This window comes from Lolium rigidum, chromosome 2, assembly GCF_022539505.1.
Source record: "Lolium rigidum isolate FL_2022 chromosome 2, APGP_CSIRO_Lrig_0.1, whole genome shotgun sequence".
In the NCBI taxonomy this organism is placed as follows: domain Eukaryota; kingdom Viridiplantae; phylum Streptophyta; class Magnoliopsida; order Poales; family Poaceae; genus Lolium; species Lolium rigidum.
In genome coordinates this window covers 282,587,218-282,658,166 of record NC_061509.1, presented here as the reverse complement: position 1 = coordinate 282,658,166, position 70,949 = coordinate 282,587,218, and the positions used below count along the sequence as shown (strand labels likewise).

The following is a 70,949-nucleotide window of genomic DNA, read 5'->3' as shown; positions in this document are numbered from 1 at the left end:
CGGTCTAAAATATGTACAACTAGATGATACCCCGCGCGTTGCGGCGGGATATTTGCGTGAATAAGAGAGGTTCACTTGTGAGGAAAAATAGTATGATAAAATTATGTTCTAGCAATATAGTATTACTACTAATCATATTAACAATGAAAGTCCCTGGTTACAACTATACATGTCTAAAGTTAAAACAGAGAATCCTTTATCTCTGATTATCTGTCCGAACAACAACACATGTTTTAGCAAGAGGAAAAGAAAACATATAATAAATAAGCAACTGTTGCTTGCCGAGAAAACCAATTAGTCATTCCATATAGAGAACGTCAAGATACACATTTGGAAATCCGCGCCAAGTATGTCTACATTGCTCAGGTTGCAATAATCTCCTTCAAGGTCTTCATTTTGAATATGCCAAACCTAGAAAGATAATTACCTAGGTAATCTTTTGAACAAACTGAGCAAGTAATTTCACCTTTATATCAACATTTTTGTAACCTCTACAACAGAAAATGAAAAGAGAGAGCAAAATATTGCTCAAAAATTGACAACAGAAAAGGAAATAGTGAGGACATGTAGAATCTGACAGGCTTTATCGATCATACATGCACAATAGACAGCTATTGTAACTTGTAGCATACTTCAAAAGAACCAACGAAACAATGGTCATGAGAACATAAGGAATGGGATCATTTAGCACTATTTATGTATCGATCTAGAACCTTGAGAAATGCCTATTAAATGAAATAATGCATCTAGAAATAAAAGTTTGATTTGAGAAATTCCCTCAAACATGTATAAGAGATACTTACAATCTCAAAGAATGAACCCATGAAAGGACATGGCAAACAGCTGATTTTAGGCACGAAAATATTCATCTAGTCCAAGTGGCATATTGGCATGCCGAAGTGTGTTCTGATATTTAATTATCATATGAAAAAAGCTCATCGGGACAAAGTAATTACATGAATACCTTCCATGAGATGGAGAGCGGCCATATAGGTTCATCCTTGCAATCCTGCGTGCTACATGTAAGAGCAGAAACAAAACAAAAAAACAGATTAGACTGCATCGAAGTTTTCACTGCGAGGAATCTGACATAAAATGGAACAACAGATCGAGCAGGGGTTGACCATAACGTTCCATACAGTCATCAGAATTAGGATATATTTTCAAGGGTCTTGATTTATTATACTCTAGCGTCTGGAGGTTCAGATCTATGATCTGATGTGCAAGGAGAAGTAAAACATCAAGATATAATGCGTGTTTAAATGGAGCAAATTCAAATCCTCTTGCACGCTGGTTTACAGGAATCAATTCAACTTGCGGCTGTATACATACAAATATTTAAGGACTCAAACTGACTACAAATACTCGTCCGGCCGGCCGAGGCAGACCCTTATCCCTGAGCTTCACCGGCAGATGTGTCGACAACTTAAAAACCGTAACAAAAGTACTGTAGTACATGAATTTCAATCAGAATATAGATTGACCAGAAAACAAATTGATGTTTAGTGCAAGCTGATCCTTTCCACTCCCACCATTTTAACTCTAAAAAAAATCAAATACCTTGGCATCAGACTCATTCAACTTGATGTCTAGATCAACCTTGGGTCTCCAGCATGTCGTCCACTTGTTCTTGCACAGCCCCAAATACATCGGTTCAAATTGAGTCGACCCTGGATATACTCGCCTTGGGACAGAGTCACAGAGGTCCCCTGCCATCCGCCGACTTGGCGTACTCTCCTCAGGCTCCACTTTATCACCATGCAGCGCAGAGGGCATAGGAAGAGATGCCGGTGCAGGAGAGTTCTTAGCAAGGGAATTAGAGCACTGTCTGGGACAATATGAACATGATTTAGGAAAATAGAAGGTGTATGCGCTGAGCTAATCAACGGAAATTAAAATTTAAGAGGAGATTAGAGTGTGCATACCAATTGAAGAGGGGGATGTGCAGCGTCGATGATTACCAGCAGACCGAGAATTCAATCAACGGAAATTAAGATCCATCAACCAGACAGAGAAGGCAAGAAATCCCACGAAAACAGGAAGAAATCCCAAGAAATCCGGATGGCCTGAGGTAGCAGCAGCCCAAATCTTGCGGGTGTAAAACTTGGAGCAAAAATCCGGAGGGCCTGAGCTGGAGCAGACAAAATCTGGAGCCGGAGATCAAAGCTGTTTATTGAGGGATTTAGGGATTTAGGGATTGAGGGACACCACCGCTCCGCCTCGGCCGCCACGGAGAGCACGCGAGGAAGAGGAAGCGAATCGGCCGGTTCATGGGCCGGTGTTGGCCCATCTGGTCCACGCGCCTTGGGGCGATCGGGCATGGCGAGCGCGCATTGGGGCCATCGGCGTGTGCGTGTGTGCGAGTACGGGCGTGTCTACGTGAAATTTTAATTCCGGTGACGTGGCTCGCTGTGAGAGCAGCAAAATGGGGCCATCTATTAAGAAAGAGAAGATGACTTTGGCAGTATGTAAGTTATGCTACACAATTGTTAATGTGACCAACAAAATATGTACAATGACTTGGGCTGTGGTTGGTTGCTGTCCCGTTTTTTGCGCATATGCGGAGATCTTCTCCTTAGAGCTAATGATGAACTGGGCCAAGTCCAAAATCATATTCTACATCTAGTTTGGATGCCAACAAGTCCATTTAGGCAGCCTGGGAGAAAACCACGAACGGGATTTGGTTGCCAGTACGTAGCATGAGGCTTTGAGTGCATTGTGTTTTAGCAAACTAGTTAATCTTAATCAACTCTAATCTACACAATCATGGTTCGATTCGAATAAAGTGTACATGAAAAAGATGCGCCTCGACGTTGTGATTTCATTCCCGTGATCGTCGAGTGTTTAAATCACGGTTTCGTGTTCTCTTTGTAGCTTATTTGGACAAATTTTGTCAAATTCGTGGGATAGGGTCGACCATTTGAAATTTCCTTCGAGGGGTAGTTTCACCACACCGTTTCACACAACTTTTGTGTTCAAGTTTTTGGGTTTTTCATTTTGTATACGGGTATATCTACAACTCTGTACAGTGACAAATAAGCACTCATCTACCAATGTCAGAACGAAAAACTACAAACAAGGAAGTTATGTAAACCAAGATGATGTACTCACTCCTCCAAGGAAATTTCAAACGGTTGACCGAGACCCACAAATTTGACAAAAATCGACAAAAAAGCTCCAAAGGGAACACAAAATTGACATTCAAAAACTTGACGAAAATCCAAACTGGTTGTGGGAATGTTGGCAACATCGAGACACATTGTTTCCATGTAGAACTCATCTCGAATCGAAGCACCGTTATGTATATTGAAGGAGGGCTAAGTTGAACTAGATTAGACACAAGGTCAAAATGGGCACGTAGAGAGCCACGAAGGCCCCATTTTTGCGCTCGCCAGCACCTGCATGTGTGACAACGTCGGAATCGAATGTGCCTCGCAGACCAAGATTTGGCCTGCTTTAAAACTCATGCGATGCAGATATGTGGAACGTTGTGGCGAACCAATCGTCCCAAACTTGACCCAGCGCATGTGAGAAACGAAGTTGCGAGCAACCGAACTCACTCTTTATGCCCAAGTTCAGAATCAGACAACCAAAGTAAGCCCAACTTACAATGGAGTATAAGGAAACATTTAGACTTGTTGGGTAGAAGCTGTAATATTAGAATTTGCATGGTAAGTTGTTTCACGGTAATTCGTACTTAATTTAATATGGGAATATGAACGATCAAAGTTACATACTCCCTCTGCTCACTAATGTAAGATGTAAGACTTTTTAGCTTGTTGTAGATTTACTTATTTTGGTCCGTATCTAGCTACTTTTAGTGTGTAGATTCACTCATTTTGGTCCGTATCTAGTCCATTTTAAAATATCTAAAAGATCTTAGATTAATGTGTTAGAAGTATAATATGTAGGAGTGTATACGTAAGACTAGGAGTCATCTTCTTGTACTACAAGTCTATCCCCTCCCCTTGTACCTCTATATATACCCCACGAGGGTCCAAGCAATAACATACAATTCTAGGGTTCTACAATTTCTCTGATACCATATTGAAAATATAGAACCCTAGAATATTGTGTGTTGTATTGCCATGACCCTTTGGGGTATATATAGAGGTACAAAGAGGAGGTAGATTTGGAGTACAAGATGGTACCAAATCCTAGTCTATCTCTATCCTAATATACACGTATAGTCTAACATAATGAACAAAGAGAGTATTAGAGACGGCATACAATCAGAAAAAACCATTTCTATTTGGAAACAAGAGGGTTAATGTTTATATCTCGGGAGAAATTCTTCACATTACGTAGTACAAGTATCACTTAAAGCGTACAGATGTCATGGATCTTTGCTTCTTGGGGACGGGGAGAACCCAATTTCTGGATTATGCATATGAGTTGTTGCACACATGTGTAGTCACTATTAAACAAATACTTAAGGGATACCATAGTAATACTTTGAGGAATAGAAAATATGTGTGGCCTGTGACACTTGTGGGGGATATGCGCTATTGTAGCCAATTGGGGTTTCATCCTCACCATTTCAAATCGAAATATCTTTATGCCGGACCACCAATCCTCCTACCCCCACTCACTTGTCACATCTATTAGTTACACCCTCAATTCGGCATCCCTTAGATGAGCTCAAATTGTTTGAAGGAGAGCTGCTTGTGTCCCCGCCCATTCCGCCATCTCGGCCTTGTGGCGTTCCGCTTCAACGTCACCATGTAACTTCCCACCCCTCTACACTGCCTTTGTGCTATTCTCCACCTCAGCAATTTGCTTCAATGAAATAGAAACTATTTTTGCGGTAGGTAAAATAGAAAAAGTATTAATAAATGGTCATGAGATTGAAATATATTTTGAAACCGAATAGTGGGAAAATAGGTTCATTAAATATCACAATTTCTCTTTGTGAATGGCATGCAACCATGCATGGTGTCTGTATGAATAAAGGGCAATATATCCCTATATAGAGAATACATTTTTAGAAAATACCAAAAAACACGCCCCATCACCACGTCCCTAACTCAGATCTAGCTGTAGGACAGGGATTTGGGAGGAGATTGGAGGCAGAGATGACATACATGCAAGCAAGGAGATTAAGGAATTGATTCCGTTTCTCCACCTCAGCTGGTGTTGGCTACTCCTCATTGGTGCCCTGCTGACATGAAAATGAAGCATTGCATTGAGGGGGGAATTTGCACTGACAATTTTTGTGGGTCTAAATTATGAACTTTCCTAAGCGGTGTGCACCAAAGAAAAACTTGACATTTCTTCTATACATAGTAGTATGGGCAGTGGTGGAGCTAGCGGATGTTAGGGTGGGGCACCCTAGCATTTCATCTAAGCACATATTTTAGTGTGAAAAAAGGAAAATTTGAAAACCTAGCTCATATATACACCAGGTTATCTTGGTCGCCCCACCCTAATTTTTTATGATAGATCCGCAACTGAGTATGGGTACCTAAGCTTGTCAGATCTTACAGTTTCTTTTACACAATAATAACAGGTTCCTCCATTCTGGCCTACAAAAAATTGCTTACGCCGTGTCCATTGGTGATAAAACCTACTTGCAATTAGATGATGGAGATGATCAAGGAAACAAGTCTGACAATTTTACTGTTCGTTTCCCACAACATAAGGAATTGCCTAAGCATGTTGCTTTCAAAGGAGACAATGGCAAGTACCTCAGTACAAAGCCCCTTGACACACTGGATAATGTTGGACTTATCACACTTCAGATAGTAGTTCCCGTTTTTCTCCCAACTACTGTAATGGTTATGTATCGAAAGTATCTACGATTTCAGATGAAAGAAATCAAAGATGCAAGAGCGATTTTCACTACTTTCACCAATGCCGATGGGACGGTCCGTATAAAGTCGAACACTGGGGGGTTTTGGAGGCGCGACTCGAATAATATGATTTCGAGTCCGTTGATACAGCAAGACGACAACGACCCTGATTCATTGTTCGAGGTGGTCACTCGGGACGGCTTCATTGCACTTCGGAATCTGGGCAACAACAAATTCTGCAAAGGTTATGGTTCCCCAAATGTCCTCGGTGCTTGGGATGATTCCATATGTCAATGGGCGAAGCTGAAGTTGGAAGTGCCAGTTAAAGAAAGTGAGATCAGTGATGTCAAATTCCACTTGGATGAAGCAAGGATTTATAACAAAGATATTTGCAATGCTGTCACTGTTACTCACGACAATGACACCGACGGAGAGGTCAAAGCTACCTTTTCTTTTACCAAGAAACTAGAAATGGTTAGTACATGGGCAACCAGTGGTTCACTAAAGATAGGCGTCAAGACCAAGTTCTGCTTTGGCCCCTTGACGCCAGTCATAGCAGGTGCACATGTTACATCTTCCGTTGAATCCACTGTAGCACTGGCCAAGACAACATCTGAAAACAATACGGATGAAACAACGGTAACAGAGGAGTTTTGCATTCCTCGGAGAACTAAAGTTGTGGCAAAATTTCATGCAATGAGAGCTTCATGTGATGTTCCCTACTCATACAAGAAAACAGATGTTCTGACCACTGGAGAAAAAGTTACTACCAACCACGACGATGGCATCTATACTGTTGCCAATAACTACAATTTTCACTTCAAAGTCACCGATGACAGAGGAGATCAGAAAGCTAGGGGGATAGTAATTGGTGAATAAGCTCTCCTAGTTGATCCTTCTTGGCTAAGCTGGCTCTCGGTCTGTTAGGGGAGGCCGACCCCAGTTTATTTGCAGTTCGTACTTTCCTGGCTAAGCTGTATGCCGCAGCATGTAATGAATTCTTGTGAACCTGCTGGGCTTTATTAATTTAAGTCGGGCACCTAGTGCCTTTTATCTAAAAATGAGCTCTCCTAGTTGATGCTCCTTTCTTTTGATGTTTGTTGTCGGAATAATCTTGGTGTTCAGAGTCAGGCTGCACTTAGTAGCACTTCTACTTCGTAGCAGCATGCCTGTGTTTGCTCTTTTCTGTTGGGTTTGTCACGTCACCAACTCACCATGCTAGACGTGTTGCATGGGTCGCATCTCTATATGTTAGCTTTGATGTACACATTCACATCAAGGCGTTGTTTTTCCATTGCGTCAAGTCATTCGCCCGTCGGGTTGTGGGATGACACAATCAGATCAAGCTGCGACTGGAGAGGGGTTGTTATGTAGCCGATTACTAATAAAATTGAAGAGAGAAGGAAAGCCGCAGTAAGGGCATGTCACAAATCGCTTGTGTCCCCCGTGAGCTCTCCAGACACCAGAGCACCATGTTCGAGACATCGGGTGAGTGGAAGTGAGGCTCTATTAGAGCATCCGCAATGTTGACTTATGCCAAATAAGCCACGTAATGAAAAATGGGTTTGATGTTAAATGGCTAATTTTTACGATTGCCAAAAGAATCAATGTTCTCTCTCATGGCCCACAATAAAAAGAGAGATTAAAGAGAAGAAAAAATTGGCTGTAGGAGGAACTACTTGCTCCCACGCCATAATATTTGGCTATGGCAATGCTTTCTAGAGCAGAGGGGACCAATGCTAAAAGCCAAATTCATGATTTGGAATCCCTATTCGGCATACACTGCGGATGGGGTATGCCATCCACAATGTTGCCAAATGCTAAATGTCACCTAATGAAAAATGGCTTTGGTGGTAAATGGCTAAGTTTCCTACAGTGTGTAGATTGCCAAAAATCTACATTCTCTCTCTTTAGCTTTACATGGCCCACAACAAAGAGAGACACTACGAGAGGGAGAAGGAAAAACAATTTTAGCTGTAGGAGCATCTACTTGCTCTCATTCCATAAATTTTGGCTATGACAATGCCCTCCGTAGTGGAGGAAACCAATGCCAAAAGAAAAATCCACTATTTGAAACTACTATTTGGCATACACTATGGATGCTCCTAGTAGCTGGTAAACTAGTGGTTTCTGAGAATCGAAATTGATGGTGTACCCTTTTTAAAACAAATACAAAACAAAGTCTCTTTCAAAGGTATGTACTCTTCTCCAGCCCGCCATGCTTCAGATTTATGAAAGTATTCTCGGTTGAATCAGTGATCTTGACGTGTTAATTCCATGTTGACATCAGAAATGTATGTATGTGTAGTCTTGGATGGATTGGTGTTAATTTGGGCGTGGGTCAGTGTTGTTGACACGATGGAACTGTGTGAAGCCGCGCAACTGAATTATTTTACCCCTCCTTTATTAAGTGCGCATTCCATTTTAAAAAAGGTGGCCCTTCCTTTTTTAAATCGATTTGCTTAACCTTGAATCAAAAGTCTAAAACTAAATTACAACCACAAGCAAAGCTTGGAAGTAGGAATGCATCATACATAGAGTCATTCACCACTTCACCAGCATCTATCTATAAATCTCTCCTGATCCATGAGCTACCTTGAGAATTTTGTCATCAGTACTTGCTCTTAGTCATCTCTTGAAATATTAACGCCCATATTATGAAGTATCGGTAGATTCCACGGGAGTTCATATTAAAGAAGAAAAATAATCATAATCGCAGAGATTACCTGTTGGCCAGATCACAGATGTAGGATGCTGTCACTACTGGAGTCTGCACGCATCGCTCGCAAGGGACGCGCGCGCGGACTGCGCGAGGTGAGTTTCCCGCCCCCATCATGTCTTCACAGTGGCGCCGCCCCGGCGCCCACGGGTGGATGGGTGCTCGAGCAGGTGACTACTGGCGGCGGGGAACAACGCCGACGAGCTAAACTTGGCCTAGCTAGAAAGCCCATTTTGGTCCAGTACCCGGATGGGCTTTCGGATGGGCCTTCTCTTGCTGCTTCTGCTCGGGAAGAGGCTCCGTATCGTATCCTGCTGTTAGGCCGAAGCAAAACCCCTCTCCTCCCGTCTCTCCCCTACCGCGCCGCCATGGACGCCGGCGACCCCTCCACCTCGCTGGCCGTCACCGCAGCAGAACCATCCAACAACAAGTCCCCCAAACGATATAAGGGTGTTTGGATCTCTGAAATTCCCCGACATTTTCTCCAATGTTATTGTCTCTGGTACGTAACTGTGACAATGCCAATGCTAAATTTGCTCAAATCCCTAAATTGGTCGACACAGTAATAATCAAGTATATAGCTCTCGTTGTTGAGTGCTCACATGTTGTGTGCTTATGTGCTGCATGTAAATCTGCATGAAAAGAACCAGTTAAATAATTTCTTTAGTCACGAAACTCATCCGTGCTCTTGAGCACCAGTGAGACGGTTTTCTGAAAAGTTTGAAACTCACACTATTCGGTCTCCAAACAATCTGAAAAAAAAGTACCAAGATATATTCATCGAGATTGTCCGCCCAAAATTTCGTTTACAAATAAGTTATACTCAGGTAAATCTAAAAAAGACAAATTTCCGACAAAAATACTCATATGTGATATGTCACCCATGTGGCCCTATATACTGTCAGATTTTTTTTTCCTATAGCCCAAAACACAACGAGTTTTCTACCGAAACTTCACACGGGATATATGAACCATGTATACATATCTCCCAAATAAATTTTAGAATTTTTTTGAACTCAAAAGTACAAATTTCAGTTTTTTCAAAAAGAAGAGCACACCGGTGCCCGGTATACCAAATTCGCGTCCACACACCAGCATTCAGTCAGTGCCTATCGTGAAAAAAGAATATCATTTTGTATGTTTGCTGTATGAACATGGCCGTCTCTGGGCCGGGGCAAGATGTAAAACCGTCGAGGATGACGGTGTAGGCGGCGAAGTTGTACAAAGACGGTGTGAAGGTATCGGCCGCGATGAATGGTGTGATGCCGAAGTAAACAACTAGGTCGACCACCATGATATCGCCGATGCCTCCAAGTGCTTCCGCCCGAAACTCGACCCCATATGTCGTTATAGATAGCCTCGCGATGGTCGCCAAGTGTCGTTGCCTTGTCAACGACAGTGCCATGAGGGGGTACTCACGACTTGGGGTTAGTAGTGGAACTAGACGATGTGATGCTTGGGACGGTGTAACTAGATGGTTTACTCAGGTTCACATCCCATCGACGGAGGATCGCTACATCCTGCTATAATTCACTATAATAGAACAAAATGAAGTGTATTGCGAATTATCTCGTGACCTAAAGGATGTCCTTAGGCCGGCTTATAAAGGCGCCATGGCCTAAGATTTGATAGAGATAAAAACCTATCTGACTATGGAGTCCAAGTCTATGCAGTCAAGTGTACCGTGACTTATACTAAAAGTATTCCTCCATTCCAAACCTTTTAGAATCTGGCTTGCACCTTCCTTAGACTGGCTTGGGCCTCCATCTTCTAGCAACTGGGCCACCCAGCTTCATCAATATCTTTGCCATTCAAATGGGCTGCCCGAGCTTGCTAGGTTAAGCTCCTGCCGTGGTATACCCTATTCGGCATAACCACGACACTGGGCTGCGCCACCAGCTGTCGGCCCGGTGTCCCAACAGTCATTCCACTTCGTGTATCTCATCCTGGTGAAACTCTCCCTGGAAAACCATCTATATTAGCATGCACAGGTGCTACATCTCCTTCACAATCAAGGAGTTGGAGGGCTTCATCGGTGGTACTCTATCGTGCCCTTCTTCATTTTACCTGGCATACCGCCCATGGGTGGCGCAGGATTGGGCGATCCTCTCAATCTCTCTCCCTGAGGATGTCTCCGGTTTGGTGATGTTTGCCGCTACATCTCAAGCTGGTTTGGCTTCACTTGAGACGAGTTTATCCTCATAGTCCATGGACCGGTCCATGGCGATTCACACACAACTTGGCAATATCAAAGCATGATCTAGCGATCACCGCCTTCTTCAACAAGGTCAAGGGTTTAGCGGATACATTGCCTCCATTGGCTAGCCTCTTTGCGGCGAGGAACTTAACTCCTACATACTCGGGCCCGACAATGACTCGCTCCTAGAGAACATCAACGGCTGTCATACCCTGATCCAGCCGCGTGATATGTATGCTTGGGACGGAACAACGCATCTCCGATCGCCGCTCGACCGGGGTCTACTCCGCCAATACGGCGTACTACCGTAGAGGCAAGCCCACATACCACCCTGATACGTCTCCAACGTATCGATAATTTCTTGTGTTCCATGCCACATTATTGATGTTATCTACATGTTTTATGCACACTTTATGTCATATTCGTGCATTTTCTGGAACTAACCTATTAACAAGATGCCGAAGTGCCGACTCGTTGTTTTCGCTGTTTTTGGTTTCAGAAATCCTAGTAAAGAAATATTCTCGGAATTGGACGAAATAAAAGCCCGAGAGGCCTATTTTCTCACGAAGCTTCCGGAAGACCGAAGACGAGACGGAGAGGGGCCACGGGGTGGCCAAACCCTAGGGCGGCGCGGCCCCACCCCCGGCCGCGCCGGCCTATGGTCCGGGCCCCCGTGCCGCCTCTCGACTTGCCCTTCCGCCTACTTAAAGCCTCCGTGACGAAACCCCCGCATCGAGAGCCACGATACGGAAAACATTACGGAGACGCCGTCGCCGCCGATCCCATCTCGGGGGATCCTGGAGATCGCCTCCGGCACCCTGCCGGAGAGGGGAATCATCTCCCGGAGGACTCTACACCGCCATGGTCGCCTCCGGAGTGATGAGTGAGTAGTCTACCCCTGGACTATGGGTCCATAGCGGTAGCTAGATGGTTGTCTTCTCCCCATTGTGCTATCATTGTCGGATCTTGTGAGCTGCCTATCATGATCAAGATCATCTATCCGTAATTCTATATGTTGCGTTTGTTGGGATCCGATGAATAGAGAATACTTGTTATGTTGATTATCAAAGTTATGCTTATGTGTTGTTTATGATCTTGCATGCTCTCCGTTACTAGTAGATGCTCCGGCCAAGTAGATGCTTGTAACTCCAAGAGGGAGTACTTATGCTCGATAGTGGGTTCATGCCTGCATTGACACCTGGGACAGATGATGAAAAGTTCTAAGGTTGTGTTGTGCTCGTTGCCACTAGGGATAAAACATTGATGCTATGTCTAAGGATGTAGTTGTTGATTACATTACGCACCATACTTAATGCAATTGTCTGTTGCTTTGCAACTTAATACCGGAGGGGTTCGGATGATAACCCGAAGGTGGACTTTTTAGGCATAGATGCGGTTGGATGGCGGTCTATGTACTTTGTCGTAATGCCCAATTAAATCTCACTATACTCATCATGATATGTATGTGCATTGTCATGCTCTCTTTATTTGTCAATTGCCCAACTCGTAATTTGTTCACCCAACATGCTGTTCGTCTTATGGGAGAGACACCTCTAGTGAATCTGTGGACCCCGGTCCAATTCTCTTCTACTGAAATACAATCTATCGCAATACTTGTTTTTACTGTTTTCTCTCGCAAACAATCATCTTCCACACAATACGGTTAATCCTTTGTTACAGCAAGCCGGTGAGATTGACAACCTCACCTGTTTCGTTGGGGCAAAGTAGCTTGGTTGTGTTGTGCAGGTTCCACGTTGGCGCCGGAATCTCCGGTGTTGCGCCGCACTACATCCCGCCGCCATCAACCTTCAACGTGCTTCTTGGCTCCTCCTGGTTCGATAAACCTTGGTTTCTTTCTGAGGGAAAACTTGCTGCTGTGCGCATCATACCTTCCTCTTGGGGTTGCCCAACGAACGTGTGAAATACACGCCATCACACCCCACCACACCGTCCCCTGGCGGGGGTAAGATCTCAACCCGTAGCAGCAACCCCAACATCACCACTGGAGGCGGGCGGCCGCGTGTGTTGTTCGTCTTGTGGAGCACAATTGTCATGCCAGCTAGGCATTGAAGGCCACATCATGTCTCGCTGCCACCGACAATTCAAAAATGACATCTTAGGCACTAGCAACAACGACAAAGGTAATGAGCGTCCAGTGGAAATGGTGACACAAGGGCACACTCCATCATATCATGTCAATGCCACCCGGTACATGGACATGGGGGGCATTGATCACCTGACGAGTGAGCCCTACCAGGGTCATGACTCATGACATGGTCCATAAAGCTAATGGAGCAGGTATATATATCTCTTATATTGGTTAGGCATCCCTTCTTACACATACCTATAGGAAATTGAATGAAAAAATACTCTTAGAGTTCCCTCTGTCACATGCAACTTGCTATTCGTGCCTAGTTTTACTCATGATAATAACGTCTTTGTTGAATTTCACTCTTTTGATATTTTTTTTTGTTAATGATCGAGAGACAAGCGATGTTCTTCTTAGAAGTCGCTGCCGACATGGTTTATGTAATACTTATTGTTCCAGTTGAAGTAACCAAAATGTGGCAGCGTCGTTTTTGTCCGAATCAAAAGCATGCACTGTCGTGTTCAATTAAACTTGGCTCTTTCGGGTTGAACTTAGCGCCTAGGACAGTATCAGTAAGTGTTACATCCAGAGATTCCAGACCGTCGAGGCTGAGTGTGTCCAGAAGTTCAGGATCACAGCCTTGATTCTCCACGCTTGCCACGAGTGTAAAGCGTCTCCGGTTGAACTCTGCTTTGGAGTCTGAGAGGTCTTCTTCCTGGTAAGGAGTGAGTAGCCACAGGAGAAGAGGGTAACCTCCATCACCAATTAGGTATTCCCCCACTTCCGATCCATCTAATGCTACCTTTAGCTGAAGAACATCCTCCTCACACTCCTTGAAGAGATCCCAGCCCTGCGGATGGTTAGACCAGTTCATGCTACCTTCCAATTCCAACCAAATGTCCTTGAATCTCATCTCTGGCTCAATGTCGGCTCACATTAGTATGCTTTCATCCTCCTCATGGTTGCAGTTTTGTCCAAATGGGATCGGAGCTGTAGATACAACACCGCAGCAATTATGCAAGTTGTGGATGTTGCCAAACATGGTTTAGATCTTATCCATTTTACTGGAGTCTGGCCAGTACATGTGGCGTAGCAATGAACATAGCGGTTACCAACTTTATGGTTAACTCATGCACACCTAAAGAGGATCCCTAGGTCTCTGATAGCTCATTGGAGTACAACCTTGTCAGAGCAACTGCCACTGGATCCTCTAAACACAACACGCTCCTATCAATAAATGTGTAGCTGTCCATATCTTCCATTGACGGACCAAACACCAAGCTGCAAATGTAGTGAAATGTTTTTCTTCTCGAGACAGAGATCACCTCTTGTTGAAGCGCTCTAGCTAGAGGGCCCTAGTTTTGGTGAAAACTAGCCGACATTCGACCATGCATCATTAATCTCTTTCCTAAACCGCGTCCAGTCGCTGCAACACAACTTGATGATTGTCAACACAGAGCTGTACTTCGCGTGGATGCTCATCCATCCAGATGGTTCGTCTGCAATCTTCATACTATAATCTCAAGAGAACATTTCAGTTGTCAGCAATTGCCAAGTGGATGCATATATTATATGGAGTACTATTCGTCTATAATTAGACCACCACTCACAAGAGTTCATTTTATAGCTGTTAAAAGCGACCTGCCATCAGAGTTGACTACTGGATGAATTCCCGATACAGAATTTAGATCACAAAACAGGGTAAAAATAAAGGGTTTGTGAGATCTTAGCAGGCCTCCTAGAAATCGCAACTTGCTGGCCATCCTCGAACCAACTCCGAAATGACAACATGCCACTATAGTATGCCGATTGCAGATGAATCATCTCCCCTGAATATGAAAACAGTGCTACTCACAAGTTCACCCAACTCGGTAAACCTACCATGGAGTACCTAATTAAATGTGTTGTTAGTGCTCCAGTGGAGTATTCTTTAGAGTTAATTTTAATTTAGCTGTCAAAAGCGAGGAGTTGACTATGAATGAATCATCGATACAGAATTAGATCAAGATAAACAAGATGGGTTCCATGTAGCTACCGATTGCAGACGAAGCATCATGTACTCTAAAACAAATATCAAAACAGTGCCTCTCCACCCCAGAGCATGCTGACCAGGACGTACGCATTCACCCGCGTCGGGCAACTTCGCGAGACAACGCTAATACAAATATCAAAACCCTACTCACAAGTTGACCGACCTCGGTCAACTCCTTAGAACAACGCTAAAATATAGATTGAAACTGCGTCTCTCCACCCGGAGCACACCAAAGAACGCGTTCACCCGAGCGCATCGGTCAACTCCCCGAAACAACGCTGAAACAATGATCCAAACAATCTTTCCATAACACCTGCAGAGGTCCACCTGACCCAGTGGAGTACCTAAGTGTGCTGTTAGTAGTGGCCCAGTTGAGTACCTAAATTGTTCCAGTGGAGTATTCTTTAGAATTGATGTTAGCTGTTAGCATCATAGGTAACTATGAATGAATCACAGATATAGAACTAGATCTATATAAAAAGGGTGGATTCCCAGTAGCTACCGATTGCAGACGAAGCATCATTTTAGGGTACAACAAGAAGTTGTGTGAGATCTGAGCAAGCCTCCTAGAAATCGCAAGCCCAGCCACACAGAGAGCTCGAGAGAGCACCATTGAGGCAAACACACACAAATTAAGAGGATCGATCAGGATGCTTCCTGTGTTGGCATCATCGAAATTCTTCGCTTTCCGAACAGAGGTCAACGGCAAGTACCTGCAGTCCGTGTACCGCGAGGATGGCGGGAGCCGCATTGAGGCAAGCGCAGGCACCATCATCGCAGATCCGCGAGCTTGGTTCTTCGTGGAGCCATCGCGGAAAGGAGGGTTCCTGCATGTTAGGTCCTGCTACAACAACAAATACTGGGTGCCCGTGCAGGACAGCGGCCGCTGGATCATCGGCACCGCAGATGAACCCAAGGAGGACATGTCCAAGCCCACATCATGCACCTTGTTTCAGGCACTCCCTGTCAAGGACAAGGACAACTCCATCAGGTTAGTTATGTTTCCTTACCTCGTTACCTCGTACGCCGGTTGCAAAACTTTTGCCTCGGTTCCTTTTCCCGTATAATTCTCGTGCATGTATCAAATCCAAGAAAGATATAATTTCCTAGATTTTTTTTCGTGGTATATCATGATTTTTAAGCTTCCAAGAATCTTAATATTTTAAACGATACTAATTATCAAAATCTCAATTTTTTGACTGAAGATATATAAAAAGCACAAATGGAGGGACAATGGCAAACAAAAAAGGAATCATTATAAATGAGATTTAGTTAAACTGTAGTGTGGATCAGGCAAGTGATTTGAGAGAAAAAATATTCATTTTTGTAATTAATTAATAGAATCTTACTCTATGAGGGTATAACGTTGGTTGCACCTAGCATATCCTGAACATTGGACGAGACAGACTATAACGTTAGTTGATACCATGACCAGCAAAATATGTACAATTACTTTACGCCCAAGTTGATACCCAGTACTATATAATCTGGTGTGGGCTACTGCCTCATTGGTGCTATGCTGACATGAAAATAAATAATTGCATTGAGGGAGAAATTGTTAGCGGCAGTTTTGGCGGGTCTAAATTATGGTGTTTCCTAAGCGGTGTGCGTTGAAGCAACACTTTACCATCCTTCTATATATAGTATGGGAAGCTAAGTACGTTTTTTCAGATCTTACAGTTATTTGTTTCTTCTACACAATAATAACAGGTTCCTCCATTGTGGCCTACAAAAAATTGCTTGTGTCGTGTCCATTGGTGTTAAAACCTACATGCAATTAGATGATGGAGATGATCACGGAAACAAGTGTGACAATTTTACTGTTAGTTTCCCACAAGAATTGCCTAAGCACGTTGCTTTCAAAGGCATCAACGACAAGTACCTCAGCATAAGGCCCCTGGGCACAAAGGCAACTGTTGGACTTATGACACTTCATATAGTTGTTCCCATTCTGTTGGTCCCGTCTCTTATGAAGATGGTCGTATTGCAAAAGAATATACGATTTCAGATGAGAGAAATCAAAGATGCAAGAGCGATTTTCACTACTTTCGCCAATGCTGATGGGTCGGTTCGTATAATGTCCAGCACTGGAGGTTTTTTGAGGCGCTTCACGGATAACACGATTCAGTTGGTACAAGAAGACGACAATGACCCTAACTCATGGTTCGAGGTGGTCACTGGGGACGGCTTCGTTGCACTCCGGAATCTGGGCAACAACAAATTCTGCAGAAGTATTAGTCCTGGGGATGTCCTCTCTGCTTGCGATGATTCCATATCGCAATGGTCAAAGCTGAAGTTGGAAGTGCCAGTTAAAGAAAGTGAGATCAGTGTTGTCAAGTTTCACTTGGATGAAGCAAGGATTTATAACAAAGAGCCTACCAATGCTGTCACTATTACTCGCAATAACAAAACCAGCAGAGAGGTCAAGGCCACATTTTCTTTCGCCAAGAAAGTAGAAATGGTTAGTACATGGGAAACAAAGGTTTCATTGAAGAGAGGCCAGAAGTCGACATTCAACTTGGGCCCCTTGACGCCAATGATAACAGGTGCACATGTTACAACTTCCCGTGAAGCCACTGTATCACTGTCCAAGACAACATCTGAAAAAAGTACGGATGAAGTAACGGTAATAGAGGAGTATTATATTCCTCCTGGAACTAAAGTTGCAGGAACATTTCATGCAATGAGAGCTTCGTGTGATGTTCCCTACTCATACAAGCAAACAGATGTTCTAACCACCGGAGAAGAAGTAATTACCATCCACGACGATGGCATCTATACTATTGCCAATAACTACGATTTCCACTTCACTGTCACTGATGATGAAGAGGAGATCAGAAAGCTAGGAGGATAATACGGGTGAATAAGCTCTAGCTGATGCTCTTTTTTTAATGTTTGTTGTCGGAATAATCTTGGTGTTTAGAGTTAAGCTGCACGTAGTAGTACTCCTATTTTTTCGGCTTGGTCTGTCATGTCACCATGCTAAACGTGTTGCATGGGTCGCATGCATGTATGTAAGCCTGAGATGTGCACATTCACATCGAGGCGTTGTGTTGTCAGTTGCCCAGTCCCCCACCTTCGGATCGTGGGATGGCACAAGATGGAGCTGCAATCAGTGAGTGTTATTATGTATTGTAATTGTGACCTTTTGCTCCTGAATAATAAAAGAAAAGCTACAATAATTGTGTGGCACAAATCGCGCGAGTTCTCTGTCTTGTATTCTTATACAAATTCGCTCTCCAAGCCACTACGCATGAGTTGAAGCTGGAGCTTGTTTCAACATTACTCTTGTTGCAAATTCGTAATTTAAACCAAGAGGCAAACTCCTTATAAAATAGTAGTACTGAACAAATAAAGACAGTGCGCTACGCGATTCGACAGTGACCATGCTCCCACCGTCGATATTTTCTTCGACCCCAACTAAGGGTTTTCCCTCTTTATCGTCCAAAGATTTGATGCATCATTTGCTCTTAAGTACTACTGCTTAGTAGAACTAACTAATCGGTTAGTTGTGAACAATCACCAACGGATAGAACCTTTTGGAATGAACCTTTTGAACTGAACCGCTGAAAAGCAGAACTAAACTGCTTGATTTGGAAGCGGGATTTTCACCCCTCCGGCTGATCGCGTGTCTTCTTCCCGGACTCCGGCGGCTCGTTCGCGGTCTCGGAGCATTCCTCCACGGTAAGTCCCGGTTCTCCTAGATTTCGGTAGCGGTTAGGATTTACGGCGGAAACCACCATTAATTTAGCTTTCTCCGGTGAGCGGCCAGAGGGTCGTTATGGCTGAAATGTTGATTGTAGGTTAGATTCTCGCGTTGTAGCTAGGTTAGATTATCAAGCTAGTACATGTGGATAGAAGATTTGTCAATTTAGGAAATGCAAATGTTGGTCTGTCAAATAAGTGCACTCCCCAATTTGAGAAATTGGGAAATCAATGCAGTTTGATCATGCCAATGTCTTGTAAATGTAGGTATGGCAATAGCTTGATCTTGCCAATGACAACACAGTGGTATGAAACCCACAGATCGTCTGTTTAGGGTTTCAAGTATAGGATATGTCAGGCCCACAAAACATAATGTGATAGTATAAAATGCAATGGACCAGATGCCAAAACTTGCAACCAACAAAACATGACGTGATAGTATAAAATGCACTAGACCGGACGCCGCCTTGCAACCCTAGCTAGTTACATGGCCAGTGGCCACGCATTAGGCAGATGGCGCGAGCGGTGACCCGGAGGATCACGATCGTCGGTTGGTTGCATGGCCAGAGGACACGCGGTAGGCAGCTGGCAGTGCTGTTCTAGGAGGCCTCCTATATAAATTGTCTACGCCGATCCAGCACCCAGCCACAGGCACCAGAACTTGATCGAGAGCAAACCAAATAGCACTACCCATAAACAGTGTTAATTCAAAATGCTTCCTCATCTGTTGGCATCGTCGGAGTGCTTCGCTCTGCGCGCGGAGCACAACGACAAGTTCCTGCAGCCCGTGCACCACGCACGACACGGCGGCGTCCGAATCGAGGCCAGCGCCGACACCACCGCCGGGAACGCGCGCGCTCGGTTCTTCCTGGAGCCGTCCAAGGAGCACCAAGGGCTCGTGCACATCAGGTACTGCTACAACAACGCGTACTGGGTGCTCGTGGCCGACAGCGACGACGACCGCCGATACGTGAGCGCCGCCGACGAGCCGCACGAGGACCTGTCCAGGGAGTCGTGCACGCTCTTCGAGCCCATCCCTGTCGAGGGCAACGAAAACAGCGTAAGGTTAGTTAAGTAAACCCATCACCGTTTGTACACGTACTATCAATTGGCATATATAGTGTACACCTTCACATGGATAAGTATGTCTGAGATTGTCATATAGTGTATATCTTCACATGGATAAGGATGTCTATTTATCTAAATTTGGATGTATCTAGATACTGACATCCTCTATGCGTCGGAACGAGTATATAGATTTTTCTTTGGAAACAACAGTATTTAGTTATTATCACAATATTTCTCATCCTCATACTTAGCACCATGACTACCCTGTCCAAATTTAGGATTCATTTTAGTAATTTTGTTGTCCAAAGCATAGATTGCATACAAAAATTACTAAGGAGAATGCAAAAGTTCATTCATTTTAATTCATATTTGATAAATAACACTAACAAATGTGTACGGCGATGCAAAAATTTAATGCATTAATAATTCATATTCGAACTCAAGTGAAATGAAGGAAAAACGTTTATCAATAAAATTTTGAAACTAGGTTCTCTAAATTTATGGGTTGAGCTCGTGAGCACAACCGGGTCAACTAAGTTATCCAACTCAATGATTTTGTTACAACTTCTTTGCGGAGGTGGTGTTTTGGCTCGTAGGTGCATATGCACCTAAAATAATTAAAAAAATATTAAATTATTAAAAAAATTGGAAATAAAATTTTAGGTGTACATCTTAACATTCTGTGTTCGTACACAAGTTTTCATGAGAAAACATAATTTTATATATTGTATATAAAAAAGACAAAAAAATGTATTACACATAGTTGTGTTGGAGCATCAAAACGTATTTTTTTACACAGGACATAAAAAATACTCCTTTTCCCCGAAACTTGTTTGCGAACATAGAATGCTTAGATACATATAAAAGTTTTTTTTTTGAAGCAAAGAGGCAAAAGCTTTGCCTTTTATATTGACATAGAAGGAGCAAACATGACACGGCCTAGGCCCAAACAGAAACAAAGATAGGAAAAAACACTGCCAGTCCTAAGAAGAGATCTCCGCAAGGTGTTTTGCGACGGCAGCGATCCAATTTGCGGCCTCGTCCTTAATCCTCTGCATGAGCGCCAAAGGCGTGGAAGCCTTGTTGTTGAAAACCCTAGCGTTGCGCTCCTTCCAGATCTCCCACCCGATAAGGATGACCGCGGTCTGAAGGCCTTTACGAGATGCCGACGGAGAGGCGGCGATGGCATGTCAGTACTGGAGGATAGTGCCCCTTCCGTTGCCCAGGTCGTTTAACAGCGAGGGGCAGTGTAGCCAGGAAGCGGCATGTTGCCAGATTCTTTTGGAGTAGCAGCATTCGAAGAGGATGTGCCTGACGGTCTCCGGTTGGCATCTGCAATGCTGACAGGTCGGCTGATGCGGCCAACCACAGATGGCGAGGCGGTCCGAGGTCCACAACCAATTCTGAACCGCTAGCCAAGCGAAGAAGTGACGCGCCCACGCCTTCCAGACAATCTTCTTGAAGGAGCAAGACGTGGACCCCTGAAACTGAGCTTTGTAAGCCGACCCAGCAGAGTAGACACCATCAGCAGTGAGGGTCCAGGAGATCGCGTCCGGGGTCCTTGGAAGGAGGGCAATGTCCTGCAACATGCCCCAAAGGGTGATGAACTGGGTCATGTGCTCGACGGTGAAGGAGGCAATAGCAACATCCGCGATCCATCTGTTATTGGCCAGAGCGTCTTGGACAGTGCGGTTTTTCCTTTTGGAAACCTCATAGATAAGCGGGGCGACAAGCTTTGGAGGCCTGCCGTCCATCCAGGAGGAGTGCCAGAAGGAAGCGTTTTGCCCGTCGCCTAAGGTGACCCTGGTGGCTGCACTAAAGAGGCTCCGGTCCCTCTCGTCGTTTGGAGTTTGGAGGCCCACCCAGGGCTTGTCCGGAGTAGTCCATTCGAACGAAAGCCAACGCAGACGAAGGGCCCGAGCGAACTTTTCGAGGTCGAGGATACCGAGCCCTCCCAGATCTTTGGGTCGGCAGACCTTAGCCCAACAGTCCTTGCTCTTCCCACCACTGACCGAGTTACTGCAGGCCCACAGCATGCCACGGCTGATTTTATCGAAGGACTTCATGGTGGCTTTGTCTAGCTTGAGGGCGGTAAGGACGTAAATGTGCATCGAGGTTAAAACGGACTTCACAAGAGCCATGCAACCCGCTCTATTGAGGAACTTCGCTTTCCAAGGGTTGAGCCGTGACAGCGCCTTGTCCACGTACGGCTGGAGGTGAATGCGACGCAGCCGACCAAGCGTTATGGGTAAGCCTAAGTACTTGATAGGAAAGGATGCCCACACTGCGGGGAACCCTGCGAGGACGTTCTGAATGTCGATGTCGTCGCAACGGATGGTAGCCACGGAGCTCTTTACCACATTTGTCATCAGACCCGTAGATTCACCGAAATTTTGCAGCAGCTGGGTAAGGTTGTTAACATCGGCCGCCTCAGGCTTGAGGAAGATCACAGCGTCATCCGCATAGAGGGAGATCCTTGAGTTGGGCAAGTTTCCAGGTAGCGGTTGAAGCATCCTAGACTGTTTATTTTAGAATGTTTTGATATTTTAAAATTTATTTTCACACAACGAGTTCATATGCACCCATGAGCCGAGTTGCATTTCCCCTTCTTTGCAACATCCCTTTCTTAAATTATGTTGCTTGTTGCTAGTACTAGTTAAAAGACCTATTTCTCCACATCCCTTACAATTATTCATTTACATGGTTACAGGATTCGAATTCCTCAAAGTGGATCAAAGGGAGGATATGCTTCCATGGTTCCCGTGTTTGATATATCCAAACCCTACTTGCAATTTCATAAGAATGCAGAATCGTCCTTCGCTGTCATTGGTTTGTTGCGTAAGAATGAATTGCCTACATTAATTGCTTTAAAGAGCGACAATGGATTTTATCTCCGACATGTGGACGCATGGCTGAAATTTGACACACAAGATATTAAAAACGAAGGTGTGGCTCATAGTGTTCACACCAATGATGATGGCACGGTCTTAATAAAGACTGACAAAGGGGGGTTTTGGAGTCGGCGGTCATCGGATTGGGTCTCGGCTGATGGTACATTGGCTCAAAGCAAGGACCAGAACCCTGACATGGTATTCAAGGTGATCACTGGTGATGGCCAAATTTCACTTCAAAATTTGGGCAACCACAAATTCTGCAACAGGTTAAATTATGAGGGGATAAGCTACCTCAGTGCTAGCGCGGATACCAAATCGATTTGGGCCCGCTTTGTGTTAGAAGAGCCGGTTGTTCGTCGAGAGATCTCTGATTTCATTTTCCACTATGATGAAGCTAGGATTTATAAACATGAAACCATTGCCGTGGACACTCATCAATATACCAATTACACTACTTCAGAGCAGACAGGAACATTTTCCTTCAGGGCGAAAAAAGAGGTTGTGACTACATGGGAAGCGGTTGTCTCATACATCACAACTATTGACAAAAATTTCGCCTATGTTCCAACCGTAGAGGGTGGAGAAGTTAAACTCTCTCGTAGACCAGAAGGTGGTTCAGAGGAAGTAACTGTAACACAAGATTATACAGTGCCTCCGGGGAAAACAGTGACAGCAAAATTTGTTACAATGCGCGCTTCATGTGATGTTCCCTACTCGTACTCGCAAAATGATGTACTGACCAATGGAGAAGAAGTTACTACGTTCCACAAGGATGGCATCTATACTTGTGTCAATACATACAATTTACCAATAGCTGTAACTCAATCCTGAAGACAAGGACATGATGAAGTACCGTCCATGTAATCCTGTTTTCGGCAACAGGCTGGTTCTTCTTTAGTTTGGTTGCAGTGTTAGTTTCTTTGAGCACGGGAATAAGTTAGGCATGTTCGCGAGTCTGTTCGCACATGCCCTAGTTTGTGGCTAGATTTAGTCCGTCGCTTTGACTGATCCGTGGGATGGCACGATCTGAGGTCATAGCAACGAGTTCGGTACACAGGTGACTTGATGGCACAGCAGTAGGAATCGCTCTAGCGACTCGTTCCATGAATTTGTTAAATATGGAATAAAAGGAGAGAAACAAGAAAGCTGCGGTTGTTGCACGCAGCGCAAAACTCATGTGTCGTGTGTCTCTTCTACTTCTCTGTTCTACACAAAAACGAGAGAGTAACAAGAGATTGCAACAACACATGATCGTCGTCTCAAAGCTACAGGTTTACATCAAATCTAATAAAAGGAAGCTCTGCCTTCAGCTTTCCTTTTGGTTTTCTTTTATGTTTGTTCTCCTTAGTAGCAGCATGGCATGTTTGCCTCCTCTGCTGGGTCTATCACGTCTCGCCTTGCTAGACTCGTTGCATGGCATATGCATATGCCAACCTTAAGCATGAACATTCACGTTGAGTCATTGTTTACCCATTGGGTTCGAGATGTATTGTTTTTTTAGGAAAGAGAGGAGAAAAGCCACACTAAGCGTGCGGCACAAATCAGACATTTTCTCCTCTTGTCTTGTGTTCATGTGTGTGCGAGGCTGCGAGCTCTCCCAACCACCACGTTCTCAACTTCAGCTGAGTAGAAGCTAGGGTCTTAAGAATTGCCCTTGTAGCAGATATCTGGTTTCTAGAAATGGAAACCGATGGGCAACAATACCGACCGAGTATCCGAAAAGTGTATTTGGCACATGAGCATCAGTGCTCCTAATTTCGAAAAATCATATTTTTTGGATTTCAAAAAATATGAAATTAAATAACCATATACATACAAACATTCTGAAGCTACGGTAAAAAATTTGGAGAAAAATATATTATATTTTAAGCTATATAAAAAAGACAAATTTCTGACAAATATATACCTCTATACGTAGCCACAAATTTGTTTTTTTTCCTGTAGCTCAAAATACAATGTAATTTTTACCGAAACTTTGCATGAATATTTAGAACATGTGTATGTATTCATGGAATAAATGTGATGATTTTTTGGAAAGTAGAAATACAGTTTTTAAATATTTTAAAAACCGAGAGCACTGGTGCTCATGTGCACCAAATTTGCTTCCCCGAGTATCATCTTTGACTCTCACCAGGGATTTTCCCTTGCTGCCGTTCCAAGATTTGAGGCGTCATTTTGTTCTTGGTTACTATTTCTTGGGTAGTTGAACGAACTAATAGGTTAGGTGCAAATAATCACCATGCTCCCTGATGATATGGCAGTGGGAGGGTTAGTTTAGAGTAAGATATACTTTTCTCTATTTCACTTGATCTTGATTTGTCTATGTTTTTCGTACCGTCTTTTCAGCTAAACCCTTTGTTTTTCTTCTGGACGAATCTAAATGCGGTGCAATTTGCTTTATTTTCTTATGATTAGGAACTCAGTCTTGGATGATTCAGAGCTAACTATATGCAATCATGATTCAGAACTAACTGTTTTATTTTCGGTCAAAAAAAAAACTGTTTTATTTGGGTGATGGGCAGTGTTGGTAGCAGGATATGAATCTTATTGTCACATCACCATCTATTTAACTAAGTTTGCATCCCTTTTCTAGCTATATTGATTTTTTCTTAAACCCAAACCACAAGCAAGAAAGCAAGCAACCCAGGAACTATGATTTTTATCACTGAAGCACAAACCAAATCGCAGAGATTACCTGCTGGCCTGAAGCTGTCGCTGGAGCTTGCACGCATCGCTCGCGAGGGACGCGGGGGTGGGTGCCCCGCCAGGCCTGTATCCACGGTGGCGCCGCCCATGGATGGATGGATGGGAGGGCCAGCAAGTGATGACGGCGGGCGAGGCGGAGGCGGGGAGGCAGATGAATGGCAACGACGGAAGGAAGAAGACGACGCCGACAAGCTAAACTGGGCCAAGACCCAAGAGAATGCCCATTTTGGCCCAGTGCGCTGCTGGGCTTCCCTTGCTGCTCCCGCTCGCGAAGAGACCCGTTTCGTCCACGTCCAGTGCTGCTAGGACAAAGCAAAACCCCTCTCTCGTCCTCCCCACCCGCCGCCGCCGCCATGGACGCCGGCGACCCCTCCACCGCGCTAGTCGCCACCGCGGCAGACCCATCCCAAAGCACCAAGAAGAAGGCCCCCAAGCGATTCATCCACACCCCGATCCCGCCCTCCATCCTCTCCGACCCCACCCTCGCCGCCGCCGCCACCTCGCTCCTCCCGGCCGCCTACAACTTCGAGCTCCCGAAAACCGCCCACCGCATCCGCGCCTCAGGCGCGCGCCGCGCCGCGCTGCAGCTGCCCGAGGGCCTCCTCCTCTTCTCCCTTCCCCTCTCCCACATCCTCGGCCCCTTCCTCGCCGCCCACCCCTCCAACGACGTGCTCATCCTCGCCGACCCGACCTACGGCGCCTGCTGCCTGGGCGACCGCCCCGCCAGGGCGCTCGCCGCCGACCTCCTCGTCCACTACGGCCACTCCTGCCTCGTGCCCGTCACCTCCTCCCTCCTCCCGGTGCTCTACGTCTTCGTCGAGATCCGCGTCGACGCGCTCCGCCTCGCCGCCGCCGTCCGCGGCGCCTTCCCGGACCCGGCGGCCGCGCCGCGCCTCGCGCTCGCCGGCACCGTGCAGTTCATCGCGGCCGTGCACGCCGCGCGCGAGATGCTCGCGCGGGACGGGTACCGCGACATCGTGGTCCCGCAGGCGAAACCCCTCTCCGCCGGCGAGATCCTCGGGTGCACCGCGCCTACTCTGAAAAAATCAGAGGGTGTGGGCGTGGTGGTGTTCGTCGCCGACGGCAGGTTCCACCTCGAGGCGTTCATGATCGCCAACCCCGGGGTGAAGGCCTACCGGTTCGACCCGTTTCTTGGTGTGCTCGTGCTGGAGGAGTATGACCATGTTGGGATGAAGCGGGCGAGGAAGGAGGCGGTGCTGGCAGCGAGGAAGGCCACGAGCTGGGGAGTTGTGCTTGGCACGCTTGGCCGACAGGGGAGCGTGAAGGTTCTCGACCGGATCGTAGAGCATCTGGAGGAGAAAGGGTTGGAGCACATGGTGGTGCTCATGTCCGAGCTCTCCCCGACCAGGATGGAGCTGTTTGGGGATTCTGTGGATGCATGGGTGCAGATTGCGTGTCCTCGGTTGTCGATCGATTGGGGGGAGGGATTCAAGAAGCCGGTGCTGACAACGTTCGAGTTTGATGTTGCACTAGGGTATGTTCCTGGGTGGTGGGAGAAAGGTAGTAGGGAATGTGGCAGTGGAGGTAGCAGTGGCAGTGGCTGCTGCTCAGGATCAGGAACTTGCGGAGATGGTGATTGCAGTAGTGGCGACTGTGGTGGAAATGATTTTGGAGGGGAGTATCCGATGGATTACTATTCGCAGGACGGGGGTGATTGGAATGGCTGCTACATGAAGAAGAAACCCTCCACTGGCGAGAGAAGGCCGCGAGTTCGAATCGGTAATTGTCCTCTAGTAGTTTTGCACACGACTTTGTTCTGTTCTTTCCTTTCTCATGTCTTCTATTTAGTGTTTGTCAGCGTTAGTGACACTTTCATATGTTTAAGTGATTAGCTTAAATTGACAAACTAAAATAGATACATCTTGCCATCAGAGGAGATCCGTACCATGGAAGTATTACAATCCATGCTTTAATTTTTCCATGGTAATCTCATTGAACTAGTGTTGTTTTTCTGAAGAAAGGCAAGAGTAAAAATACATAGTAGGAGAAAAATATGTATCTCTGTACTGTGCTCGTACCAAAGAGCATACTGTAATGCAGCAAAGTTCTCTCTTAAGTTTATTATTCGTCACAGTTGGTAATTAGTAGTTAGTCTCCTGAGAGGAAAAGACTGAACAGCTAGGCCTTTGTTGTGAAAAATTGTATAGTTTCTTTATGAATCATTCTTTGAGAATTTGAGATGTTCACCTAGGTTGTTCGCAGGTAAAGATTACCACTCTTGCAGAAAAAAAAACACTTAGTATTTTGTGTGCTTTCTTTCGGATGTGGAGTAATGTTTGCAAGTGTTTGTAAATATCTCCCATGAATTGCTCCACTGCAGTTTGACTGCTGTGGTTTATTCAATTAGTGCCAACAAGTTGTGCTTGACACAAAATTTGTGCAATTTGTTATATTGGTCCAGCACTCACTGATACTTTACCAATTCTTATTATCAGGCGGCAGTGTTCAAGTTGAGGAGAAGCAGGGAAATGAAACATCGTTCTGAGGTTATGGAAGCCAACCCAATCGAACAGCTTCATGGCATCCAGTATTTTTGACAGCAGAGTTTACTCCTAGCCTTATCATGCTTCAGGGAATGCAGTTTAGGAAAACGGGCTTATTTAAGCATCAGGATACTCTGTCCTCCTTTATCGAACAAGCCAATTTACGAATTTGCCTTTGCCAATACTGTAGCTGAATACCTGAGATGTATGTGTATTTATCTTTCTTGCACCACACTGTAAAATATGTATTCTTTTACTGGCTGGATCTTTCCAAAAGTATGAAATATGATTTGGCTTCAGTTATCAGACTATTGGATTTGATATTACAAATGTGGATTGGACATTGCAAATCTACTTTATAGAATATTAATTTCTAGACACGGTAATTCAATGCTTCAAATTTCTATAAAACTCTTGTGGTTTATTCGGAGGTAGTTGGAATGGAGGGTGGTTTCCAGATGACACCCATTTCCGAAGCCAATATTCACCAGTCAACAAGTAGAACATACTAGAGTTCTTACAGCAACAACTTCAACCAACACAACATATATTATAGAAGTGCTTCTCGTTCAACAGTTTATATGGCAAACGAGTTCTTCTTGAAGCAGGCACAAGGCTGTATTACAGTTTTGCTATCGGTTATTTTGATCTCCACCTTCCAATTTAGCAATCAAATGAAGCATTGTTGTAAAGTTCTAGATATCAACAGCTTCATGGCGTCCGGTACTTCGACACTAGTGATCAGCCTTAGCATTCTGATACTTAAGGCAACAGAAGTCGGTGTCAGCTGCAGAGGAACTAGCCAGTTCTGAACGAAGGCATCAGACAAGCCAATTGGCAAATGCTTCGATATGGTAGATGTATATATTTATCTTTACAGCACCATGCTGTAAAATTCGGGTTCTGCTATTATTTTACTAGCCAAACCTTGTGCAGCATGCGAAATGTTGCCAGTTTAAGAAGCATTCATTTCTGTTTTGGACCTAATTACCAAAGCTACAGATTTGACACTGGGACATGTGGTTAACTGGAGAGGGTGTGTTCCAGCCGATATCCGACTAAGCTTAATTGCTTAATTGTTGCGCATATTTTCAAAGGCAACAGATATACAAGTCATCGACAAGTAAAAGATACTCGAGATTTGACAGGAACAATCCGAACCATCCAACACAACATATTATTATACCAGCGGTTCACCTTCAAGACTTTCTAGGCCAACGGGGCAAACAAGTTCTAGTCCCAGGTGGGGGACGCGGATATGCATTACTACTCCACATGATGCGAACACACCAGCTTCAAAGCAGCTACCACGCGTAACACAGTCCTCAGTGCTCCATCGCCAACACACAGCGCAAGCAACCGCCATCGTGCAGCAGGTCGAACGCCTTGTTTATGTCAGTCAGGTTCATGTTGTGGGTGATGTACTCGTCCACCTTGATCTCCTGTGGATGGTACGAGGTCAGGTTTTGTTTGTCATGAAAGAATACTCCTAGATGCGGTTTTTGGCTGTTTGAGATGGTACGATACCTTGTTCATGTACTTCTCAACAAGCCATGGAACCTGGCTCCGGCTCTTGAAGCCACCGAAAGCTGTTCCCTTCCAAACACGGCCCGTGACAAGCTGGAATGGTCGTGTTGAAATCTCCTGGCCAGATGCAGCTACACCAACAATGACAGAGGTACCCCAGCCCTACAGGTAAACCATAATCAGCAAAGACAAGATCTTATACTTCGAGATGACTGGAAAACTGTAACAGAAGGCAAGATATTTTACTTCTAAATGACTATAAAACAAGAAACAGAAGAGATGTACGAATGCGAATGTGAATGTGAAAACAGATAGATACACCATGTTTCCATTTAAAGTAACAGCATAGAAGAATACCATGGAATTTATTCTTTTCAGGTCAAGTATATTACGTTTATTCAAAAAATAGACACAGCAATACACTGATAGCATCATTTCAAGACTGAATTTCTTAGGTAACATACTTGTAGGACGAGTTGCGTATTAATATGTGAGGTGTGTTATCGGTTTGCAACAGTACACAATGTTCATAAACATAAGCTGCAACTCTAGCTTACCTTGTGGCAGCATTCAAGTGCAGCTCTCATGATAGAAACATTTCCGATGCATTCAAAGCTGTAGTCCACGCCACCATCTGTAAGGTCAACTATGACCTGCTGGATTGGTTTGTCATGGTCTTTTGGGTTCACAAATTCTGTAACACCGAATTTCTTAGCTGCAAACAGCAAGGGGAGAACAAAGAATTATGAAACGAACATTATCGCTAAATGATCACATCCAGTACTAAGGACAATGAGATCAACAAGCAAGGTAACAAGTACTCCCACCGTCCACAAATAAGTGGACGTGCGGGTTTTTCAAGAGGGATTATCAAGTGGAGAGACAATTGCATTGGGAAGGAGCAAACCAACATCTCTCTTCTCTTTAATTATTTTACCTCCAATAAGCTAAGAGCATGTAGAAAATCAAGATAACATGTGCTGAATATTATTGGGTTTGATTTGCGTGCGATGAGAGAGAAGCAATTTTCGTTACATTAAAGTGCATTGGAAACATAGAAGTACACTCTTTTATGGATAAAGTTTGAAGCTAAACGTGCACTTATTTGAGGACGGAGGGAGTACAGCATAAAGTTAATACATATTAGCATATTAACATGAGAAGAAAATAGATTTCATGACATCCGATATCTAGATCTGAATTTGCTTTAAAAAAATTGTCATACATGGCGCATTGCCCTGTGCATTGAAAGAAGACATAAAAGCCCAGGAAACTTCTGGTTTATATTACTTAGATTCTAGATACTGTATGTGGGATTTAACCCAACCAACCATTATATTAAAGATTTCTTTTACACACACTAGACTGGGGAGAACAATTTCAGCTTCTACTCACAGCAACCAAAACTTTTATAAAGGCTTCCATCTTCTGGCAGAGAACAAAAATGTGAGGTGTTCTCCTTTAGAGGAAAATAACATAATTCCGCCGTCCGGAAATAAGTGACTCGGATTTGTCTAGATTCGCATGTATCTATACACTAAAACACGTCTAGAGGCAGTACTAGTTTCAAAGCTTTCATGGGAACAAAATGTACGGCGAAGAAGAAATACAGAGAAACTTGAACCATACCAACATCAAACTTGTTGGTATCAATGTCAATGCCAATAATCCGAGAAGCACCAGCTGTTTTTGCCCCCTCAGCAACCTAAAATGGAAGTTCAAATGTCAAGCTAACTTTCCAGACTCAGTTACACAAGTACGTCGAAATATATTTCACTTACTGCAAGTCCAACTGTGCCAAGGCCAAAAATAGCAACAATGGAACCTGCTTCAACCTTTGCGGTATTCCATACTGCTCCAAGGCCTACGCAATTGTAATTTGTAAGATATATAGAAAACATAACTATTTTTGGAAATTATGTAATGGATAGTCACAAGATCGTCAAAGTGCTACAGGTGTAAACAACAGTATGGAATCATGTATCCAGTTTGCCAAGAAAAGAGTAGGAACTTTGCGGCACCATGACACAAATGAAGAAAAACCCACATTCTTACACTTTACTATTTAGATAAAGGAATCCTAAATTAAGAAAGTGATCCTAGTAACATGTGAAATTATACAACAATCCTATTTGGTGGCAAACCTAGACTGCTAATAAATAAAACACAGGATCTGCTCAAGGAAACTGTGGCGATACCCTACCAGTAGAAACACCACAGCCAAGCAGGCAGACTTTATCCAGGGGCGCCTGCGGGTTGATCTTCGCGACACTGACGTCATGCACAACGGTGTACTGGCTGAACGTCGACGTCCCCATGAAATGGTAAATGGGCTTCCCATTCACCGAGAAGCGGCTCTTGCGGTCGCTCATCATGACCCCTACCCCTGTGGCCGCACGGACCTTGCCGCAGAGGTTGGTCTTCCCGCTCTTGCAGAACTTGCACTCCTTGCACTCTGCTTGGTAGCAAGGGATGACGTGGTCCCCGGGCTGCACGTCAGTTACCCCTTCGCCGACGCTCTCGACGATTCTGTCGTCGTAGACGAAAGTAAACTCATCAGCCAGCGCCCGGGCGCACAGTTACCTTGGCTTAGCTGTACGTGACTGTAGATGAAACGACGCAGATTTATAAGCTTACCCGGCAGCTTCGTGGCCGAGGATGCAGGGAAAGAGACCCTCCGGATCCTGCATAGAAAATCTGAAAATGAGACCTAGAAGTCAAGTGATCCTCAATTGCTCGGTCAACCCGCTTTCACCCATCCAGTTCACAATGATGTGGGAAGAAACATCGGCCTAGTTGCAATATAATTTGCCACGAATTAGAAGATCGTTGGTGCGGCGGAACACTAAGGAAAGGAAAATCCAGTTCCATTCGGCGGAGCCACTGAACTACTACCAGCATCGGATAAGTGGTTGGGGACGGGAGAGACAGTGACTACCAGTACCAGTGCAAGTGACAAGCCCTTGGAAGTTAGAACAGCACCACGAAACCTAGATTCAGAGAAGCACACGGCCACACGGCACGGGAGAGCGGGGGAGGGAGGGGGTACCTTGCCGCTCCAGGTGTAGTAGTCGGTGTGGCAGAGCGCGGTGGAGAGGACCTTGATGCGGACCTCGCCGGCCTGCGGCGGCGCCACCTGCACGTCCTCGATCACCAGCGGCTGGTTCGCCTCGTACGCCACCGCCGCTGCAACCCACCCGCCCGCCGCTCCAGATCAGACCGAATAGTTCCAAAAAAACACCGGCCGGGGCTACGGCGGCCCCGGTTACCTGGCGCCGGGGTCGGAGGGGTTACCTTTGCAGGTGATGACCTGGCCGGCGGTGGAGGACGCCATTGATTCCGTCGGCTTGCGGTGGATGCGGTGGTGGGCTGTGGGGAACTGGGGATTGAGATAGGGGAAGGTGGAGACGAAGGAGAAGATGTGTGGGGTTTTTGCCTGGTGAAGGCCGGGCTGGGCCGGGCTGGGCTGGGCCGGGCAGGGCTGGGCTTACAGTGGGTTTGGGCTGGCGAAATTATTGCGATGCCAGGCTGGCAGATCGGTCTGAGATACTAACGGAAAATGCGATCCTCCGAGATTCCCTCGGAAAAAGAATCCTGAAGCTTCGTATGGAACAAAATGGAACCAGAATTACAAGGGGCACCACTCTGCTGTGCTGTCTGTTCCTAGGGAAGAACACTGTGCCAGGCATCCAAAATGGAATGAGACTGGCTGAGAACAATAATCTGGAACGTTGGAACTTCAGACAAAACAAAACTGACCTCCAGATTCTTCTCTTTGAAATGAGATTGAAATTGGTCTTACGGAGCAATAAAATCCACAATGAAGTAAAACATTAGTGTTCCGCCGCTGGCCGTCGCGCCAGAATTCGTGTTTTCAACATTCCTTGTGAATCCTTTTGGTACATCATAATATTCCCCATAGCAACACTTACAGAAATGAAGGGGAATAGATAGCATGCCATAAGCTGTAAGTAATCAGTACCAACATGTTTCAACTTTTTCCACTTCAGTAACTCGGGCTAGCTTCAGACGAACACACAAAACTTGATCTTGTTTACAAAAGTACACAAAACTCTATGCACCCACGCGCATATGGTTCGCCGTTTATTCACGAAAGGGCAACGGAGATTTTATTTAACTCATGGTAGCATTACAGTCTTCTAGGGTAAGACACCTTTCTGTTTAAAAAAGGGTAAGACACCTCAACAGTTTTAGAAACTGGCAGGTAGTTACTTCGATTTGTCCTCGGGGTCAATCTGCTGGGCTAGTACGACGAGCCCTACAGCCGCGGCCACCGATAAGGCAGTAGATGTGTAGCCAAGAACAACTAGCGCGACCTTGAGCGCCTGCATTGGAAAGAAAAACAAGTATATTGAGAGAAGGTGGCAGGATGGTGAGCACAAAATCCCCATGGAGCAATATATAGCCTTCAAATTCTCTTGCCATTACCTGGGTGTCGTCTGGATTGCTCTGCACGCCTTGGGCTAGTTGCCAGGAGAAAAACCTATACCAGGAAGTAAATGTGGTATTTAAAACAAGCAAGTCTTTGGTGGGATATTTAGTACATGAAGCATGATGACACAAGTCAACAGTGACAGGTGCATGCTACCAGACTTGCAAACTTGCATAAAGACAATGGGCTATCTGTAAATTTAGTAAAAACTGCTGCAGATGAGCAATGATACTTCATACAGGGCGCTCTGGTTTCCCGGTGCTACTTGCAGTTACTATATCAGCAATCTGTACATAACTATTTTCTTCAATAATTCAACTTGATATAGTGACTCCCATCACAAATCCAGAACAGTGGATGGTTTGGAAGGCTTTGACCTGATCTTTCGATTTATAACGTGTGAAAATCCATAGAAAGAGGGAAGTCATCATCATCCCATTTATCGATCACTATGCATGTCACTACCATGCACAACTGCTACCATGGCAAGTGGGAGGACTGGCAAACCCGGGTTTTTTTTATCATGATGTGAGAGCGCGCACGACCGGATTGTGTGATGCACACGCCTGAGTGTCGATTAATTTAGTATATGAAGCATGATGCATGGATCCTTGATTAACTTATAATGCATGTTCATAGAATGGTATTGACCAACATATTGCATTAACATTATATTTGATAAGATAAGGAATCATTCACACTGAATCAAATCGGCATAAAAATGTGTTGTATAAGACGCCTGCAACTAGAATATAAGGAGCATCCAGTAAAATACTTCTGTGAAATCGATAGCTATAATACCGCATCTACTTATTTATTGATATTGGTCAGAAGTGCCACTGGAAGTAACATGTGGCATGTTCCTTATAATATTGTAAGTCATGCACAGCAACTGACCAAGAAAAGGACTGCTTCGATGACATGCAGTATGAGTCTGGAAGTTTACCCGAAAACCAGTCCAATTGCAGCACCGATATAGGCATTTTGTGCTGTCAATTCAAATTGAAGCTCTCCAAACTGACAAGGTAAGGGCATGAGAATCAGATCATATACACAGTTCACCTAAAGGTGAATAGGTGATCAAAGTGCAGAGAGGCAAATTTACCTTCAGCTTCCTTTTTTCTTTCATAGCCTGTACTTCAGCCTGAATCACTGGGCGTTTCGACAAAACCTTACCGATCTTGATCATTGTTTCGGAAATCTACAGGAAAACAATGAGAGATACATGCCTGGCTTAAGTCCACCTTTTGAAAAAACAATTCTAAGAACAGGATGCAAGGTAATTGAGCCTTGCTCAGCATGAAGAACAGGATACAATTCTAAGAACAATGAGAGACTAAGCATGAAGCCATGCATCAGCATGGTGATACAATGAATCTGAGAGTTTTCTTCTGTCCCAACAGGTCAAACTCCTGTCACTAACATACTAACATTCAGATGGTTTTAGCCTGCTGCAACCAATCTTACACAAATGCTGGACATGCAACTAACCCCCTCATTGGCACCAGCCACCAATTGTATGGTAATGACATGAAGTCATGTTTGTGACATAACCAAATCATAATCCAGCACTAGGCAAATGTGCCTAAAAAAAATTCTGAAGAACAGCATGAATAGACGATGAGTGAGTGGCTAACCTTCTTGAATTCTCCATTGCCATACTGTCCCATAGTCTGAAACTTCTTTCCAGCTGACCCCAGCCGCTTGCCAAATGCTACGCTATGTAAAGAAAACAGCAAGGAACACAACCTTCAATCAAGAAACCACGCCACGTAGAAAACAAAATCCTGACAATATCGGATGAAATCCGTGCCTGATTTGGCGCTTGCAGTCAAGTAGGGCGCCATCGTCGGCAGCTGCTTGGCAAGGTTATTTGATGCCGATGTGTCGGCCATCTCCCATGCTTTTGCCAGGTCCAGCAACAGATCGCCGACTTCTTGACCACACTGTCTCTCAGCAGGTAAACAACAACAGTGAACACAATGTTTAGTAGATCTAATCAGTGAGCTCTGAGGTACATACCTCGTTGAGAACAGGCCCGTTGGAGAGATCGAATGCCGCATCATTGAGCTTCAAAAAAAAATCAAACACAACTTGTTGGATGGAATTAAAATAGAAATTCTTTATTACAATTCAAACTTGCCGTAGTGCTGCAATTTTAGTATGCGTTGTTCGGCATCACACAGGCACAATTCTGAAGAGCATGATAACATTGTATATCCAAAATCAAGTTTCACATTTGTTTAGCCACTAAGCAGTCAAATAATAAAGGGGTGAATCAGTTCAGTTAAGCACAAGTTAGGTAGCTTTTGCCAGTTACATTCTGATGCTTACTGTGATTATCCCCAGTGAGTGTACAGTCATTAACTGATTAGATAAATATGAGTTTGGGTCGAGTTGCGAAGGGGGTAGTGAATGCTTACGTCGAGCCGAAGGTCGCGGGGCAGCAGAGACAGGAATTTGGGAGGGAGAACCAAGCAATCCTACCAACAGAACATCTCAATCAGAACCTCTCGAATCCACAGAGCGCACCAAATCTTCAAACCAATGCAGACAGGAGGTGCTAGATATATCGGCTTACCGCGAGTTCTTGGAGGAGCGGCAGGACGGGCTCCTCGTCAGGGTCGGCCCCGCCGCCGGTCGATGAGGAGGCGATGGGCTTGGAGGAGTCGGAGGAGACGGCGCGCACCGGAGGCGGAGACCGACGCCGCCGGAGATGGAGGTGCGGGGGGAGGGAGGAGCTGGAGCACGAGGCGGAACCGGCGCCGGCGCCGGCGGCCGGGAGAAGCGAGGCGAGCAGTGGGCGGCGGAGCACGGCGGTGGCCATTCCGAACGGCTGAGCTATTTTTTCTCGTTTTTCTTTTTTTTTTCGCTTTGTTTTTTGTTTTCGTGTCGGAGACGTGCCTGGGCCCACGCTATCACTTCTCTTCCAATGGAATTGGGCACAAATCTTGTTGTTTCTTCTGAGTTAGCCACGTCAGAAATACGAGAAAAATGACACATGATACGTGTAGGTTCGAGGAAATGATTCGCAAAAAAAGGTTCGAAGAAATGACAAAAATAATACGCGCGCCATTGATGTGTACGGTAGAGATGTGAAACCATAATAGACTGTTTTCTTCGATACACATTCCTGAAGCAACTGTTATTTACTTTGTGAACATGTTTGGTACTTTCTCTGTTTCTAGATATAAGTCATATAGTTTTTAGCATAAAAACTAAAGAACTCATATTAGGAGATAATTACACTAGGTTTCGATACGATTGGCCATGTATATTTGACGTGACAAACATAGAAGACTTTGGAAACATAATCAAATCTCTAAAAAAATAATCCATACAAATGGTGCATACATGACACCCTATATTTTAGAATTTTTCGCAAAAACTATATGGCTTCTATCTATGAAAGGAGGGAGTATTTCGTAGAAACACACTAGTTTTTGTAGCAGTCTTGAAATTTCTACAGTGCACAATGTCAGAGTGTGACTAGAGTGAGGAAAGAGAACCAACCCGTGGTTGGATGGTTAGGAAGGACGATGGCTCTGCAGCCGCACTGAGTTCAAATCCCGAGTTGACACTTTGATGTCTCATAAAGGCGGAATATTCTTCAGTGGGAGGCGACGTTCCCGTCGACAGCGAGACGCCTGTGGTGACTTCGTCAATCTCAAGACCCGTCGGATCAGTTATTCAACGCAGTCTCCTGGAGGTGCTCATAGGGGTAGGGTGTGCGTGTGTGCGTTCATAGGGGTGAGTGTGTACGCGTATGTATGAGCGTCTTTGATTGTACTGTGTTTCGCAAAAAAAAAGACTAGAGTGAGGAAACAGTAGTAGGGAAGAAAGAACTCAAAGAAGAAAAATCGAGGGACAGAGAAGGTATACAAGTGGAGGGATGGAGTTGTTGATCGGCGAAATTGATGGGTGTTACAATGACGATGACCTCCACCATAGGTTTACGCATAGCCGGATGGGTAATTGGCATCCCTTCAACCTCGGAGGAGGGGTCTTATTGGTATGCTATGATGACCGAACTTGACGTTGTTGGTGTCAATGATACCGTTTGTTGGGACGGAGAAAGAAGGGAAAGAGTATGATGAGCGGGGCAAAGACGAAGTAGGTGACGGGGAAGGAAGAGCGTCGACGGTATCTCATTGGGACAAAGGTGGAAGGGGAGAAGAAATAGGTGGAGGAGACGGTCGTTTTGTAAGATTACATCACAAAATAATAATATAGCTGCTCTTGTTATTCATTTCTCGGGAAGTTCTTTAGATTTTTTCAAAATCCATGTTTATACAAAAATTCTTAGAACAGAGAGGGAGAGATTCCCTTTTGGTTTTTGGCATGCTCCAAAGCCAAGTCGGTTCTTCCATCAAACAACAAAGCGGAATTCTTCTCCAAACAATGTGTATGATTTTGTTGCATTCAAACCATAGCGGAATTCTTACTCATATTACACCACAAAAGCCATGAACAAATAACGAGATAGCCATTTAAGCACTAAACCCCAAACATCGCATGGGCCAAAAAATGCCACGGGGCCGACCCATCTCTACCTAGACCTCAGGCTTGAGGATGCCATTGACGACGGACAAGCCCACGAGCACCCCGAGCGCCTCGGCGCCGGCGACCGCCCCGGCCTGCACGAGCGCGTCGCCGGCGAGCCCGGCCTCCGCCACCAGCTGCATGCCCTCCCCGGCGACCTCCTTCCCGACCTCCGCCACCGCCTCGCCGCCGGCCTCCGCGGCCTCCACCGCCTCCCGCGCAGCCTCGACCGCCGCCTCCTCCGCCCGCTCCAGCCTCTTCCGGACGCCGAAGAACCCGATGCTGCCCGCGGCGTTCGCGGACGGTGCCACCGCCGCGATAGACGACCCTGCCCCCGCTGCAGACATGAGGAGGAGCACGGCCGAGCGCCGGTCGAACCGTGCCGTGGAGGCTGAGGCGACGACGGTGCGGCGCCGGGCGGCGGATGGCGCGGCGTGGAGGGCGAGGCTGGACGCCGCGGAGATGGCCATGGCCGTGTGTGGGAGCTTGGTGGCCTCGGCGCGATCGGCTCGGGCGTGCGTGCGGTTCGGAGTGTGGTGGTAGTGGTGTGTGTGGCTGCTGCTCCCGTAGTGAAGCTAGGAGGATGTGGTGGTGAACACCGGTGGTGGTTTGGTACTTTGGTTGCCTCTCGTGGCGCCAACGAGGAGGAGACGTCACGCTCACATTGGTGGTACCCGATTGATCTGTTTGATTTTTCTGAGCAAAATGTTCTACTCCGTATTTTCCTTTATGTTTCTAGCATCCTTAGGGGAAACTCTTTTGTCTTATTGATTCCTAGAATCCTCGTAACATTTGAACCTAGTGGCATAGCTAGCTCCCAGCGACACGCGGCGGCAGCATCCACTGGAAATAGTGCAGACATGCAGGTTAAAAAGCTGGTATTTGCTGGATATTGAAGTGCATTTGAAACATATTAAAAAATGTAAAAAAATAAAAATATCTCGTGTATATCTTGATATGTTACATGCTCACAAAGTTGTTTCAGCAAAAACCGACATGTTTTGTGCTCTTTGTAAAAAAGAAAAAAAATGGTGCTAAAATACTCTATTTCTCGAGACATCTTTTTGTCTTTTTTTTTACACTGAGCATATAAATTGTCGGTTTTATTGCACGTATAGAACATGTCCCCATGTCCCTCTACATGCAAATTTTTTTCCTAATTTTTAACTTTTAAAGTATGTTTTGTACATACCGGGTGCATATGCACCAGGGATCAGTTTTGAGTTTCGCGTATTTGCTAGGCAAAACTTCAAGGAGGTGCACACAAGCTAGCCCTGCCCGACTCCAATGGCCGTTAAGCTCTGCCACAGTTTGAACCCTAAAAATTTAAGGTTTGTTTGATTTGAATGATTTTTGGAACGCAAGAATAGAAAAGTTGCAGAATTAGAATGCCATGTAATTAAAGTTCAATCCTATATAATTTAGAACCTATAGGATGTGTTCGTTTGATAATTTCGTTGCCTCTAGTGGCACTAGCTTGATTTGTTTATTTTGTGTGCAAAATGTCTTTATTTTCCTTTATGTTATTAGCCCTTTTAGGGAAACTCTGCCACTTTCTTTTATCTATTTGGATCCTAGAATTTTCGTAATATCTAAACCCTAAAACCTTATATAAATCCCTTTGGGTTATCATACTGAAGTAATCAAGTTTCTACATAATGCATTCATATACCCCTGGTTGAAGTGATATTAACATGAGCTAAAACATTTTTATTCTTTAGTCTGGTGTGTTTTGCTTTATCTCCTTAATCACCTACAATTCTGGTGCTTCTTCTATATGTACAATTTGAACACGTTACTCATTCCATGATACATGACATCTCAACCATGTTTTTTTCTTCAGTTTCTTCATTTAAAAAAATCCCTCCTAGGACTATCTTGTGTTCTTTCATTCCAATAGTACCTATGGTCACCAGTAATCTCAAAGAGAAAAATTCCCTTAAACGTAGATTTTTTTTTGGCTGTGATTGTATGTCCCGCAGAATAACTAAGTTATAGTAAGGAATGGTATGCAATGGTATTTGTAAATTTGTTGGTGATCTAGAGTTTGCCAACAGTTTGAAAAGTTTCTTATGTTTTTCTTTTTGATGCAATATGGTATGTCACAAATTCAACATTGTGGAAAGTTTTGCTTTTTTTTCTTTTTGGTGAAAATGGTATACCACAGATTCAAGATTCCAACGAGTATTAGCAAGCAATAGATACATGACTTAGATAATCAGATAAGTAGCAATATATTTTCTGATGTAGTTTTTTTAGTGTGCTCTCGAGAGAAAACGAGAGAAAACAAATGTCTTCTATGTCGCTCTCTAGTTTGCATCAATGATGGCATCCATTATTGTTGTGTAATTAGCGTTGTATTAAACCTCTTGTATGTTTTTCCTTTGATTTAATGTAATAGGTGTAATTAGTAAATTATATTATGTTATCCTTTTGTGTGTGAGATGTGAACATTGAATTTCCAAGAAGAAATATACTAGTTCGAGACAATGAACATCATATTGTAAAAGAAATCTTGTATGTGAAATTGCACATTGTTACATTTTGGAGTACAAATGTTTAAATATACGTTATTGGTATGGTAATATTAGCATTCAACCATAGTAGAAACTTAGATGTTTGTATAAATTTACCCATGTGCAGCTATTCATGTAGAAAACCAAATAGAGATGATAAGAAACCCCACACTTTTTACCATTTAATTGAGCGTTTCGATATCTTGTCAATCTCCACTTTGGTGGAGTAGCAAACGAAGCCATAATAGCTGACGAAGTCATAATGGAGGGTCATTTGTCTCATTGCCCTAGAGCACTTAGGTGCCTATCATGTTCCTCGTGATAAGTTGTAAACATATATATTCATTTTTCGGTTTGGTGTTATATTTCTAATGTTATTTTTTTATTATATGTTGGACTTAACTAAAAAAATCAAAGGGATACGGTAGGGGAAGCTCATACAGTGTTTTTTATATATAATAAGAATCCAATTCCGCGTCCGTGGAAACTTGAACTTGGGTTGTTGAGTTAAACATCCACTTCTCTAACCAAGTGAATTAATAATTCCAGAAGACACAAACTATCTTTTCTTTGTTCTTAAAACTCGTGTCCTTCCAAGGACAAGAAAAAACTAGGGAAAAACAAGAGTGTCTTTGGAAGCAGGTAAATACATTGCGAAAGGTGCCAGCTGATAACCCACAAGTATAGGGGATCGCAACAGTCTTCGAGGGAAGTAAAACCCAAATTTATTGATTCGACACAAGGGGAGGTAAAGAGTACTTATAAGCCTTAACAACTGAGTTGTCAATTCAGCTGCACCTGGAAAAGCACTAGTAACAGGGGTGATGTGAAAGCAGCAGTAATATGAGAGCAGTAGTAACGAGTAACACAGACAAATGTAATAGTAACACGGAGGCAATGGCACCAGAAAATAGTTGATACTACTTCCAATGACATGTAGGAACGAGTATATGATGATCAGAGATGGACCGGGGTTCTCAGCTATCTACACTAGTGGTAACTCTCCAATAACAAGTGTTGGGTGAACAAATTACAGTTGGGCAATTGATAGGATTGAAATAGCATTAAGACAGAACATCAAAATTATTAATCATGTAGGCATGTTTTCCATATATAGTCATACGTGCTCGCAATGAGAAACTTGTACAACATCTTTTGTCCTACCAGCCGGTGGCAGCCGGACCTCTAGGGAATCTACTGGAAATTAAGGTACTCCTTTTAATAGAGCACCGGAGCAAAGCATTAACATTGGTGAAAACATGTGATCCTCATACCTACGTCTTCCCCTCCAGTTATCCCGATTCTGTCGTCACTCGGGGCCTCAGGTTCCGGACATAGACATGTGCAAACAACTTGTAGATACAATCTAAGCAATAAGTATAGAGCTTAAATCTAAGATCATGCCACTCGGGTCCTAGTGACAAGCATTAAACACAACAAGATTGCAGCAACAATAACTTCATAAACTTTATAGTAACAATCCATCGGATCCCAACAAACACAACACCGATTACATCAGATGAATCTCAATCATATAAGGCAACTCATGAGATCATTGTATTGAAGTACATGGGGGAGAGAGTACCAACTAGCTACAGCTAGAACCCGTAGTCCATGGGGGAACTACTCACGGAGCATGATGGAGGCGGTGGCGTCGATGGAGATGGCTTCCGGGGCACTTCCCGTCCGGCGGCGTGCCGGAATAGAGATTCTGTCCCTCGAATTGGAGTTTCGCGATGGCGTGCGGCGCCCGGAGTCTTTCTGGAGTTTCGTCCATTGGTCTCGCGTTTTTAGGTCGAAAGGGGTCTTATAGGCGAAGAGGCGGCGCAGGAGGGCGCCTGGGGCCTCCTCACCATAGGCTGGCGCGACCAGGCCTGGGCCCGCGCCGCCTTATGGTGTGGTGGCCCTCTGGCCCGCCTCCGACTCTCCTTCGGTGTTCTGGGGTCTTCCGGGAAAAATAAGATACTGGGTCTTTGTTTCGTCGAATTCCGAGAATATTGCCCGAACAGCCTTTCTGAAACCAAAAACAGCAGAAAACAGGAACTGGCACTTCGGCATCTTGTTAATAGGTTAGTTCCGGAAAACGCATAAAAATATTATAAAGTGCGATCAAAACATGTAGGTATTATCATAAAACAAGCATGGAACATCAGAAATTATAAATACGTTGGAGACGTATCACCAGCCGATGTAGAGCATAAGTGTCTGCAGCACCTAGGGGAAGACTTACACAAAATATACTCCCTTTTATGCATTTTGTGTAACATTCAACTTCCATATGCAAATCTAATGTTCTACTCCCTTCCTACCAAAATATAAGACATTTTGCTAGGCTATTGGTACACAGAGGAAGTAGCTTTCTATATATGCTGATGCAGGAGGCTACATTAAACAATTCATCCATCTCAAGGTATATGGAAAATGATCTAATACTGAATTGACATACGAACTTTGTCATACAAATAAACACATACTATTTTTCAGTGTTCCTAGTGCAAATTCGGTAGCATTTGATCGGTTTATAGTAGCAGAATTACAATATTTGGGAGAACCAACATGAGGTTGGGTGGTTAGGAGGATGGTTGTACCCCCATCCCACCAGAGTTCAAACCCCAGATTTGACATCTGTGTGTCTCATAAAGGCGGAATATTAATTCAGTGGGAGGCGACGAGAACTTCAGTGGAAGGCGACGTTCCCATCGACAGTGAGGCGCTTATGGTGACTTCGTCAATTTCAAGATCCAGTCCGCCGGCTCAGTCTTCCGGAGGTGCTCAAGGGTAGGGTGTGCATGTGTGCGTTCATAGGGATGAGTGTATGCGCGTGTATGTGAGCGTCTGCATTTGTACTGTGTTTCTAAAAAAAAATACAATATTTGGATAAAACGAAACTTGCTAGACAAACGTGTTGTACAAATATATTTTGCGAATGTAATTGGAAAGCCATAGTTTGGAAGAAAAATGCCATGAATGAATAGCTATTTTCTAGAATATTCTTTGTATGAAATAAAATCGTGGAATGAAATTTGAAAAAAAAATGGAGAGTTTGGTTTCATCCCATGTCATGCAATATGTAATCATAGACGACTCTTGTGGACGTGGAATCTCTTAAACCGTCAACATGCATGCATGAATCAAGGAGGAGGCGGCTAGACAAAGTGATCACCAATCAAGTTAGATTTGAACTATCAATGACGTGTGGGATGGCATACAAGGCTGCCCCATGACTTGCTGCTTTTGGTCAAATATTTTGCATGTAGAGTAGCCGCCAGTAATAAAAGGAGAAAAAGATCAGCCCGCGACACGCCAACCTCTCTTTTGCAAGATGGCTACCATGGTGAGGTTCACGGCTCGTCGGAGCAAAGCGCAAGTCGTCGCACCGGCGCGGCCGACGCCCCGTGAGACCAAGGCCCTCTCCGACATGGATGACTGCACCTACCTACGGCACTACATCGGCGCCATTCTGTTCTTCCGTCCGGTCCGTCGCGAGCCGGCGGTGACGGACCCTGCCGAGGCCATCAGGGCGGCGCTCGCGGAGGCTCTGGTCCACTACTACCCGCTCGCCGGCCGCCTGCGGGAGATGCCCGGAGGCAGGCTCGCGGTGGAGTGTACCGCCGAAGGGGCAGTGTTCGTGGAGGCCGACGCCGACGTGCGGCTCGAGGATTTCGGGCAGCCCGCGCTGCCGCCCTATCCGTGCATCGAGGAGCTCGTGTGCGACGTCGACGACTACACCCCTGTCCTTGGCAACCCGTTGGTCTACATGCAGGTGCTCATCGTTGATCATCATCTACTTAGACACTCCCGCCGTTTTTACTACTCCCTCAGACAGATTTTAGCTACACTTCCGTCTAAATCTGCGAAATTGTTGCTTATGCTCACGTATGCATCTGCGCATGCAGCTCACTCGGCTGAGATGTGGGGGCTTTGTTCTATCTGTGCACACGTGCCACAACGTCGCCGACGGCTTCGGCCTGCTCCAGTTCGTCAAAGCTATCGCCGACCTCGCACGCGGCGACGCGCGTCCGGCCGTCTTGCCCGTCTGGAACAGGGAGAGCATGTTCAAGGCACGCACACCAGGTCGTGTCAGGCAGGACATCTTCCCAGGCCACGCTTCCGGCATCGTCACCGCCGACACGCTGCCGGCGCCGCCGGCAGACATGGTGACCCAGTACTTCCGGTTTGGCCCGGAAGAGGTCGCCGCTCTCAGGAGCCATCTCCCGGACCGCCTCGCGCGGTCCTGCACCGTGTTCGAGCTGCTGTCGGCGTTCCTGTGGAGGTGCCGCACCGTGGCGCTAGGCTACGAGCATGGGCTGCCCGTGCGCCTCGTGTTCCGCATGAACGCCCGGGGCAAGTACCCGCCGATCCCCAGAGGGTACTACGGCAACTGCGTCCTCCGCCCGATGGTGGAGGCCGGCGTCGACGAGCTGTGCGGGAAGCCGCTCGGCCACGCGCTGGAGCTGGTGCGTGTTAGAGGAATATGCGTGTTGTATTATCGTGAGCCAGCGCCACAATATATAGATACGTATGCATGCGCGCACATACGCGAAAGCCCCTAACATATGGGGAAACTACAATAGACAGATATATACATCTAACACCCCCCTCAAACTCATGGTGGATCCACAACACCGAGTTTGGAGAGTAAGAAATCATGCTCGCGCTCGAGTCCGTGCCTTCGTAAAGAAATCCGCCTAACCGCAAATCTAAGGCACATAATGAACCGCAACAACACCATCCCGTACTCGGGCACGTGTGTAAAAAGCATCCACACCGATATGCTTGGTCAGCTCATGCTTGACCGGATCACGTGCAATACCGATAGCACCTGTATCGTCGGACAAAAGTGGAGTGGGTGTCGTAACGAGACCCCAAAATCTGCAAGCAACCACCGTAACCAAGTCACCTCAAGCAATCAACAAAGCCATAGCCCGCAACTCAGCCTCAACACTCGAACGGGAACCGCGACCTGTTTCTTCGTCTTCCAAGCAACAAGCGAACCACCAAGAAACACACAAGTAAGCGAAAAGCGAACGACGATCCGTAGGATCACTCGCCCATGTAGCATCCGAGTAGCACTGGAGCCGGAGAGAGCCGGAACGGGGAAAGAAAAGGCGACGAGTGATCGTGCCACGAAGATAACGAAGAACACGGAGAAGATGACTATAGTGAACAAGTGGTAGGAGCTGAGACAAACCGACTCAGAATATGAACAGGATAAGAAATATCCGGACGAGTGACAAGCAAGATAAACAAGACTCCCAACAAGATGACGATAACGGGTGGGATCGGAAGAGGATCACCATCGATAGGACGAAGCTTAACATTAAGCTCCATAGGAGTATCGACTCGTGCGCTCATCCCCAAGAGCAACGACGAGCAAGAAGATCCCGAATGTACTTTTCCCGAGAGATAGAAAAGCCATCGAAGTGGAGGAAACCTCAATGCCAAGAAAATAGCGAAGAGGACCAAGATCAGTCATAAGAAACCGATCACGAAGACGAGCCTTGACGAAGGAAATATACTCGGGATCATCACCAAGTAATGATCATATCATCAACATAGAGAAGAAGAAGAGTACGTCCACGAGGAGAACCGTGGAACGAAAAGTGCTCGGATCATGAAGACTAGGAGAGAAACCAGCAGACGAGTCACGACAGAGGCGAAGCGCTCAAACCAGGCACGAGGGGCCCGTTTGAGACCATAGAGAGAACGTCGAAGACGACAAACCATCCCATCGGGAACAGAATACCCAGTGAGGAGGCTGCATGTAAACCTCCTCACTCAACTCGCCATTAAGAAAAGCATTCCGAACATCAAGCCGGGAGACGGACCAGCGGCGAACGAAGCAACAAGCAAGAAGGGTACGCACAAGTAGTCATATGAGCCACAGGGGCAAAAGTCTCATCATAGTCACGGCCGTGCTCCCGCTGAAAACCACGAGCCACAAGACGCGCTTTATAGCGCTCAAGAGATCCATCGGAGCGAGTCTTAATTTTATAGACCCACTTACACGTGATGGGACGAACACCGAAGGGGGAGAAACAAGATCCCAAGTGCCGGTGCGCTCAAGCGCAGCCGATCTCCTCAGCCCATGGCAAGCTGCCATTCAGGATGACGCTCGGCATCCCGATAAGAAGTCGGCTCGGAAACGACAGAGAGACCATACTGACTAGGAGAGTAACGAACTGGAGCACGACGCTGACGAACAGGCCGGGAAGGAGGAAGCTCATCAGCAGAAGACAAGTCATCAGAAGAAGAGGAAGAAGGGACAGCATCGGAAGGAGCCGAAGCTGGAGAACGAGGAGTACTAGGTGGACTAGACGAACGAGAGGATGGCGCCGAAGGGGGCATCGAAGTAGGAGGGAGGGGAGGAGGGACAAGCAAGGGGTGCATCCGGAAAAAGAAGAAAAGAGATATCATCCACCGGGTAAGTACCCGAGGTGGGGCGAGGATAGAAGGGACGTGTCTCATCAAATGTGACGTCACGAGAGATGCGCATCCGACGACCAACGGGGTCCCAACAGCGATAGCCCTTATGCTCATCATCGTATCCGAGAAAAACACACTCACCGCATCGAGCGGCCGGTTTGGTGCGTTCGCGAGGAGGCAGAAGGACATAGTAGACGCAACCAAATGAACGGAGAGTCGAGTAGTCTGGAGAAACACCAGAGAGACGCTCGAGAGGAATGCCACCCTGTAGAGCAGCGGAAGGCTGAATGTTAATGAGGTGGGCCGACGTAGCGACAGCCTCAGCCCGTAAATGTGGCGGAAGAGAAGAGGCAATCATCATAGCACGGGTGGTCTCAAGAAGATGACGATGCTTACGCTCGGCGACGCCATTTTGAGCATGCGCGCCGGGACAAGAAAACCGAGCGAGGGTGCCCTCGTCGGCAAGGACACCACGAAGGTGCTTGAGAGATATACTCACCAGCAGAATCAGCACGGAACACGCGGATGGGTGAAGAATACTGAGTGCGGACCATGGCCGCAAAACGCTGATAAATAGAGAGCACCTCACTGCGAGAGTGCATGAAAAACACCCAGGTGTACCGTGAAAAATCATCAATGAATAAGATATAGTATCGATGGCCCCTTTCGAAGCGAAGGGAGCCGGACCCCAAACATCTGAATGGACTAAATCGAACGGTCGCTGAGAGACGTACACACTAGTAGGATAGGGAAGCTGAATCTGTTTGCCTAACCTACAACCCCGACAGATGTAACGACCCACTTCCGCAGACGAACCCGTAATGCCACGATGAACCAAAGACGACAGAGCGAGAGTCACAAAGGTGACCAAGACGATGATGCCACTCGCTGAAAAGAGCCGGTGACAGAGGCAACAACCGGAGGAGAACCGGCGGATGAAGTGGCAGCGGAAGGAACACGAAGCTCGCCTAACTCCCAAAGCCCCGGAGACCGACGGCTACGAGGGCCAGCTCCAACCAGGGCATGTGTGCGACGATCCCGAACCGCACAAGACTCGGCGTCAAGAATGACGCGACAACCGGAATCGGTGAGCTGGCTAGCAGAGAAAAGGTTCATCTCGAAGGCGAGGAACATGAGAAACATCAGTGGACAGAGAAAGAGGGAGTAGAAAGGGTGCCTGTACTAGAAACAGGAATAGAGGTACCATCAGCCGTGACAACACGGACAGGAGAAATAAGAGACCGAAGAGCGTATGTAATAGAAGACTCGGAGGTCATATGAAAGGAAGCTCCAGAATCCAAATACCACGGGGACGTACCTGACTGTGTAGAAAGTGGTGGTCGCGCAGTGCCAGAAGAGCCAGTCACAGAACTAGCAGCGCCCGGCGAGGAAGAGTCTGGAGTAGCGAGCAGACCACGAAGACCCCTGAGAATGTCCTGATCAGAGAGTGCCACGGCAGAAGATCCTCGAAGAGCTAGCTCGGCCGACGATCCTGGAACCTGCGGACGTAAATCGGGATCCCGCGTCCAGCAGTGGAGGAAGTGTGGCCAACCTTGCCACAAGTAGGGTGCAATGAGAATGAGAGCGGAGACTCGGACCGCGAGGCTGCCGACGTAACCGGAATCCCAAGCATCAAGCGAGGCGGTGAAGCTGCGCTATCTCATGCGCAGAGAGGGCGCGATCGGAGAGGTCGACGTACAATCAAAGTGCCGACGAGGAGCTATCACCGACACGAACAGAGGCCACCAAAGGGGGCGACGGAGAGCAACACGCCGATGAAGAAAGAGTCGGCAAAGCGCGGTCATAACCACGTGAAGGGGCCACAAAAGTCGATGTAGAGCGGCAGGCCGACATAGACGAAGTCGGCGAAGCGCGAGCAGAGCCGCGTGAAGAGGCCGCGAAAGTCGATGTAGAGCGACAGGCCGACATAGAGGAAGTCGGCGGAGCGCGGCGAGCCGCGTGAAGAGGCCGCAAAAGTCGATGTAGAGCGGCAGGTCGACATAGACGAAGTCGGTGAAGCGCGGGCAGAGTCGCGTGAAGATGCCGCAAAAGTCGATGTAGAGCGGCAGGCCGAGGGAGACAAAATCGGCGAAGCACGGCCAGAGCCGCGGGAAGAGGTCGCGAAAGTCGGTATAGAGCGGCGAGCCGACGTAGACAGAGTCGGTGAAGCGCGGGTAGAGCCGCGTGAAGAGGCCGCAAACGGCGACGAAGAATAGCTAGCAGTCATGCACGGAGGCAGCGGACAAATACCAAGTACCGAAGGTGGGCCCAAAGAAGGGGCGGGATCAGCGGAAGACATAGCTTTTTTTTTTTTTTTTTTTTTGCTCTTTTTTTTTTTTTTTTTTTTTTTTTTTTTGACCGAAGTCAACTGCGAGCAGGGAGATCGATGGCAGCAGAGATGAGGCGAGCGAGCCTCCTGGGAATCGATCTGGGAGAGCTGGAGGCGGGCGAGCCTCCTGGGAATCGATCTGGGAGATCCTCCTGCCACGCGAGAGCCTCCTGGGAATCGATCGCTCCGGACGGAATCGATCTGGGAAGCCTCCTCCTAGCGCGGGCGAGCCTCCTGGCACTTCCGGGGACTTGGCTGGCGGAGGAGTTCCTGCGCGGGCGGGCGCGGGCAGAGAGCAGGGAGGCGGCCGAGGGGCGGGGCTGGAGGCGAGAACGGAATCGGAAGATAGGATCGGGAGGCGATGGAGCAGGGCGTCGGGCGGAGGGGCGACGGCCGGCAGGGGACAGTCAGGCGCGGCCACGCACGGAGAAGATCGGTCAGCGCGGCCGGAACACGTATAGAGGATCAATTATTTTGCTCTGATACCATGTTAGAGGAATATGCGTGTTGTATTATCGCGCAGAAAGCCACAATATATAGAGCATATGCATAGGTGCACATATGCAGAAAGCCCCCTAACATATGGGGAAACTACAATAGACAGATATATACATCTAACAGTGCGGAGGGCCAAGCTCAGCACCACGGAGGAGCACGTGAGGTCGACGGTGGACATGATCACCGCGCTGCGCGCGCACCGGCATCTCGACGTCGACAGGGCATTCCACGTCGTTGATACGACTCGGCTTGGAGATGAGAAGATCGACATGGGTTGGGCCACGGCGGTGGGCGGCGGCGTGCCATACATTACGGACCCAATGAGCTACCACATGGCCTTGAAGAGCGGGGATGGCGAGGTGATCACCGCTGTGTCCATGTTCTTGCCCAAACCTGCCATGGAGAGGCTTGAGAAGGAGATATCCATGTGGATAAGAGGTGACGCAAAAAAGTTTATACCGAGCTCCATGTAGGAGAGTTTAATAATTGTAGCTTGTTCTATATTCAAACTGGTTCAGTTATACTTCCTTCGGTCTTTTTTAATTAACTTAAACTTAGTACAAAGTTATACTCAATTCGAGTCAATTAAAAAGGACCGAAGGGATCGAGTACGTCGTAGTAGCCTATTTTAGAGTTGCTCGAGGTTTTGGCCGTGTAAAAGACTTTATTCTAGTAGTGGACAAATAAATGAACGGTTCTAATTTTATTGCATAGTTTCATGATTCGAGAGTTATACATCTCATGAATCACACAAGGTATACACTGAGATCAACCAGTGGAGTAAAATAAGAAAGTGACGCTTATCCTAGTTGTAGATAGCCCGAGCAACCATTTCCAGTTGAATGCATCCAGAATCCACATGCCACCGCTGCGCCTCCGCCAGAAGGTAGGACCATTCGTGGATCCAGTGCATAACCATACAGATAACCTGTAAAAAATAAGCATTAGTATTTTTGTTAAACACAATGCCATTACGACAATTCCATATATCCACATTAAAGCACAAGTGCCCGCTTGGATATGTTATTTAGATTTTTTGTCAACAATATTGAGCCAATTTCTAAACATATTTATGACGTTGGCATGTGGGGGAACATTGAATGTTCATTGAATAGTTCTCCAAATAATTCAAGCGAAGGGATAATCAGAAAATAAATGGTTAATAGATTCGTTATTATCACAAAATGCACATTTTTACGGTCATTTTAAATCCTTTTAGTGAGGTTTTATTTAGTGAGAATTACTTTTTTATAAAGAAACCACACAAAGATCTTAATCTTTAGTGGTACCTTAATTTTTCAAATGTATTTGCGCCAAAAAAAACATATGCTCACTCATCATGTTCCCTTACATAGATTTGATAGAGTAAACACCAAATGTAGTTAATTTCCCTAAACAATTTTACTAATTCAGTTCCTTTGTTGTTGAATGTCGCTGTGGATATTCCTCCTAGGGCCGGCCCTAGCCCGTAGTCAAGTTGGGAGGATGTGGCTGCCTCTCGTGGTACCAACGAGGAGGAGACATGTCACACTCACAACCCCGGTCCTTGTTGGGTTTGTTACTTTTTATTTAAAAAATTGGAAAAATATCTTTTCCTTTGTTAGTGGAAAAATCTCGTACTTTCTTAGTGTCTTTTTGGATCTTAGGATTATCATCAGATATGAATCAGTAAAACTTCTATAAAATCTTTTTGGATTATAGGGCTTTCTAGATTCCTATAGTTATGCGTTCCTATATCATATACGGAAGAAATATGAACATTAGCTCAAAACCTCTCTTTTCTTGCCCCATCTCATCAACCTTATAAAAGTCTTGTGTAAATGTCATGTTCACAATCTAAAGAACTACTTGCATAGTTCCTATGTTCGGAATCATTTGCAAATCCACACTATGTAGAGTCTCACTTTGGTGTATTCCTATTCCTATGCTTTTAAGTTCTACCCTCCAAAAACGGCATTATCATCCGTCTCTCTGCTAGTTTGTATCGTCACCATCAAATTAAAACGTGATCTTAAAACATGAAAAGGTCTTTCATTGGCATGCATGATCGTTTGGTCGTCACTTGACTTGACATATCCAACATCTAAGCTAGTAACCAACAAATTTAATAGTACTTGTAAGTTTAATGGTGTCCTAAGATTTTTCATGATTTCGAAATTCGCGTATTATTGATTTTTTATGTAATATGGTGAGTCATAATATCATTATCACAACGATAATTTGCAAGGAGTAAGCAATATAAATGTTGGGTTAATTTAACAAATAATAGTTTAAATTCTGCAAAATTGTGAGATCATGTGTAATATAATTGAATCAGTTAAAATTTTCCACTAAGTTGGGTATAGTTTTAGATAATCAAGTTTCTACATGTCGAGCACAAGAACAACTTTTGAATTAATAAATTTGGTTGATCACCCGATGCCAGGGGAAACACATGTGAAACGAATTCAAAATATGTTGATTGCTCTAGCCGAAGAGATATTTGACGAAATGCAGAGCTCAAACACCTTCTAGGCCTCATGAGAAGATATGGAGCGGAAAGGTGAATGTTCGTAATCAATTTTCGTGACTACAACATTCTTCACGCACGACCAAGTTCTCGGAATCACAGTTGCCTATCACTTTGTCTAAACTGGATTAGAAATTACATCAAATTGGTGACCCTGGTGACAAGCAACACCTACCTTGCAAGGCTCTGTCAAATATAATATGCTTTACACCTCACTATGATGGTCTTTTAATTTATGTTAGATCTTAATATCAAATGTTTGGATATATAGAGAAAGACATGATCTAAAAGGAATAAATAATCCCTACACTGCGGTCTGCAGACCCATCGATAGATCCTTTGAAGCACCTACAAAACACCCCTCTCTTGACCATCAAACTCAATCAAGACTCTTTTTATGTGTGGTATCTAATGCAGCATATTGTAATAAGTTTCAATATGCATAACCAATTTAGGAGATTCGTCGTTTTAACCGGACTATGTGATTGTGCTCACGAAAGTAGCTCGTTACTGAGATAACAAGCTTCCCCATGTTATAGCTAATACTACTACATTGAAGATCCTAGGCAACCACACACTAGATTTTATTACACAGCCTGTATGTGTTGATTATAACTATATTTATGAGCAACAAATTTTTGTTGTTCCTTCGCAAAAACAGGTATATTACACATTGTGTTGACACATAACAAGCCTAGTTGCAGGACGACCAAAATGATGCGGTTCCTCGACCATGGAACCATATAAATATCTGTTTCCACATCATTAAGTATACAGTTACTGGATACAGAAAAAATGAAAGGTGCTACAGTTCAGAGTGATGTCTTCCCTGTTGGGGCTTTTGGAGTGTGTTCTGGCGAGCAATGGCCCTGTCCTCTATTGCTCTGTTATTGGCAACAACCTCTGTGTAAGTCATGTTGTAAACGAAGTATTGAATAAACCTTATGGAAGGTTTCTCCAATGTGAAGAAACAATCGAGCTCTAGTATCTCTTTCCAAGGGCCAAGTTGACCCGGATCTCCCTGCCTTCGATTTCCTGCAATACGTGTCATTTCTCAGTTCAAATTTATTTTCATTTTGTGTTTCAGATATGAACATTGAATTTCCAAGTAGAAGTCCTACTAGTCCAAACAATAATGTTCTTCATGTCAAGGAATTCTTCAGTTTTATCTGAAACTCTCATTGCACGGTTGTTTGATTCTCGTAAATATTAAGTCTTTCATAATGGAAAATTTTAGAAGTTCGCGTTTGATCTTACACATCTACAACTTTTCATGTGCTAGCAAACAGAAGTGAGAGTGAGACGGTGAGAAAGTCGGCCCTGACATACCGTTCCATTGAGCGTCTCGATGGCCTGGTCCATCTCCTCCTTGGTGGAGTAGCACACGAAGCCGTATCCACGGGACCGGCCGGTCTCTCCATCGTAGAGCACCCGCGCACCGACCACATTGCCGCACTTCTGGAACGCCTCGATGAGCATGTCCGGCGTGACAGTCCAGGACAGGTTGCCGACGAAGAGCTTGTGCTCCGTCTCCGGGTACAGCGGCAGCTTCGGCTTGGGCTTGTCGGCCATGTTCACCCGCATCGTGCGCCCACTGTACATCTGGAACAATTGAAACATGTAACGGTCATGAACTAATTTGTTTGTGGCATCGAATATTTACGTTGCGCGCCTGCAATAGGTGTCATATGGGGGAATTCTTGGAAGGCAGGTGGATGATGAGACTGGGAGTACTCACGGTGCCGTCGAGGTTCTTGATGACCCGCTCGCAGTCCTCGAGCGTGCTCATCGTCACGAAGGCGAAGCCTCTGCTCCTCCCTGTCGTCCGGTCGTACAGCACCTGATAATGCAAACGTTTGAGATCGACCCAACCAATGGAATGTAAGTTTGATGATCTCCAACAAAATTATTGGTTTGATCAAGCATGTACATGTCCTTGATATTCAATTGTTCACTAATTTTCTTTTGTGCTCAAGCATTCCGAATCACAAAACAAGGAGGTTACTGGACGCGGCGATCCATTTCAGCAAACGGCATGGAGGCGTGCGTACCTCGACCATCTCCGGGATGGCGTGATCCTGCACAATGCCGGCGAGCAGCGCGCTGTCGCAGTTGTACGGCAGGTTCCCGAAGTAGAGCTTGGTGGCGCTGCTGGCCGCCTCCGTCTCTGCCGCGCCAGCATCACCGCCACCAGCATCGTCCGAGCTCGCTTCCGCCTCCGCCTCCGCCTCCGCGGGCGCGGCCTGCTCCTCCTCGACCTCACCTGCTGCTGGCTCTTCCTCTTGCACGTCTTCCTCGACGGCCGTGGTCGTGGCATCCTCCTGCGACGCCATCGCAGTCGCCGCGCGCCTGCTCCGTCGAGCCACCGGCACGACGGGAGTGACAAGGTGCTCGGCAATGAGGCGGTGCCGGTGGTGGCCGGACGGCGCGCGCGCCGGGCGGGGCAGCAAGGACGACGCGTAGAAGAGGTGCGTCCCGGAGGCGCCGTCGGCGTGGAGCGTGGGGCGAAGCGCCGCCGTGCGCGCCGTGGAGAGGCAGGAGTGGGCCATGGCGCCGCCCAGCAGCGCAGAGGTGCGATGTGGTGCGGCGGCAGAGGGAGATGGCTGCCAGTGGGAAGGAAGGGATGGTGGAAGAGGAGCAAGAGGGAGGGAGGGGATAAGGGGTGGTTTAGTACGGGCCATTGACACGTGGGTCCTTGCCTGTGGTTCTTCTTTCTCTTTTTCAAACTGGAACTCATTTCAAACAAATTTACGGGCGAAAACTCGACATGGTTGAATCGAGTTTGCTTTCTCTCTTGTAATAGTAATACTCGTATGAAACTAGAGAAACACATTCAAAATGCGACCCCCACGTAAAGCGTCCAACATGAAAGGATCAACTTTTTTTTCAAGGACAGGCATGTGTCAATATATTAAGATAGAAAAGAGAGTTCAATTGCTAGAATGCTGGTGCCACATACAGCACAGCTTGATCCACCTCGAGGATCCCTACGGACTTAGTCTTGTGGTCTCATGTGTTAGCTTGAGTGTTGATTGGATCTTGTGTTAGGTTTGGTTGTTGGTGAGTGTGGTGGTTGGTGTTTGGATGGGGCTAGCTTTATTGTTGTAGGTTGTTGCCTGTTTTTTCCAAAAAAAAATTGAGCATCTTCTTCTTAATTCTTAATTAAAGATGAGGTAAAGCTTTTGCCTCTGTTGTTTAAAAAAAACTCTCGTTAACCCAACAGGCTCCACTGCCTACTTCTCTACTTACTTCGGAAACTGTAGTTCCAATAAAAATTGACCCGCAAACTTCCAAATTTATACATTTTTTTTGGAAGAAACCAGTAAATGAGAAGTTGCTAAGAATAAGAATTGTGACTCAGCTAGTACGGATGTTAATACGAAGTTCGAGAAACCTATAAGGGGGGTCCGAATTAAGTTTATCCATTATGGAAATAAATACAACAATTCACGACCAAGACATCTAGCTAACTAGAAATCATATATAACTAAGTAATCCATCCCCACTAACTTATTTTCCATGCCATGCAGCCTAGCCACGCCATCTGAATTCTTACTTCCATTGGATCTGATAACTAGGATTCTCCTCGCTCAAACCTTTTGCCTTCAATTCTCATTCTGGCGAAGCTAACGTCATTTGTCCTTTAATGCTAGATGGAACTGCTCCACTTCATGTTGGGGTCCTTAACTCTGATCCCCTCCCCTTCTCCTCTTGAATTCCCACTCGGCAGGCATCTCGCACGCTATATATTACTTCTTCCCAACCAGGCAACCACTGGGCACCATCGGTCTCTAGAACACGCCGCTAGCGATTAATACCTTCATGCAACTGCTGCTTTTACCAAGTGATGTATCAGCGAGATTAGGATGGTAATCTTTCCCATGTTTATTCACGAGCTGTTCTGGCATACCTTGGTTTTTATCTCATCCATCGGTCGGTGCTTCGATGCTTTTTATTTCATCAAGTCCTCTCCTAATGGCAGGTGAGACTGAAAGAATTTGCATGTGGCGACTGCCACAAAGGTGTTAACTTGCAGAGGAAGGAGAAAAATAGTATACGGATGTTTAGAGGCGCAGGAATTTCACCGATAGTTTTTCAACGAAGGCAGGTACTTTTGACGATTGTGTTTTGTCTCTCCTATTTTAAGATCTACTAAGATGTTGAAGATTGGTGATATCAAGCATTCAAGCTACGGTTAATTGGAGTCTTCTGGCCGTTAATTGAGCATTGTCAGCGCTCATTTTTGCCTCACTATGGTGGTTCGACAGCCAGCTGTTGTCACCTATCAATTTGGGATTTACTATTTTGAAGCTCCACTTCAGTGTAGGGATACGTTGCATAGAAAACAAAAAATTTCCTACCGCAAACACGCAATCCAAGCCAAGATGCAATCTAGAAGACGGTAGCAACGAGGGGATTATCGAGTCTCACCCTTGAAGAGATTCCAAAGCCTACAAGATGAAGCTCTTGTTGCTGCGGTAGACGTTCACTTGCCGCTTGCAAAAGCGCGTAGAAGATCTTGATCACGGCGCCACGAATGGGCGGCACCTCAGTACTCGGTCACACGTTCGGTTGTTGATGAAGACGACGTCCACCTCCCCGTTCCGGCGGGCAGCGGAAGTAGTAGCTCCTCTTGAATCCGACGGCACGACGGCGTGGTGTCGGTGGTGGTGGAGAAACCCGGCGGAGCTTCGCTAAGCGTGCGGGATGTGGTGGAGGAGAGAGAGCCGCTAGGGTTTGGGAGAGGGGGCGCCGGCCACTAGGGGTGCGGCCACCTTGTGGTCTTAGGGTGGCCGGCCCCCTCCCCTTGGCCCCTCATTATATAGGTGGAAGCCCCAAGTGTTGGACTACAAGTCTCCGAATAAGACCCGAACCCAAAACCTTCCATGTGATAGGGAAACCTACCCAAGGTGGGAATCCCACTTGGGGTGGGATTCCCCCTTCCATGTGGGGGGGGGTGGCCCGCCCCCTTTAGGGGAGTCCACTTGGGACTCCTCCCCCTTAGGGTTGGCCGGCCATGGGAGGTGGAGTCCCTCCGGGACTCTGCCTTCCTTAGTGGTTTCTTCCGGAATTTTCTAGAACCTTCTAGAACCTTCCACAGAACCTTCCGGATCATTTTAAATCTTATAAAATGACTTCCTATATATGAATCTTATTCTCCGGACCATTCCGGAACTCCTCGTGATGTCCGGGATCTTATCCGGGACTCCGAACAAATATTCGAACTCCATTCCATATTCAATTTCTACCATTTCAACATCCAACTTTAAGTGTGTCACCCTACGGTTCGCGAACTATGCGGAGATGGTTGAGTACTCACTCCGACCAATAACCAATAGCGGGATCTGGAGATCCATAATGGCTCCCACATATTCAACGATGACTTAGTGATCGAATGAACCATTCACATACGATACCAATTCCCTTTGTCACGCGATATTTTACTTGTCCGAGGTTTGATCATTGGTATCACTCTATACCACCTTGTTCAACCTCGTCTCCTGACAAGTACTCTTTACTCGTACCGTGGTATGTGGTCTCTTTATGAACTTATTCATATGCTTGCAAGACATTTAGACGACATTCCACCGAGAGGGCCCAGAGTATATCTATCCGTCATCGGGATGGACAAATCCCACTGTTGATCCATATGCCTCAACTCATACTTTCCGGATACTTAATACCACCTTTATAACCACCCATTTACGCAGTGGCGTTTGATGTAATCAAAGTACCTTTCCGGTATAAGTGATTTACATGATCTCATGGTCATAAGGACTAGGTAACTATGTATCGAAAGCTTATAGCAAATAACTTAATGACGTGATCTTATGCTACGCTTAAATGGGTGTGTCCATTACATCATTCATATAATGACATAACCTTTTTATTAATAACATCCAATGTTCATGATCATGAAACCATGATCATCTATTAATCAACAAGCTAGTTATACAAGAGGCTTACTAGGGACTCCTTGTTGTTCACATAACACACATGTATCAATGTTTCGGTTAATACAATTATAGCATGGTATGTAAACATTATCATAAACACAAAGATATATTATAATAACCATTTTATTATTGCCTCTTGGGCATATCTCCAACAGTCTCCCACTTGCACTAGAGTCAATAATCTAGTTTACATTTGTAAAGATATAACACCTTGGTCTTCCGGTGCTTTATCATGTTTTGCTCACAAGAGAGGTTTTAGTCAACGGATCTGACTTGCTCAGAAACGTATGTATTTTGTAATTCATTTGCGTCTCAACGCATCACTCATTTCCAAATGAGTCGGCATTAAATATGCTTGGTCTTCTGGTGGAACCTTAATTCCGCAGTCTGAAATATGTCACTAATATTGTCACACACAATATAGCTTCAAAGTTCTGACTCTGTCGGAACTACAACAAGTTCTCAAAGAACCTCTTGACTTAACATCCTATGTCATTGTCAAAACAATGACATACTATGCCTTCTTTTGTAGAATCCGTCACAATATTTAGAACTCTTCTAAATCTAGCATAGACAACTTCTATCTCATTGTGCTACCTTTTTAAATAACACTTAGCCTAATTGAGATTGAAATTTATTTTTTTTATATGTGACCAAACCAATATCGGTGCAACACCTTACAGCGATTTGTTTGTCATTACCTCATATAAAACTATATATGTATCCTTGGTTCTTCTAAAGCACACATGGATATTCTTACTGTTTGTCCAATGATCATCACATGAATCATTCTGGTATATGCTCCTAACATTTTAGAGCACAGGACATCTGATTGTGTACATATTAATTTTGATCTAAAATCACTCATGTGTTTTTACTCATTGAGTGTCAGATACACTCAAGTCTTGTTAAAACTTCATATGACAAGAACATTTTCTTCATATTTCTATATTGAACTACTTCAATATCCTTTCTATGTACTTTGACTTAAACTTATTATGTGTTTCAATCTATCTTCATAGATCTTGACACTAAATATGTTTCAGTCCATATTCTTTCATTGAAATTAATTCTCAATGAAACCTTTTAATCAAGTATATAATTACATCATTTATAACCAACTATATGTCATCTACATAAAGTATTATAAATATGTTTCAGCGCTCCCACTTAATTTCTTGCAAATGCAAGCCTCTTCATTGTCTCTGATGAAATCAAAAACTCTTTGACTATTTCATCTAGTGAAGATTCCAACTCCGCGATACTCACTTCGTCCAATTGAAGTTCGTATACCTATCTAGTATTCCACGGACCAGCAAAACTCTTGGTTGTATCTTGTATACACCTTTACTACACACTTCTGTTAAGTAATGTATTTTGCCATCCTACTAGCATATCTCATAAAAGAAATATGTAGCGATTACTAGAATAATCCTCATAGACTATAAGCATTGCTACGGAAGATCTAATCTTATCGTAGTCAACTCTTTGAACTTTGTCGTAAACAACTTTTCGACAAGTCGAGCTTCTTCAAGGATATTTCATCCAAGTCCATCAATTCTATAGATCCATTTACTTTCAAAAAGTATTTATCTATCTTGGATTTCATGGCGTATAGCCATTTTAACGGAGTCAGGGCCCATCATAACTTCTTTGTTTGTAGTTGGTTTATCATTGTTCAAAATCAATCCTTTGTCCACAAATCATTTACTTGATCACAAAGTAAACCATACCTACAAGGTTCAATGTGTACTTTGATCTCCATGGGTAAAACACTTTGTAGTCATGAGAGCCATGATTGTCGTGGTCGCTTCCGGAACCAATTCCGATGCTGCGCTACTCTGATCATTATGCTCAGGTTCATAAACCTTTATCAAGTTCTATTGTCCTCCCACTCAAATACTTCGCTAGAAACAATTTCTTGGAAATAAATAAGAAACATTGACAAACACTTTTGTCTTTGTATCCATAGTGGAAAGAATTCCCAATCAAATCTCTGGGATAACCAACAAAGACATTCATCCTATTTTGGTTGTAAACTTATTTACTTATGCTATGCATACCAAAATTTAAGAAAAAACTATCAGGGTTCATACCCATGCCATAACTCGTATGGTGTCATTTCAACGGATCATGATGATGCTCTATTTAGTGTAAAAGCGGTAGTCACTAAAGCATAATCCACAAAAATATAATGGCGTCAATATCTTATCTCATCATTGATCCAACAAGGTTTGGATACATCTCTTGGATACTTCATCATCACTATGATACTCCAAGAAACGTGAGTTGTAGAACAATTTCATAACTCTCTTAGATGTTCACTAAAACTCGTAATTCAAATATTTCCACCATGATCCAATCATAGATATTTGATTTTTCTATTACGATGATTTCCACTTCATGCTGAAATTTATTTGAATCCATTCAAATGTTTCAAACTTCTTCCTTATTGAATATATCCACATATATACTCAATTCATTGTTGGAAGTTTTCATGAAGTAGAAGAATCTCCCGCACACAACTATGCCCGATGAACCACATATATCATTATGTATGTTTTCACTAAGTTAGTTGCCCGTTCAACTCTCGGCCTATGAACGGTATTTCAGTCATTACTTTTTAGAAAAGATTTTGCAAGCGCCAAACGATTCAAAAAATCAAATGACTCCAAAAATCCATTTGCATGGAGTTCCTTCATGCGTTCCTTTCTAACATGACCTAAATGGCGGTTCCACAAATAAGTGGAATTCAAATCATTTGCCTTATGGCATTTTAGCGTCGTATTATGTGTGTGTGTTTCACCATTAAGATTTATAATAACTTATCCATCGTACATGGAGTAATGTCATAATTTGAACAACTCATTGTTTTTATTTGACCAGAGCAAAATAACAATTTATTAAGCTCTTTATTATAAATTCTAAGGGTTAGGTAGAATGCCAACGACAAACATAATAACACTTTATTATGTTCCAGACGTGCATTATTACCATATTCCTTATCGGTCACTTAGGCCATAGTATTCTTGTATTGCGTTGTTTTTGTATGACACTTCATACCAACCAATATAGTACTAATACCCAAGAATTTCATAGTGTGACTTAACTAGGAATACAACCATAACATGTATATCATTTATATACACCTGAGCTAGACTTTCTAGTCTTTTCTTTTCTTTTTGCCAATAATCTTTTTGTAGTTTCTCTTTTAGCTTTCCTCATTATTCAGAAAAACACTTTAACATCAATAACTTCTAGGTTTGTTGGTCAAATACCAATAACCTTGAGGTTCTTACTTTTGAAGTTGATCATCATATGACAAGTGTTCCAGATTTCACTATTAGTAACCTTTTAATATGATGAACAATTTCACTCATAATATTATCATATCATGAAGACTTTTCGAGACCATGTCTGTACATGCTAGGCTCATAAAGTATAACCTCAGTATTCGCATGTGCAAATCTGGCTTGCACCCGTTGTATGCACACGTAGAATCTATAACACCCGATCATCACGTGATGCTTCGAAACGACGAGTCTTAGCAACGGTGCATACTAAGGAAGATCACTTCATGGATATGCGAATATTGTTAGTGCCCCAATAGTTGGAGGATTGGGACGCCTTGCGTCTTCAACCTTCGTACATTCCCATAAAACTTATGAGTTTATGTAGTCTCACCAAATTATATTCTATCATCTTGCAATAAGGTCTTAGATATCATATATATCTCATACCTTGATTATTTCTGAAAACTAAATTTTCAGCTCCTTATTTTTCAAACAGATTTGAACTTCAAGTTTCACGAAGACAAGATAACTTTAGGTACTAATTGAAACCATAGCTCTCTGAATCAACAATGTGAGGTTTACTAAAAGTTTGCAATAGGACTTAATCATTTCTTGATTCTTTAACAATACGGTACCAATCAGTAAAGTTACTTGTCAGATTTTAACGAGTATTTATATCTCAATAACAAGACTAGCGCATGGTAGAAAACGGATGCCAATACTACAAAATTAATTCAAAATACTACTCGGACTATGTTCATGATAATTAGTTCATGTTTTAATCTAATTACTAATGAACTCCCACTTAATACAACATCCCTCATAGTTGTTAAGTGGTACACGATCCAAATCCACTACACCAAAACCGATCATCACGTGAGATGATGTAGCTTTGATACGTCTCCGACGTATCGATAATTTCTTATGTTCCATGCCATATTATTGATGATACCTACATGTTTTATGCACACTTTATGTCATATTCGTGCATTTTCTGGAACTAACCTATTAACAAGATGCCGAAGTGCCGATTCTTTGTTTTCTGCTGTTTTTGGTTTCAGAAATCCTAGTAACGAAATATTCTCGGAATTGGACGAAATCAAGGTCCCAGGGTCCTATTTTGCCACGAACCTTCCAGAAGACCGAAGAGCATACGAAGTGGGGCCACGAGGTGGCGACACCACAAGGCGGCGCGGCCAAGGGGGGGCCCGCGCTGCCCTGTGGTGTGGGCCCCTCGTCAGCCCTCCGACTCTGCCCTTCCGCCTACTTAAAGCCTCCGTCGCGAAACCCCTGATGCGAAAAACCACGATACGGAAAACCTTCCAGAGACGCCGCCGCCGTGATACGTCTCCGACGTATCGATAATTTCTTATGTTCTATGCCATATTATTGATGATACCTACATGTTTTATGCACACTTTATGTCATATTCGTGCATTTTCTGGAACTAACCTATTAACAAGATGTCGAAGTGCCAGTTCCTGTTTTTCGCTGTTTTTGGTTTCGAAATCCTAGTAACGAAATATTCTCGGAATTGGACGAAACGAAGACCCAGGGGCCTATTTTTCCACGGAGCTTCCAGAAGACCGAAGAACATACGAAGTGGGGCCACGAGGTGGCGACACCACAAGGCGGCGCGGCCTAGGGGGGCCCCGCTCCGCCCTATGGTGTGGCCCCCTCGTCTGGCCCCCGACTCTGCCCTTCCGCCTACTTAAAGCCTCCGTCGCGAAACCCCTGAGGCGAAAAACCACGATACGGAAAACCTTACTGAGACGCCGCCGATCCCATCTCGGGGATCCCGGAGATCTCCTCCGGCACCCTGCCGGAGAGGGGATTCATCTCCCGGAGGACTCTACACCGCCATGGTCGCCTCCGGAGTGATGAGTGAGTAGTTCACCCTCGGACTATGGGTCCATAGCAGTAGCTAGATGGTTGTCTTCTCCTCATTGTGCTTCATTGTTGGATCTTGTGAGCTGCCTAACATGATCAAGATCATCTATCCGTAATACTCTATGTTGTGTTTGTCGGGATCCGATGGATAGAGAATACCATGTCATGTTAATTATCAAGTTATTACATATGTGTTGTTTATGATCTTGCATGCTCTCCGGTTACTAGTAGAGGCTCGGCCAAGTTTTTACTTTTAACTCCAAGAGGGAGTATTTATGCTCGATAGTGGGTTCATGCCGCATTGACACCTGGGACGAGTGACGAGAAAGTTCTAAGGTTGTGTTGTCTTGTTGCCACTAGGGATAAAACATTGGCGCTATGTCCGAGGATGTAGTTGTTGATTACATTACGCACCATACTTAATGCAATTGTCCGTTGTTAGCAACTTAATACCGGAGGGGTTCGGACGATAACCTCGAAGGTGGACTTTTTAGGCATAGATGCGGTTGGATGGCGGTCTATGTACTTTGTCGTAATGCCCAATTAAATCTCACTATACTTATCATGTCATGTATGTGCATTGTTATGCCCTCTCTATTTGTCAATTGCCCGACCGTAATTTGTTCACCCAACATGCTTTTATCTTATGGGAGAGACACCTCTAGTGAACTGTGGACCCCGGTCCATTCTTTTAATACTTGAAATACAAATCTGCTTGCAATACTTGTTTTTACTTGTTTTCTCTGCAAACAATCATCTTCCACACAATACGGTTAATCCTTTGTTACAGCAAGCCGGTGAGATTGACAACCTCACTGTTTCGTTGGGGCAAAGTACTTTGGTTGTGTTGTGCGGGTTCCACGTTGGCGCTGGAATCTCTGGTGTTGCGCCGCACTACATCCCGCCGCCATCAACCTTCAACGTGCTTCTTGACTCCTACTCGGTTCGATTAAACCTTGGTTTCTTGCGAGGGAAACTTGCCGCTGTGCGCATCACACCTTCCTCTTGGGGTTCCCAACGGACGTGTCAACTACACGCATCAAGCAAATTTCCGGCGCCGTTGCCGGGAGATCAAGACACGCCTGCAAGGGGAGTCTCCACTTCCCAATCTCTTTACTTTGTTTTTGTCTTGCTTTATTTTATTTACTACTTTGTTTGCTGCACTTATATCAAAACACAAAAAAATTAGTTGCTAGTTTTACTTTATTTACTGTCTTGCACTCTATATCAAAAACACAAAAAAAAATTTAGTTACTTGTTTTACTTTACTTAATATCATGCATGTTTTTATTTCACTAGTTAAGCATAATGGAAAACAACAAAAATATGAGAGATCTTTATGAACTTTATCTTGAATTAGGACATGATGTGTTTGAAGAGAGAATTAAAAAACCCATGGAACTTTATATGCATGCTAATGGGAATGTTATTACTATGAATGCTTTGAACACCATTGTTGCTAATGCTATGGAAAATTCTAAGCTTGGGGAAGCTGGCTTTCATGAGCATGATCTTTTTAGTCCCCCAAGCGTTGAGGAGAAAATTTTCTTTTATGATTACAATATGCCTCCTATATATGATGATGAGAGTGGATTTGGTGATCAGGTGGGTAGGTGTGCATGCATCCGTCACCGTTGGATGTTGTGTAGAGCCGTTGGATTTAACGGCAGGTAGACGGCTCTGTGAAGTTTCCATTTGTTCATTAGTACTTTGTTGCTAGGTGACAACAGCAAATGCATGTGGGACCAATTTCGGGGTGAGAGAACAAAGTACTAGTTGATGCTCTTTGTATTATCGCTAGGTGTGTTTTCGTTGGAAAACTTGGCCACTAATGTGATCTCTTTCTCTCAATTTCACTAATAAACACAATTAGATGCTGGCAGTGGACAAGCTCCGCGTGCCTCCACTACTTCAGACTGAACACAAAAGAATGCATGGATTGATATGCATACTGCTGCCGACTGAACAACTAAAGCAAAGTCGAATTTGAGATCGTGCGCGAATGAGAAGTTCGAGCAGGCCGCTCACCCGATAGACTCTAACACACGGCGGCGCCATGGATCTTAATACGGGGTGCTGGACAGCCAAAATCATACGATACGGGCCAATAAGCGGATAAAATTTCCTGTTAGCAAGATAACCAAAATCAGCTAATAGCATGATCCAAGTCAATCCCCAAGCTGAACCATAGTCCGCTAAACAAAAAAATCCACATCTCCAAATCAGAAGAGATAGAGAGAGGGGTTGCCTCCCATGGCCGCACCATAGTCCAGAGCAACGACGGACTGAGGCGATTGGGAGGCAGAGGAGGAGAGATTGGAAGATGAAGACGGACTGAAGCGATTGGGTCGGAGGGGACAGCGGATTTTTTCCCGGAGTCGTCGTTCCAGAGTTGGCGCTCCTACGGTGGCGCGCTCGCAGCCACCGTCCCGCGTCTGCGCGACCGCGTGGTCGCCCGCTCCACCGACACCATCGAGGCCGGGACTCTGCTCGCCGAGAGCGATAACCCGCTGCGCCGCTGCCTATCCTGGGTCGACCTCGCCTTCCTCTGCTTCGGCTCCGTCGTCGGCTCCGGCGTCTTCGTGCTCACCGGCCAGGAGGCGAGCTTCGACGCCGGCCCAGCCATCCCGCTCGCCTACGCCGCCGCGGGGTTCTCCGCCCTGCTCTCGTTGTTCAGGCGACGGGGGACGAGGTGGCCGCGCGGGCCACGCGTCGAGGGACGAGGCGGCCGCCGAGCACGCGGCAGATAGCCCGCAAGGGCGCCTCCGGCAAGCGAGGGGAGTGCTCCGCAAGCGTGCGTCTGACAAGCGCCCGGAGGAGGCTTCTCTCGCCACGCAGGGAGGGTTTCGCCAACCCCTCCAACGAGCGCGAGGGAAGTGGTGTCCTTCACCAGCCCAGGGAAGTCTCTGCCAGGTTGCCGATGACCAGCGCGACGGTGAGGCGTTCCTCCGTAGCGCGGGGATGGTGATGCTGCGGGGAAGCATCGCCGACGAGCACGCCGCGGAGGCGTCGCGCGGGGCCATCACCGCCGCCGCCGAGCAATCAGCGGAGAGGCCTCCGTACGGAAGACCTCTGCTGACGAGCAATTAGTGGGGATGCCTCTCTACTCCGTCGTCGCGATTTGCGTGCGTGAGAAAGATTGAGTGGACACGAGGATCCCGCTAGGGATAAAGGCGAAGGGATAAGGAGTGACGTGATGGTTTCTCGGGGCGGTCGCGAAAGAAGCGGAGATAATCATCTCACGGCACAACTAACATCGTTGGACACGTGTCAGTCTCTCACCACGTGCTCACGTACCCATGTGATCACCGAGCTTCATTCGATATGATATATGATGATAGCCACTTTGTTGAATTTGCTCCCACTACAACTAATAAAATTGATTATGCTTACGTGGAGAGTAATAATTTTATGCATGAGACTCATGATAAGAATGCTTTATGTGATAGTTACATTGTTGAGTTTGCTCATGATGCTACTGAAAATTATTATGAGAGAGGAAAATATGGTTGTAGAAATTTTCATGTTACTAAAACACCTCTCTATGTGCTGAAATTTTTGAAGCTACACTTGTTTTATCTTCCTATGCTTGTTACTTTGCTCTTCATGAACTTGTTTATTTACAAGATTCCTATGCATAGGAAGCATTTTAGACTTAAATGTGTTTTGAATTTGCCTCTTGATGCTCTCTTTTGCTTCAAATACTATTTCTTGCGAGTGCATCATTAAAACTGCTGAGCCCATCTTAATGGCTATAAAGAAAGAACTTCTTGGGAGATAACCCATGTGTTATTTTGCTACAGTACTTGGTTTTATATTTGAGTCTTGGAAGTTGTTTACTACTGTAGGAACCTCTCCTTATCTTAGTTTTGAGTTTTGTTGTGCCAAGTAAAGTCTTTGATAGTAAAGTAAGTACTTGATTTGGATTACTGCGCAGAAACAGATTTCTTTGCTGTCACGAATCTGGGTCTACCTCCCTGTAGGTAGCTCAGAAAATTAAGCCAATTTACGAGCATGATCCTCAGATATGTACGCAACTTTCATTCAATTTGAGCATTTTCGTTTGAGCAAGTCTGGTGGCCTAATAAAATCCATCTTTACGGACTGTTCTGTTTTGACAGATTCTGTCTTTTATTTCGCATTGCCTCTTTTGCTATGTTGGATGAATTTCTTTGATCCATTAATGTCCAGTAGCTTTATGCAATGTACAGAAGTGTTAAGAATGATTGTGTCACCTCTGAACATGTGAATTTTTATTATGCACTAACTCTCTAATGAGTTGTTTCGAGTTTGGTGTGGAGGAAGTTTTCAAGGATCAAGAGAGGAGTATGATGCAATATGATCAAGGAGAGTGAAAGCTCTAAGCTTGGGGATGCCCCGGTGGTTCACCCCTGCATATTCTAAGAAGACTCAAGCGTCTAAGCTTGGGGATGCCCAAGGCATCCCCTTCTTCATCGACAACATTATCAGGTTCCTCCCCTGAAACTATATTTTTATTCCGTCACATCTTATGCACTTTGCTTGGAGCGTCGGTTTGTTTTTGTTTTTTGTTTTGTCTGAATAAAATGGATCCTAGCATTCACTTTATGGGAGAGAGACACGCTCCGCTGTAGCATATGGACAAATATGTCCTTAGGCTCTACTCATAGTATTCATGGCGAAGTTTCTTCTTCGTTAAATTGTTATATGGTTGGAATTGGAAAATGCTACATGTAGTAACTCTAAAATGTCTTGGATAATTTGATACTTGGCAATTGTTGTGCTCATGTTTAAGCTCTTGCATCATATACTTTGCACCTATTAATGAAGAAATACTTAGAGCTTGCTAATTTGGTTTGCATATTTGGTTTCTCTAGAGTCTAGATAACATCTAGTATTGAGTTTTGAACAACAAGGAAGACGGTATGGAGTCTTATAATGTTTACCATATGTCTTTTATGTGAGTTTTGCTGTACCGTTCATCCTTGTGTTTGTTTCAAATAACCTTGCTAGCCTAAACCTTGTATCGAGAGGGAATACTTCTCATGCATCCAAAATAATTGAGCCAACCACTATGCCATTTGTGTCCACCATACCTACCTACTACATGGTATTTATCCGCCATTCCAAAGTAAATTGCTTGAGTGCTACCTTTAAAATTCCATCATTCACCTTTGCAATATATAGCTCATGGGACAAATAGCTTAAAAACTATTGTGGTATTGAATATGTACTTATGCACTTTATCTCTTATTAAGTTGCTTGTTGTGCGATAACCATGTTTCGGGGACGCCATCAACTATTCTTTGTTGGATATCATGTGAGTTGCTATGCATGTCCGTCTTGTCTGAAGCAAGAGAGATCTACCACCTTCATGGTTGGAGCATGCATATTGTTAGAGAAGAACTTTGGGCCGCTAACTAAAGCCATGATTCATGGTGGAAGTTTCAGTTTGGACATATATCCTTGATCTCATATGAGAATAATAATTGTTGCCACATGCTTATGCATTAAAGAGGAGTCCATTATCTGTTGTCCATGTTGTCCCGGTATGGATGTCTAAGTTGAGAATAATCAAAAGCGAGAAATCCAAAATGCGAGCTTTCTCCTTAGACCTTTGTACGAGCGGCATGGAGGTACCCCATTGTGACACTTGGTCAAAACATGTGCATTGCAAAGATCCGGTAGTCCAAGTTAATTAGGACAAGGTGCGGGCACTATTAGTATACTATGCATGAGACTTGCAACTTGTAAGATATAATGTACATAACTCATATGCTTTATTACTACCGTTGACAAAATTGTTTCATGTTTTCATAATAAAAGCTCTAGCACAAATATAGCAATCGATGCTTTCCTCTTTGAAGGACCGTTCTTTTTACTTTTATGTTGAGTCAGTTCACCTATCTCTCTCCACCTCAAGAAGCAAACACTTGTGTGAACTGTGCATTGATTCCTACATACTTGCATATTGTACTTGTTATATTACTCTATGTTGACAATTATCCATGAGATATACATGTTACAAGTTGAAAGCAACCGCTGAAACTTAATCTTCCTTTGTGTTGCTTCAATACCTTTACTTTGATTTATTGCTTTATGAGTTAACTCTTATGCAAGACTTATTAATACTTGTCTTGAAGTACTATTCATGAAAAGTCTTTGCTTTATGATTCACTTGTTTACTCATGTCATTACCATTGTTTTGATCGCTGCATCCACTACATATGTTTACAAATAGTATGATCAAGGTTATGATGGCATATCACTTCGGAAATTATCTTTGTTATCGTTTTACCTGCTCGGGACGAGCATAACTAAGCTTGGGGATGCTTGATACGTCTCCGACGTATCGATAATTTCTTATGTTCTATGCCATATTATTGATGATACCTACATGTTTTATGCACACTTTATGTCATATTCGTGCATTTTCTGGAACTAACCTATTAACAAGATGCCGAAGTGCCAGCTTCGTTTTCTGCTTGTTTTTGGTTTCAGAAATCCTAGTAACGAATATTCTCGGAATTGGACGAAACGAAGACCCAAGGGCCTATTTTTCCACGGAGCTTCCAGAAGACCGAAGAACATACGAAGTGGGGCCACGAGGTGGCGACACCACAAGGCGGCGCGGCCTAGGGGGGGCCCGCGCCGCCCTATGGTGTGGCCCCCTCGTCTGGCCCCCGACTCCGCCCTTCCGCCTACTTAAAGCCTCCGTCGCGAAACCCCTGAGGCGAAAAACCACGATACGGAAAACCTTACTGAGACGCCGCCGCCGCCGATCCCATCTCGGGGGATCTCGGAGATCTCCTCCGGCACCCTGCCGGAGAGGGGATTCATCTCCCGGAGGACTCTACACCGCCATGGTCGCCTCCGGAGTGATGAGTGAGTAGTTCACCCTCGGACTATGGGTCCATAGCGGTAGCTAGATGGTTGTCTTCTCCTCATTGTGCTTCATTGTTGGATCTTGTGAGCTGCCTAACATGATCAAGATCATCTATCCGTAATACTCTATGTTGTGTTTGTCGGGATCCGATGGATAGAGAATACCATGTCATGTTAATTATCAAGTTATTACATATGTGTTGTTTATGATCTTGCATGCTCTCCGTTACTAGTAGAGGCTCTGGCCAAGTTTTTACTTTTAACTCCAAGAGGGAGTATTTATGCTCGATAGTGGGTTCATGCCCGCATTGACACCTGGACGAGTGACGTAAAGTTCTAAGGTTGTGTTGTGCTGTTGCCACTAGGGATAAAACATTGGCGCTATGTCCGAGGATGTAGTTGTTGATTACATTACGCACCATACTTAATGCAATTGTCT

At 45.0% G+C, this 70,949-nt stretch overlaps 6 protein-coding genes across 6 annotated transcripts; 2 read left to right on the top strand and 4 right to left on the bottom strand.

The window, feature by feature from the left end:
* The first annotated feature begins 25,555 nt into the window (after nt 1-25,555).
* On the top strand, nt 25,556-27,708 carry LOC124691053 (2-(3-amino-3-carboxypropyl)histidine synthase subunit 1-like). Its single transcript, XM_047224338.1, has 2 exons — nt 25,556-26,942; nt 27,659-27,708. Exons 1-2 carry the CDS (start codon nt 25,556-25,558, stop codon nt 27,706-27,708), a joined length of 1,437 nt encoding a protein of 478 aa, XP_047080294.1.
* A 1,021-nt stretch (nt 27,709-28,729) lies between these two features.
* LOC124693557 (alcohol dehydrogenase class-3-like) lies at nt 28,730-32,641 on the bottom strand. Its single transcript, XM_047227036.1, has 9 exons — nt 32,528-32,641; nt 32,283-32,419; nt 31,871-31,917; nt 31,437-31,762; nt 31,015-31,097; nt 30,863-30,938; nt 29,791-29,948; nt 29,234-29,395; nt 28,730-29,148 (listed from the first exon to the last, which is right to left on the bottom strand). Exons 1-9 carry the CDS (start codon nt 32,565-32,567, stop codon nt 29,032-29,034), a joined length of 1,146 nt encoding a protein of 381 aa, XP_047082992.1. The 5' UTR covers nt 32,568-32,641; the 3' UTR covers nt 28,730-29,031.
* A 789-nt stretch (nt 32,642-33,430) lies between these two features.
* On the bottom strand, nt 33,431-36,528 carry LOC124693556. The gene is made up of 9 exons (XM_047227035.1): nt 36,268-36,528; nt 36,110-36,169; nt 35,709-35,756; nt 35,500-35,632; nt 35,324-35,400; nt 34,792-34,887; nt 34,633-34,703; nt 33,683-33,737; nt 33,431-33,579 (listed from the first exon to the last, which is right to left on the bottom strand). Exons 1-9 carry the CDS (start codon nt 36,511-36,513, stop codon nt 33,463-33,465), a joined length of 903 nt encoding a protein of 300 aa, XP_047082991.1. The 5' UTR covers nt 36,514-36,528; the 3' UTR covers nt 33,431-33,462.
* A 1,608-nt stretch (nt 36,529-38,136) lies between these two features.
* LOC124688960 lies at nt 38,137-38,816 on the bottom strand. Its single transcript, XM_047222577.1, has one exon. It carries the CDS (start codon nt 38,696-38,698, stop codon nt 38,240-38,242), a length of 459 nt encoding a protein of 152 aa, XP_047078533.1. The 5' UTR covers nt 38,699-38,816; the 3' UTR covers nt 38,137-38,239.
* A 5,250-nt stretch (nt 38,817-44,066) lies between these two features.
* On the top strand, nt 44,067-50,629 carry LOC124688959 (acyl transferase 1-like). Its single transcript, XM_047222576.1, has 3 exons — nt 44,067-44,507; nt 44,641-45,205; nt 50,121-50,629. The coding sequence occupies exons 1-3, from the start codon at nt 44,067-44,069 to the stop codon at nt 50,468-50,470; spliced, it is 1,356 nt and encodes a 451-aa protein (XP_047078532.1). The 3' UTR covers nt 50,471-50,629.
* A 2,575-nt stretch (nt 50,630-53,204) lies between these two features.
* Nucleotides 53,205-55,055, bottom strand: LOC124688958 (28 kDa ribonucleoprotein, chloroplastic-like). Its single transcript, XM_047222575.1, has 4 exons — nt 54,558-55,055; nt 54,245-54,346; nt 53,836-54,108; nt 53,205-53,541 (listed from the first exon to the last, which is right to left on the bottom strand). The coding sequence occupies exons 1-4, from the start codon at nt 55,053-55,055 to the stop codon at nt 53,488-53,490; spliced, it is 927 nt and encodes a 308-aa protein (XP_047078531.1). The 3' UTR covers nt 53,205-53,487.
* Nucleotides 55,056-70,949: the final 15,894 nt, after the last annotated feature.

Coding starts and splice junctions, on each gene's coding strand:
- LOC124691053 (XM_047224338.1), top strand. CDS start 25,556: ATGGACGCCGGCGACCCCTCCACCGCGCTAGTCGCCACCGCGGCAGAC. Junction 26,943..27,658: donor AAGGCCGCGAGTTCGAATCG/GTAATTGTCCTC, acceptor TCTTATTATCAG/GCGGCAGTGTTCAAGTTGAG.
- LOC124693557 (XM_047227036.1), bottom strand. CDS start 32,567: ATGGCGTCCTCCACCGCCGGCCAGGTCATCACCTGCAAAG. Junction 32,420..32,527: donor CCAGGTCATCACCTGCAAAG/GTAACCCCTCCG, acceptor GGTGGGTTGCAG/CGGCGGTGGCGTACGAGGCG. Junction 31,763..31,870: donor CTCGGCCACGAAGCTGCCGG/GTAAGCTTATAA, acceptor CTACGACGACAG/AATCGTCGAGAGCGTCGGCG.
- LOC124693556 (XM_047227035.1), bottom strand. CDS start 36,513: ATGGCCACCGCCGTGCTCCGCCGCCCACTGCTCGCCTCGCTTCTCCCG. Junction 34,704..34,791: donor AAGAAAAAAGGAAGCTGAAG/GTAAATTTGCCT, acceptor TTACCTTGTCAG/TTTGGAGAGCTTCAATTTGA. Junction 33,580..33,682: donor GCAATCCAGACGACACCCAG/GTAATGGCAAGA, acceptor TTTCCAATGCAG/GCGCTCAAGGTCGCGCTAGT.
- LOC124688960 (XM_047222577.1), bottom strand. CDS start 38,698: ATGGCCATCTCCGCGGCGTCCAGCCTCGCCCTCCACGCCGCGCCATCC.
- LOC124688959 (XM_047222576.1), top strand. CDS start 44,067: ATGGCTACCATGGTGAGGTTCACGGCTCGTCGGAGCAAAGCGCAAGTC. Junction 44,508..44,640: donor ACCCGTTGGTCTACATGCAG/GTGCTCATCGTT, acceptor CTGCGCATGCAG/CTCACTCGGCTGAGATGTGG. Junction 45,206..50,120: donor CCACGCGCTGGAGCTGGTGC/GTGTTAGAGGAA, acceptor TACATCTAACAG/TGCGGAGGGCCAAGCTCAGC.
- LOC124688958 (XM_047222575.1), bottom strand. CDS start 55,055: ATGGCCCACTCCTGCCTCTCCACGGCGCGCACGGCGGCGCTTCGCCCC. Junction 54,347..54,557: donor CCATCCCGGAGATGGTCGAG/GTACGCACGCCT, acceptor TTGCATTATCAG/GTGCTGTACGACCGGACGAC. Junction 54,109..54,244: donor TCAAGAACCTCGACGGCACC/GTGAGTACTCCC, acceptor CAATTGTTCCAG/ATGTACAGTGGGCGCACGAT.